Genomic DNA, 70,381 nt, shown 5'->3' with positions numbered 1-70,381 from the left:
GGGCTGCCCTCTGCAACCCCCCCAGTACCTATTGCCTTCTGCTAGGCCGCAGCCTGGGGCTTTCCAGGCTGGAGCTCCCCAGCTCCTCTGCCTTTCCCCAGTCCTGCTTCACTCAGGTACCCCGTGTCCAGCTCCCTGCAGCCAAGCCCATCTCCCTCTACAAACAGAGAGAGATTCTATCTGCCTCTGGCTTCTCTGCCTTTATAGGGCCAGCTGAGTCTGTTTGGGGCGTGGCCCCAGCTGCAGCCACTTCCCCCAAGCAGCCCAGCTTAAAAGCCGCTTTCTCCAGCCACAGCCCCCTACCAGGGCAGTTTTTAACCCTTCAGAGCAGGAGCGGACGTCCACCCCGCTACATCCCAAATGCAGTTTCACTTTAATCCAAACACGCTAGTTGGATAAAACAATAAAACAAGATTGTTAATTACCAAAAAAAAAAGATTTTAAGTGACTACAGGTAACAAGTCATAAAAGTCAGAATTGTTTACAAAACAAATGCAAGATAAACCACAAATAAATTTGTTAGTCTCTAAGGTGCCACAAGTACTCCTGTTCTTTTTACAAACTAACGTGTAAGTCAGGGGTGGGTAAACTACGGCCCGCAGGCCACATCCAGCCCCTGAGCTCCCGACCGGGGAGGCTCCCCCGTCCCCTCCTCTCCCCTCCTCTCCCCTGCTGTCCCCTCGCCCCCGCTGTCCCCCTGCAGCCTCAACATGCCGCACCCTCAGCGCTTTGGCCCACCGCTCCCGGGCAGTGCTGCAGCGGTGGGACTGCAAGCTCCTACTGTTCTGAGCGGCATGGTAAGGGGGCTGGTCTGCGCGCTCCTGAGGGACCCCGTGTCTAGCTGCAGCAGGCCGCGTGGCTGTGGTAAGGGGGCCAGGGCCAGGGGGTTGGATAAGGGGCAGAGAGCCCTGGGGGGCAGTCAGGGGACAGGGAGCAGGGGACAGTTGGGCGGGCGGTCAGGGGATGGAGAACTGGGGGGTTGGATAGGCGTAGGAGTCCCGGGGTCTGTCAGGGGGCGGGGGTGTGGATATGGGTTCATATCCAGGACCCCACCCCCTACCCAACCCCGCTGCTACCTGTCCCTTGACTGCCCTGACCTCTATCCACCCCCCTGCCCACTGACAGACCCTTGGGACTCCCACATCTATCCAGCCCCCGTCCTCCCAGAACCTCCAGCCCATCCAACTGTCCCCTGACTGCCCCCTGGGACTCCCTGCCCCTTATCCAACGCCCCCACCTCCTTACCATGCCGCTCAGAGCAGCGTGTCTGGCAGCCACGTGGACCACACAGAGCCAGACACATTGCCCTGCAGGAGCGCACAGCCCCGCCCCGCCCCGCAGGAGCACTGCCCGCACGGTGGTGTGGCTGCGGGTGAGGGGCTAGCCTCCCCAGCCAGGAGCTCAGGGACCGGGCAGGACGGTCCTGTGGGCTGGATGTGGCCCGTGGGCCGTAATTTGCCCATCCCTGATCAAGGGCATAAACCTATTGAGTCAGCAAGACATGCAGGGGTATGTCTGTGTGCTGAGACTTCCGAGGCTTTTCCATGCCCTGTGCTGTGAAGCTTGTGTTTGGGACACAGGAAGTACAAGCCACATGGCAAAGGGAATATAAAGGGCAGCTGCATCATCTCCATTTTGTCTTCAATCCCTCTTCCTACCTCTGGAGCAACTTCTCTACAAATTGAAGCCTGGAACAAAGGACTGAAAGACCCATGGAACTTGTGGATGTGTTCCAGACGGACTTTCAAGCCAGCAGCTCAACAATACTGCTAATAACCTGATATATAGATTTTGGAATGCATCTCACTGCTTTTCCATTTAACAACTTTTTTTGTGTCGTGTCCTGTCTTGTCTTTCCATGCTAAAGGATTGGCTGGCAGTGTGGTCTTTTGGGTAAGATCCAAACCTATAGTGATCTTGTAATGTGGCTGACCTTTTGGGGTCAGAAAAACATTTTGTATATGAGCAGAGTTTTTAAATAACCTCTCACTGTACTGGACCTAGGTGCTGATTGGGAGTCGGAGAACTGGAATGCAATAAAGGGGCCGTTTGATTTCTTTTTTCAGCTTCTCGATAACCCGTGTGTGGGATCAGAAGCACAGTTTGTGACTGGTCGTTGAGTTTAACTTCAGTGTTAACCACCAGTTTTGGGAGCATCTGCTCTCCCTTTTTCAGCCTGCCCTGACCCTGGCATTTTCAGTGTGGACTGCCCCAGGCACACCCGTCACACTAAGCACTGAAGTTAAATTAATAGAATGTTTTTTATGACAAAGTTATGAAATCAAGTGACCTCCTTTGTTTTCTTTCATCTGAGCAGGGTTTCCAATTTCCCAACCTGATGTGATCTCCCAGCTGGAACAAGGGGAAGAGCCATGGGTCCCAGACCTCCAGGGTTCAGAGGAAAGAGAGACCCTGAGAGCTCCCAGCACAGGTGAGGAAATATTAAACCAACTCAGAATCTGTAAGTGCCTGAAGGAAACATCTGGGATGCCCTACAATGCCCTTGGAAGGTCTCTCAGTTCAATATTGTCCCTAGCAGGGGTCGTATCCTTAGGGTAAATATAGCTTATGGCTTCCTGTAGACACTAGCAGACACCAGGCAGTAGTTTCCTCCCTTCCCCCTGTGAATTTGGATGGGATGTGAAGCCTGAATTGATCCCCTCCTCTCTCCTGTTTGGGGAAGAACTTGGGGGAGTTCAGTTCCTGATTTTATTTGACCTCTCTCCAGTACTTGTATTGGTTTGGCCTTCCCCTTTCCATCCCTGTTTGAGGTTTCTGTCTCTATCACAGCAGGTGACGCAAGGGTTTGTGAGAAAGAGGAGCAGAATTCTCATCAGGAAAATGTTGAGCAAGTGGATAAACACAGAGCATTATCACAAAGATCGAAAAGGAATGTGTCCTGGAGTCATAAGCAGGAAAAATCCCATGACATTCAGCACAGACCAGAAGGAGAGCAGGGAAAGCAGCCAGGGGAGAAAGTGGGTAAATGTATTTCCTGTCAGGAAACTCAGAAGGACCTCAAGGAAACCACAACACAACAGGAAATTCTCAGCAGAAAGAGAAAAAATACATGCAGTGAGTTTGGGGAAAACGTATGTGATTACTCCATCCTTATAAAGCATCACAGAATCCACACAGGGAAGAGGCCCTATGAATGCACTGAGTGTGGAAAATGCTTCACTAGCAGCTCAGCCCTTTCTCAACATCAGAGAATCCACACAGGGGAGAGGCCCTATGAATGCAGTGAGTGTGGGAAAACCTTCAGTCACAGTTCACACCTTATTAGGCATCAGAGAATCCACACAGGGAAGAGGCCCTATGAATGCAGTGAATGTGGGGGAAAATTCAATCGCAGCTCAGACCTTCTTACCCATCAGAGAATCCACACAGGGGAGAGGCCCTATGAATGCAGTGAGTGTGGGAAAACCTTCAATTGCAGCTCAAACCTTCTTACTCATCAGAGAATCCACACAGGGGAGAGGCCCTATGAATGCAGTGAGTGTGGAAAATGCTTCACTAGCAGCTCGGCCCTTTCTAAACATCAGAGAATCCACACAGGGGAGAGGCCCTATGAATGCAGTGAGTGTGGAAAATGCTTCACTAGCAGCTCAGCCCTTTCTCAACATCAGAGAATCCACACAGGGGAGAGGCCCTATGAATGCAGTGAATGTGGGGGAAAATTCACTCGCAGCTCAGTCCTTATTAGACACCAGAGAATCCACACAGGGAAGCGGCCCTATGAATGCAGTGAGTGTGGAAAATGCTTCACTAGCAGATCAGACCTTATTAGACATCAGAGAATCCACACAGGGGAGAGGCCCTATGAATGCAGTGAATGTGGGGGAAAATTCAATCGCAGCTCAGACCTTATTACACATCAGAGAATCCACACAGGGAAGAGGCCCTATGAATGCAGTGAGTGTGGCAAAAACTTCACTAACAGCTCAAACCTTCTTGCCCATCAGAGAATCCACACAGGGAAGAGGCCCTATGAATGCAGTGAGTGTGGAAAATGCTTCACTAGCAGCTCAGGCCTTTATCAACATCAGAGAATCCACACAGGGGAGAGGCCCTATGAATGCAGTGAGTGTGGAAAATGCTTCACTGACAGCTCAGCCCTTTCTCAACATCAGAGAATCCACACAGGGGAGAGGCCCTATGAATGCAGTGAGTGTGGGGGAAAATTCAATCGCAGCTCAAACCTTCTTGCCCATCAGAGAATCCACACAGGGGAGAGGCCCTATGAATGCAGTGAGTGTGGGAAAACCTTCAGTCACAGTTCACACCTTATTAGGCATCAGAGAATCCACACAGGGAAGAGGCCCTATGAATGCAGTGAATGTGGGGGAAAATTCAATCGCAGCTCAGACCTTATTAGACATCAGAGAATCCACACAGGGGAGAGGCCCTATGAATGCAGTGAGTGCGGGAAAACCTTCTGTGGGCACTTAGCCCATGTTAGTCATTAGAGAATCTGCAAGGGAGATCAACAACATAAACACCTCTAGGGCTATCAATACTTTTTTTTCTCTAATAATTTTCCTGATTCCCACATAGTAACGTTTAAAGCTGTTTGAACTGTTTGCAGCATGGTTATCCCTCAGTTTGACCAGATGAGGGGCCCATTTTTGCCTTTTGCAGTTTGCCCTGTTTTGAGGTGGACCCATTTGTCCTTTCTATCACCTCCATTATCCCATGAGTAATTCTAGTGTGCCCTTCCTATCAGGAACCAGGGAGCATCACATTTATACTATTCTTCCTATTTCAAAGTTATTGTTAGTCACCAGTGATACAGATTGTATCATTGCCACTTGTTCTCAGGTTGCTCTGGGTTGTGCTGAAGAGCAGATATAATGGGAATTTTTCAAATTATATTTAAATGAAGAGGAGCAGGGGCAAGAAAAAAAAGTGTCATTTCAGCCTCTGTGACACTGGAAGGAGATGGGGAGACGCAGAGATTCCCTCCTTCCCCATCACTGCAGAACTGTTACCTTTTGTCTGAGCCATGCAGAGGTTATCATCATCACATTCTATCCATCCACTTCTCAAAGTGTCCTGTGAGGAACAGTTCTCAGCTGTCTGTGCTTGGAGATGATGCTTTGACTTCTTTAATCTTATCTCAGAGTCGCTCTGACTGGAGATGAAAGTGTCAGAGACCTGGAAGGGGAATTCAAATGGATCCCAAACACAGTGTGATCATTGGGAGTTTAAATCCCAGGTTCCATCTATTGGTAAAGCCACTTCTGGCAAGGTGAGTGGTTTTGTCCCCCATTATGGCAATGCTCGGATACTAAAAATTTTGTAAATAACATAACTGGCTATTGAGACAGTGCTGAGTGAAGTATGTTTGAATGGATCAGAGGAGAATGTGATGGGAGAATCTCTTGTCCTGATTCTGAATAATCAGATGTAACCTGCTCTGGAATTTCACTTCACACTTTCATTGCCATGTATTCTAGCTCTCTGTGATGTGGGTTTCTATCTTTCCTGAAGGCTGTTTGGTCACTCAGTTGGATAGTAGTTCAGTTTGATAGGATGTAGCGCAGATTTATTGGAGAATTTAAGACAAATGACTATTTGCTAAAGTCATCATTTCTCACTTCAGCTTTGCTTTTTCCCCATCCCTGCATGATGTCATGGAGAAAGGTTGAAGTGCAGTTCTCTACTCAGAAATTGTGAACAACAGCAGAACCCCAACTAACTGAAGGAAGTGCATATGATCACAGTGTAGTTCAATTGTTTAAGTCAATATTGTCCCAGATGTTCTGGGGAGAAAATTCCATGGTAAGTGATTTTTGAACTAGGCACAATGCCCATGTATTTGGTTCCAAAGCCTTTGTAACCCAGGCCCTACAGAAGTTCTTTCCTAGCTAATCTTATTGTATCGGAGATGCTGCCCTTCATGATGCAGATGTTGAGGAAATAGAAGTGGAGTTTTGTTGAATTTATCCTTTGTAGGTGCTTAAAATGTATATCGAATCAAATCAGTTTTGGAAATCTTATAGCTGCAGAAAAATAGCTATTTTTGAATAGAAACTCCAACTCTGGTCACTAATGAAGATTGTGATCCAGCCCTGTATCCAGTCCCTTGCCTGGAACTGTGCCACCAAATTAAAGAAAAGCTGGGCATGTTTTGGTAAGCCTCCATGTTTTGGTAAGCCTCACTAACACTGCTGAGATTTGGAGTGGTTTTGTAAAGGATTCTACTTTGGAGAAGTGTAAATTTACCCTAACCAAGACCAAGGATTTGGAAAGAGCTGGGGCTGAAAGAGTCCACATCCAGTTCTTGGTTTCCATCCTAGTAAAGGAAGGTATGGTGACCAATGACCCAAGGAAAATTGTTTGTACAACTCCATTTCCTAGTTCAGTGTCACTGATTACAGTTCCAAAGGATGCCAGGTTACATTGAGAACAATCATCCTTTACCATTTGGATCCAAAGAGAGAGAGCTTCAAAGGACATTCCTTCCCCGTGGATCCCAAACTGGCTGCCTGATTGGGTAACAAGGACTTCAAGGCTGTAGAAATGATGGTAACCAATGAGGCAATGAATGTATCAGGCTCCAATTTCAGACTTCTGGATACTCGCATGTTGAGTTCTGGTTCTATGGTTTTGTGTCTGATGCTATGGCTACACAATAAAGCTGATGTTGGTGCAGCTGCACCAATGTAGCTGCGCTGCTGTAGCGCTGCTATTACAGACGCTTTCAGCCAATGGGAGAGATTTCTCTCATCTGACTTGATTAGTCCAACCCTCGCAAGCGGCAGTGGCTCTTTTGGCAGGAGAAGTTCTGCTGCTGATGTATCGCTATCTACACAGGGGGTTAGGGCTGTGTAACTACATTGCTCAGTGGTGTGGATTTTTCACACATCGGAGTAATATAGTTAACCGATAAATGTCTTTAGTGTAGACCAGACAGTTCTCTCTTGTGTTTTATGCATTTACATCACTTCTCTATCTTCTCTCACTTTGAAAGATTAAAAGTGTGACACGAGAGGTATTTTTCCTCATGATGCAAAGATTCCCACATAGGAGACCCCTTCCACCAACACATACTGCAGAAGATCCTGAGATATATGAACTCACAGAAGTGGTTGGCACAAACCACATCTTGAGCCAAGGTTCAGTTGTTGGCAATGGGCATTAGAAGAAAACTAACATATATGATAAGAATTTGTGATCTTTGAATATGTTTTTATCATCTATTAAAATGAGATTATTGGTGAAGTTATTGGTTAAAGAAGAAGAGACTAAATGTGTGATAATCTGAAGTATTTTGGAAAACTGAAAGTTGTTTTTGTTTTGTTTTGTTAGTCGTACAGGAAATGGTGGCTAATCTTGAATAGTTAATTTGATTTAATTTACCCCCTGTAGTATAAAGAGTTCTGGTAGAAAACCTCACTCCAAAGGTTGGGATGGGAGAATGTGTGTGAGAAAGTGTGCATAAGAGAATATTGGCCCAGTATAGATTTTAGTATTTTGTGTTTTCAAATAGAATTTATTTTGTTTAGTTTCTAAGTCAATTTCTAGTCAAAGGAAAGCTACTCGAGGTGACAAGTTGTATAAATTTTTACCAGCTTAGACTGTAAGGGTCACTGTCTTCCCCACTTCTCTAATTTGCAAAAGCAAGGCCTGACATCTGTCACAGGATGTGTCCAGCAGGTAGAACAGCTGCACTCATCAACCATCAATATAAAGAAAAAGACTGAAATCCATTGTCTTTCAGGTCAATAAGCCATCTAAAGGCTGGTCGATGTAGAAAAGCTGTGTTGGCATAGCCACATCTCTCAGGGGTGTGAAAAGTCCTCTCCACTGAGAGAAGTAGTTAATGTGACCTGAGCCCCAGTGTAGGCAGTGTTGGGTTGTCAGAAGAATATTTCCAGTGTTTGAAGTGTAGAGACAGTCTTAACATCAATTCCAATTTTGACCCATCTCCCTATATGTGAGAAAGTTACTCGTATGGAGGGCTGAGCCAGCTGTCCGCTCACCTGGTTCCTCAACTGTAGCTACAGCTCTTAGTGCCCATGAATGCAAAGACTGAGAGAAATGGAGAGTTCCAGCCATTGTCATTTTAGTATCTTATTGTTCCTCTCTCTGTTTTTTGTGCTGGCCTTTCTGTTCTATCAGGGGGTGACGGTATAGCTCAGTGCATCTGTGACAAAAGCTCATTGGTGCCAATTGGCAAAGGGGGTCACTGTTCTTCACAAGCAACTCCTGTGTCAGACCTGACAAACTCCCCACACCTAATACACTGCTTTTATGATAGTTATCCAGGAAGCATAGCAGTGAGATCTCTACTGAAAGCTTGTAAATTATTGATACTCCTACTCACTGCGAGAGGTGTGTCCAAGTCATAGTTAAGGGGTAATGTAAGTACATGGAAAATTATGCCCATATGGTATTGTTGTGAAAGTGAGTCACCCCAATCATAGGTCTTGGTGGGGACGGCCCATTCCAGTGGGAGGGAATTGGCACCTCTCCCTTGCTAGCCAGTTATGTGATGTATTGCTCCATTGTCAGCCTCTGCACCAACCCAGAAAAGCCAATGGAAAACCATCAACGACAAATTATAGACATCAAAACCCTGTGGAAGTGACAAGGACAATATGAGAATGAGGAGATCGTCCTTTCTGTGAATCTAAAGACAAAAGACTGATTCAGTTCATAACAGGGTGGAGAAAAACACTCTGGGTCCATTCACCAAGGAGATTCCTAATGACCAGTGGTGCTTCATGAAAGGCAGGGCCGTGGCGCCTAGGGACTAGCAATCAGTGAAATTGACTGAAGTGTGAGGTGAGACTCTACTTAGATAGGAAAGCTAACTATTAAAAAGTGTAGGTTGCATTTTCTGATTTTGTTTAGTTGGTAACAGTTGGTTTCCATCACTCACATTTGTTTGTTTGAATCTCTATCGGTTGTTAAATAAATTTCTGCTTGTTTGATAACTATACTCAAGTGCTGTGTGAGATACAGTAGCCGTGGTCCACAGTAAAACTAGTAACCTGGGATATACCATTGCTTTGGGCAGAGAGAATCTGGGATTTCTCTGAGTATCTGGTGATCCGGGCTGGACCCCAGAGGGGGATACATTGAAGGAACTCAGGGTGGCTGCTGTAGCTCAGAGGAGGGTCCTTGAGTGCCTGACGGGTTGGGTGAGTTTGGTCACTAACATCCAGCTGCCAAATGCAAAATTCCCTCTTCCTAGTGGAAGGTGGCAACAAGGAAACTCGCAGCCCTCAGCTCCCTGAGAAGGGTCACAATATGTCTCTATGTTGATTCACCTGTCAAATTCACACAGGGAAAGCTCCCTATAGCATAAAACTCTGCCATATGAAATCATGGAACATGTGCCCTTCACTCTGTGAAAGCATGTAAAGAATCCAAGCGCTGGAGGGATGGGTTTGGGTCCAGAGTGACCTAGACAAATTGGAGGATTGGGCCAAAAGAAATCTGAGGAGGTTCAACAAGGAGAAGTGCAGAGTCCTGCACTTAGGAAGGAAGAATCCCCTGCACTGTTACAGCCTGGGGACCGACTGGCTAAGCAGCAGTTCTTCAGAAAAGGACCTGGGGATTACAGTGGATGAGAAGCTGGATATGAGTCAACAGCACCCTTGTTGCCAAGAAGGCTAACAGCAGATTGGGCTGCGTTAGTAGAAGCATTGCCAGCAGCTTGAGGGAAGTGTGTTCATTTCAAACCTGCAGCTTATTCATTTCATGTGGTGACGCCTCCTAGTTCTTGTATTATGAGAAGGAGTAAATAATACTCCCTTCCTTGGTCCTTTAGAAGATATTATATGACCTCCTCCCCCTTGTTGTATCCATGTTGGTCCCAGGACATGAGAGACAACACCGCAAACAACAAGGTTCAAAGTCAATGCACATGGGAGAAGCATCTTGTGTTTCATTCCTTATGTCCTAGTCCCATCGTGTGGCCATTTCCTTTTCTTCCTTTCTGTTAAAAGCGTTGGTGTTTTGCACAGAAACATTTTTTCCCCAGGAGAGACTCAGGAGTGAGGGCTGCATTCCTGTACCAAACAGTCACTAGAAGGGGGCAGACAAAGGACTTTAGCATGAGGCATCCGTCACTGTCAAAAAATCATCTCCCTCCTGTGGTTCCGCGGGCAGCAGGAGCAGCCGCAGCTCGGTGGCCCCTGGCAGCACTCCTGGGGTGGCTGGAGCAGCAGCAGGCCCCCTGGGGCTCCCCCCCCCCCCCCGCCGGGGCAGCAGCTGGAGTGGCAGCAGGTTGTTAGGGCTTCTCCCCTGGTAGCTGGTGCTCATTATCCATCAAGTAAATCAAAACACTTCCCCCTGCAAGTGGATTTAGCCCAGGACCCTGAGAGTCAGCAGCTCTTACGCCCCTCATTGAGCTCTCTGGTCAGGTGTCCTAGCGCCGGAAGCCTCCTGTTTAGATCCTCAAATAGCATTTTTGCACCGGGGGGCGGGGGGGGCTGAACTTTTGGACTGGACATTGTAGCTCCACTGTTATTTTATTGAATTGCTTCAAAACAGCAAGTGTAGAAAGTCTCCTAAGTGCCAGGCTCTCTGCCATGGAAACAGCTGCCCCTGCTCTCCAGGAGTCTGTGCGTTCCACCCAGCAACGTACAAACCTGCTCTGCACTGAAGGGGGGTCAGACAGTGACGGTAACACAAATCTTCTGACTATTAACCCAAGTCCCTTCCTTTCTTTAACCCAGGACGTGCCAGTCAACTGTGAGCCATGGTGTTACCTTCATCTTAAAATACCTCTCAGGACATTGAACAGAGGAAGTGAAACCCCCTCCCCCGAATGGCTCCCTGTTGAGGCGTTGTACCGTACCTGCCCCTGGAGCCTGTCTGGTTTTATATCCTTAGAGCTTTTTCTCTTCAAACCCCTTATCCCAATCTATGGGCCACCTCCACATTTCAGAGTTTAGAATTTACTCTCATCACCCTTATATGGCACTTTCCATGTGAATTAGACAAAGTGAGTGGGGGAAGCTCCATGGCTAATGAAAACCGATGCTTTGGGTGAGACCTGAACTCATAACCCCAGCAGTGCGCCCGCCTCACTAGCCAGGTGTGCCCCTGTAGGTGCTTCATAGACAAGCTTGGGAAGTAGGGTAGTTACCTGGGTCTGTGATTAACCACTTTGGTGACCTAATTGAGAGGCTGATGGTTCAAACCCAGGTGAAGACAGAGGTAGGTTTTTTTTAGTGACGAGACTCCAGTACATCTTAATAGACAGTAAAACGTCTCCATTCTGGTTTAGCCTCATTGGGCAAGCATAAGTGGTGTTTTTGCCAGATGCATTGGTGGTATAGTGGTGAGCATAGCTGCCTTCCAAGCAGTTGACCTGGCTTCAATTCCCAGCGAATGCAGGAATGTGATGTTTTCTCTGCTGGGAATTGGTTTAATTTCAGTCACATTGTATCAGTTTAGCAATGGAAGGAGAGAATCAATGTGCTGCAGGTCATTAAACACCCAGTGGAGGAAGAAAGGGGCGGGACTATACAATGAGCAGATGGAGTCATCCTGGTATTACAATGTTTGGTTTATTTTTTATTTTTTTCCCTTTACTTCCCTCTCCCTTTTAGACTCAGAGCCCTTAAGGTCAGAAGGGACCAATGTGATCATCTAGTCCGACCTGCTGCACCTCGCAGGCCAAAAGACCCCACCCACCCACTCCTGTAATAGACCCGGGAGGGGAGGCAGCTCTGTGCTCTGCCCCTACCCCAGGCAGCATATGGAGGCCCTCTGCTCCCCTCCCCCCATGGGTGTGCAGAGATGTGCCAGCAGCACTAAGGTGGCTCCCTGCCCACTCTGCCTCCGTCCCTCCGTGCCACTCCCAGAAGTGGCCGGCATGTCCCAGCATCCCCTGGAGTGGGGGGAGTGTCTCCATGCACTGCCCCTGCACCAAGTACCAACTCCGCAGCACACAGTGGCCAGGAACTGCAGCCAATGGGAGCTCTGGGGGCAGCACCTGCAGGCAGCGGCACACAGAGACCCCCCTGGCATGGCCCACCTAGGACCTGCTGCCAGAGGGTTGTGTGTACCGGTCACTTTGGGAGCTGCACTGCCCGGGGTAAGCGCCACCCCTCCTCTACCCCAAGCCCCTCCCCCAGCGCAGAGCCCGCACCGCACACCCAAACTTCCTCCCAGAGCTTTGCTTGTCTTCCTTTCACCCAGAACCATCCTTCTTCTCCTGGGCTGGAAGTAGCCATCCCTGGGAAGCCAAGACGCAGGCACAGGATTCTACCTCCCAGCAGCCAACTGCACCTCCCCAGGCTTTGCAGAACGACTGGTGGTGCTCTACTAACCTCACTTAGCCGCACTAAGGCACTTAGCTTCTGCCCTGCCTTCCTCAGATCAACTTTCCTCTTTTGCCCCATTCCCGCCTGACTTCTTCCTTTGGCAAGTCACACAGAAGAGCCGGCCGCCATAGGCCAATCTCCAAGGGCAGAGGAGACCAAGCCACAAGGCTTCAAAAGGTGCCTGGCCCAGATCCTCTAGCTTTCCCCTGCTGATGCTAAGGCTTTTTCCCAGCTCATTTCACTACCCTCTGTCATGCAGCGGTTGCGGTTATCGCAGGTGTTACCCTAAATTGGGCCAGCTAGTCAGCGTAGGAAGCACTAATGACCCACCAGAGTTTGGCAGAAAGCAGCACGTTTATTATATTGATAGCTAAGCTCAAACGAAGGGGGGCAGGGTGACACATTCACGCTCCCAGGACAGGCACGGCACTGGAGATGTCAGGATTCTGCAAGGTAAGTGTCCCACAGCGCAGCTATGGACGGTGCGATGAAGGTAAGTCTTCCTGAGGCACAATGAAATACAACGCAGAGAACCATCTTGTGAGTTCTGTGTCCTCAACAAGCAACCACAGTGCTGACCCCTCCAGATCCTTCTGCTGGGAGCATGGTGATTGCACGACAGCTGCAAGCCCTTTTCCCGTCTCCTTGTCCCCCTCGGCTTTCCCGGCCCTTCCCCACAAATGGTTCTATCAGGCGCTGGAGGGATCTAAGGACCTGCAGGTTTCCCTCACCCACCTCTTAAGGCAAACAGTGATTCCCTTCTCTGACACTCCTGGGCCTGGGCTTCTTTTGAGTTTTTCCCTAGGGGGCCTGATTCCCTGTGAAAATGTGTGTGTGGCGTGTGGGGAACTGGCTTGTCTTCCCCCCTCTCTGGGAGCTGAGAAGCTTTTTCAGACTCTCCCCCACTAGATGAGTCCAACAGCACCTCCCTCTGGTGGTAGGAGAATCCTAAATTCCACCCTCCCACCCTGGTTACTCTGACCAGCTGATGGCGGCAGCATGCTAAATCAACACCAGCTCTCTGGGCTAGAAAGCAGCATCTAACCAGCCTTGTGACAGCTCCAGTTTGCTCGCTGGAGATATAACGAACCAGGAAAGAAGGCAAATGTCAGACAGGGAACCTCAGCTCACAAATAAACACCCTCAGGGCTCCTTCTACATGGAGACTGGGCAGTTGACTGACTTTAAATCTAGCTAGCTCAGTTGGTAGAACATGAGGCTCTTAATCCCACCATCATAAATCCAAGCCCCATGGTGGGTGGTAGTGACAGCCCTTAGGTGTCACTCTTCTGCTAATAGTGACAGACCAAAATGAAACAAACTCTCCATGCTCTTCGGCAGGTCATGTTTCCTCCTCTCTCTGAGCGTCAGTAAAACATGAAGAGAGACCAAACTGACATTTGCACCCTCCGTTAAGAGAGGAATTTCTCCTCTTCCATTCTACCCCAGGCAAGAAGAGGGGATAAAAACCATTTAACAGATGATTGCAGAGAGAAAAGTTTGGTCTTTATAAATAGGACGATGATCCATTGTTCTCCACGTCCACTGACGGTAGGACAAGAAGTAATGGGCTTAATCTGCAGCCAGGGAGATTCACGTTAGATGTTGGGAACAGCTTTCTAACTCTGAGTGTAGTTAAGCTCTGGTATAGGCTCTCAAGGGTGTCTGTGGAGTCTCTGTCCTCGGAGGTTTTTAAGAACAGGTTGAACAAACCTCTGTCAAGGATACTCTCCATATACTTGGTCCCATAGACAACCTGCTCTGGCTCTGGTTCCCTCCTTCTGCTCCCTGCCTGGGCCGACTGCTGTGGGCACTTGACCCCACATGGCCCTGACGCATCGTCTCTGCTTGGCCCTGCCTCAGCAGACAGGGCTGGATTTCATGACCTCTCCAGGGCCCTTGCAGCTGTACAGCTCTGTAATTCGATGCCATTGCAATGTAATATAAACAACAACAAAAGTGGAAACACCCCAATCTAACATCTAACAATTCAGCGTGAACTGACATTCCACAGCACAAAGTGACAATACGTAGGAGTGCAAAGCCCGACAGTTCAGCACCATGCAAATGAACGCGCCATAGGGCAAAATGACACACTGCAAAAGAGCTCAGCTCAAACCAATGCAACACAAGGCAGTGCAAAAACCATACAACACGAAACAATGCGTCAGAGTGCACAGTGACACTGTGCAAAACAGCTCAGTGTGGAACAACGACACAGCACAAACCCACACAACAGAATCCTATAGAAAGGTAGGGTTGCGAGGGAACCCGAGAGTCAGGACCAAATCTCCCTAGGCCACCCCTGACAGGTGTTTGAAGAACAGGGAAACAAAGGGCACCACGAACTTATGTTTTTTGGATGAGCCAAGAAAAGGGAGCAGCATTGTCCCCCTTGGGTAGCCCCTGTTCAATTCCAGGTCAGAAAGCAAAACTCTTCTGCAAGAATATCCAAAAAATGTTGTGTTTCACTTTACTTCATAAGTATAGTTGTGTGGCAATGAAATGATGACCCTAAAGTTTCATAAAAGTGCGGGAAATACGGATGTATCTGAGAAAATGGCTTGGAATGAAGAAAGACAAAAAGTGATCAGTCGAGAGAACAGGCCCTGTTTCCCCCTGGTTTGGAGCTTCTCTCACAACTACTGGAATAGAAAAGCTAAGCAAATGGGGTTCTATTGTTCCAAAGGAGATTGAAGTGAGGCCATTTTCTCCAGACAGAATTAAATGGTAATGTCAGGAGTGGGATTTGAAACCACATCTCTATGCAGAGACCAGAACACCCAAGGGACTGGAAAAAAAATGAGTCTTATAACTAGCACTTTAGACCAGTCCACCATCCTGATACTACAAAGAATATGACACATCAACCCTAGCTTTCATTAATAGTTGATAAACTCTTTAGGGCGGTCGAGATGGCACATCTCTTTCAACTCCTAGAGACCTTCTACAGCACAGCTGAATTTTAGACACACTCACCCAGATCTAAAGTTACCCGTTTCCTGGAGCTCCATGAGTTCTATGGTGTTGTAATCTCCCTGCTCACATTTTAAGTGAACAAAAGATGGGTGCTGGCATTCTGAGAAAGTAATGGTGAACCTCAAAATCCTGCCCTGTGGGCCAGACAGTTAAGCAACAAGCACCCACAACCTCTACCTTGATAGCCAGGGCCGGCTCCAGACCCCAGCACGCCAAGCGCGCGCTTGGGGCGGCATTTTGCCGGCAGGGCGGCAGGCGGCTCCGGTGGACCTTCCACAGTCATGCCTGCGGAAGCTCCACCAGAGCCGCGGGACCAGCGGAACCTCCGCAGGCACGTCTGCAAGAGGTCCCCCGGAGCCGCGGGACTGGCGACCGGCAGCGCACCCCCTGCGGCATGCTGCCGTGCTTGGGGCAGCCAGATTCCTAGAGCCGCCCCTGTTGATAGCATCCTCTCTGGGAACAACTCACTTACCAACAGCTGGGGTGTGACATCTTCATTTCTTTGTTGTTCTACCACTGTAGTCCCCACTTTCCTATTGCTTGTCTGTATAATCTCTGTCTGGCGCTGTGATTGTTTCTGTCTGCTGTATAATTAATTTGTTGGGTGTAAACCAATTAAGGTGGTGGGGTATAATTGGTTAGATAATCATGTTACAATGTGTTAGGATTGGTTAGTTAAATTTCAGTAAAATGCTTGGTTAAGGCATAGCTAAGCAGAACTCAAGTTTTACTATATAGTCTGCAGTCATCAGGAAGTAAGGGGGGAATGGGAATGGGAATGGGAGCGGGGAATAGGAACAGGGAAGGGGAACAGGGACACAGACAAGCCTCTGTGGTGTCAGAGCTGGGAAGGGGGATCCTGAGGAAGGAAATTGGAATCATTGCTTGCTGGAAGTTTACCCCAATAAACATTGAATTGTTTGCACCTTTGAGCTTCGTGCATTGCTGCTCTCTGGTCATGCGAGAAGGACCACGGAATGGGAGGGTGATGGGATAAACCCTCTAACAAGTACATTTTTAGGGTGTGAAAAACCCCAGAACCAGTATAATTAAGCTGACCTAAGCCATGGTTAGATAGTGCTAAATGAAAGGAAAATTGTTCTGCCAGTGCAGCTGTTACATGGATGGAAAACCCCTCCCCTCACTGTAGCAACTGTCTACGCCACAGTGCTACAGCAGTACTTTAAGTGTAGACAGCTTTAGAGTGAGACCAGATCTGGCTCCATGGATGCTCAGGCACTAAGACAACAGCAATGACAATACACTAATGCTTCCATAGTTGGCAGGATTCAAACCTGCATGAGGAAGATTGCTAGCCCATTGCCTTAACTACTCAGCCACAACTACTTGATATACAGCTGTTTCACTACACAATGTTTCTGTTCTCACAGAATTGTCTCTTCAAATTCCTCAGACCAGCTCCTCCAGCACACTCACGGCTGAGCATTAGTGTAAGGGTACGTCTACACTATGGGACTATTCTGAATTTGCATAAACTGGTTTTGTAAAACAGATTTTATAAAATCGAGTGCGCGCGGCCACACTAAACACATTAAATCGGTGGTGTGCGTCCATGGTCCGAGGCTAGCGTCGATTTCTGGAGCGTTGCACTGTGGGTAGCTATCCCGTAGCTATCCCATAGTTCCCGCAGCCTCCCCCGCCCCTTGGCATTTCCGGGTTGAGATTCCAGTGCCTGATGGGGCAAAAATCATTTTCGCGGGTGGTTCTGGGTACAGCCTCACCCCTCCCTCCCTCCCTGAAAGCGGCAGACAACCGTTTCGCGCCTTTTTTGCTTGGTGAACTGTGCAGACGCCATAGCACAGCAAGCATGGACCCTGCTCAGCTCAATACCGCAATCGTGGATGTTTTAAACACCTCGCGCACTCTCGTGCAGTATATGCTGAACCAGGACCTTCGAACCGAGGCGAGTAAGAGGCGGATACGGCAGCGTGGCGATGACAGTGATGAGGACGTAGACACAGAATTCTCTCAAACCGCGGGCCCCGGCGCTTTGGAGATCCTGATGGTAATGGGGCAGATTCTATCCATTGAATGCCGATTTTGGGCCCGGGAAACAAGCACTGACTGGTGGGACCACATTGTGTTGCAGGTGTGGGACGATTCCCAGTGGCTGCGAAACTTTCGCATGCGTAAGGGCACTTTCATGGAACTTTGTGACTTGCTTGCCCCTGCCCTGAAACGCCATAATACCAAGATGAGAGCAGCCCTCACAGTAGAGAAGCGAGTGGCGATAGCCCTGTGGAAGCTTGCAACGCCAGACAGCTACCGGTCAGTCGGGAATCAATTTGGAGTTGGAAAATCTACTGTGGGGGCTGCTGTGATGCAAGTAGCCAAAGCAATCACTAAGCTGCTGCTACGAAAGGTTGTGACTCTGGGAAACGTGCAGGCCATAGTGGATGGCTTTGCTGCACTGGGATTCCCTAACTGTGGGGGGGCGATAGATGGAACCCATATCCCTATCTTGGCACCGCAGCACCAGGGCACCCAGTACGTAAACCGGAAGGGGTACTTTTCAATGGTGCTGCAAGCACTGGTGGATCACAAGGGACGTTTCACAAACATCCACGTGGGATGGCCAGGGAGGGTTCATGACGCTCGCGTATTCAGAAGCACTACTCTGTTTAAATGGCTGCAGCAAGGGAATTACTTCCCAGACCAGAAAATAACAGTTGGGGATGTTGAAATGCCTGTCGTTATCCTGGGGGACCCAGCCTACCCCTTGATGCCATGGCTCATGAAGCCATACACAGGCAGCCTGGACAGTGGTCAGGATCTGTTCAATTACAGGCTGAGCAAGTGCAGAATGGTGGTGGAATGTGCATTTGGCCGTTTAAAGGCGCGCTGGCGCACATTACTGACTCGCTCAGACCTCAGCCAAACCAATGTCCCCTATGTTATTGCTGCTTGCTGTATTCTCCACAATCTCTGTGAGAGTAAGGGGGAGACCTTTATGGCGGGGTGGGAGGCTGAGGCAAATCACCTGGCCGCTGATTACGCGCAGCCAGACACCAGGGAGATTAGAAGAGCACACCAGGAAGCGGTGCGCATCAGAGAAGCTTTGAAAACGAGCTTCATCAATGGCCAGGGTACAGTGTGACTGTTGTGTTTGTTGATGAACACCCAACCCCCTTGATTGACTCAGTCCCTGTAAGCAACTCCCCCTCCCCCTTCGAGTACAGCTTACTTATGCAAATAAAGTCACTCTCATTTCAAAAGCATGAATTCTTTATTGATTCATTATAAAAAGAGGGAGAGAAGTAAGGGTGTGCTTTGGGAGGAGGATAGGAGGGATGGAGAAGGCCATTAAAAAAAAAATTCAGAGTAACGACATCCTTCTGGTTGGGCTGTCCACGGGGGTGGAGTGGGCGGGTGCACGGAGTCTCCCCCCACGCGTTCTTACACGTCTGGGTGAGGAGGCTAAGGAACATGGTGAGGGGGGAGGGTGGTTATACAGGGGCTGCAGCGGCACTCTGTGATCCTGCTGCCGTTCCTGAAGCTCCACAAGACGCCGGAGCATGTCAGTTTGATCACGCAGCAGCCCCAGAGTTGCATCCCGCCACCGCTGATCTTCCTGCCGCAACCGCTGATTTTCCTGCCAGTCTTCCTGCCGCCACCTCTCATCTCGGTTGTCCCTCCTGTCCTCACGTTCACTGGCCTCTTTCCTGTAATTTGAAACCACGTCCTTCCACTCATTCAGATGAGCTCTTTCATTGCGTGTAACTTCCATAATATCCGAGAACATCTCATCTCGCGTCTTCTTTTTCCTCCGCCTTATCTGTGCTAGCCTTTGGGATGGAGGAGGGATGGTTGAAAAATTTGCAGCTGCATGAGGGAGATAAATATTTAGAAAGATACATTTTACAGAACAATGGTTATACTGTTTCACAGTGAACATCACTATTCACCTAGCACATGTGATTTCCCTACAAGGTCGCATTTTTCATCTTAATAGTGAGTGCTTGCAGCTCTGGAGTTACAGATCTCACAGACACAGGTCCAGGCATCAGAATTCAGCTTGCATGTGGCCATGGTAAGCCACTGTCTCAGTGATTTACCCCTCCCCCCCAACGCATGGCTAATACCACGCTAGCTCCCTGCTAATCAACAACCTTCCCCCTCCCCCCCACCCACTGCGTGTCTGGTAGCTTGGGGAAGATCGCCTCGCCGGTGACCAAACAGAAAAGATCATCGGCATTTCACTCCTCCCCTCCCCCCGCTTCGCTACGTGCAGGAAAGTGTTTTTTTTTGCTGCATTCCACGAACCCAGTAGAAAAATGGCCACCCCCCTTACTTAAATTCCTGATTTTTAACCAGGTTATCCTGAACGATATCACTTTGCTGAGGATAACAGAACAAGATAAAGAGCGGATGCTTCTTGAATGCCAGCAGTCACCGGGACCATACGCTGCTATGCTTTGCCACGCAATGATACCTGATTACTTGCTACATGCATGGCATGGTAAAGTGTCCTACCATGGTGGGCGGAACAAGGATGCCTTGCCCAGAAACCTTCTGCAAAGGCTTCTGGAGTACCTACAGGAGCGCTTCATCGAGATGTCCCTGGAGGATTTCCTCTCAATCCCCGGACATGTTAACAAACTTTTCTAAGTAACTATACTGTCTGCGAATGCATCCCAAGTCCTCAGGGCAAATCAATCATTAAAAAAGGCTTGCTTAAAAAACAATGTTTGCTATTTGCAAAGGTACACTCACCAGAGCTCCCTTCCATGGCGTCATTGTCTGGAATAGTTGCTTGTGAGGACTGGGAGCAGGGTAATTCCGTCAGGGTGATAAAAAGCTCCTGGCTGCTGGGGGTCATGGAGTGCTGTGTGCTCTCTGCTAGGTCTTCCTCTTCTTCTTCATCTTCATCTTCCCCGTCTGCATAATCCTCAGACATGGCAGAGATTACAACCCCCACCTCGGAATCCACGGTCAGGGGTGGGGTACTTGTGGCACAGCCCCCTAAAATTGCATGCAGCTCAGCATAGAAGCAGCATGTTTTTCGACCTGCCCCGGACCTTCCGTTTGCTTCTTTGGTTTTCTGGTAGGCTTGTCTGAGCTCCTTAACTTTCACTCTGCACTGCACTGAGTCCCTGCAGTGGCCTTTATCCGTCATAGCCTTAGAAATTCTTTCAAATACTTTTTCATTTCGTCTTTTGGAACGCAGTTCTGTTAGCACTGAATCCTCTCCCCATATAGCGATCAGATCCAGTACCTCCCGAGCGGTCCATGCTGGGGCTCTTTTTCGATTCTCAGGAGACTGCATTGTTAACTGTGCTGATGAGCTGTGCGTGGTCACCTGTGATGATGAGCTCTCCACGCTGGGGAAGCAGGAAATGAATTTCAAAAGTTCGCGGGGCTTTTCCTGTCTACCTGGCCAGTGCATCCGAGTTGAGAATGCTGTCCAGAGCGGTCAGTGGTGCACTGTGGGATACCGCCCGGAGGCCAATACCGTCGATTTGCGGCCACACTAACCCTATTCCGATATGTTAATCCCGATATTAGCGCTACTCCTCTCGTCGGGGAGGAGTACAGAAACCGATTTAAAGAGCCATTAAAATCGATATAAGGTGCCTCCTAGTGTGGACGGTTGTGGCGTTAAATCGGTTTTACGCTCCTAAAACCGATTTAAACGCCTAGTGTAGACCAGGCCTAAGTGTGTCCATGGCTGAACAGCAAGAGTTCCTGCCCATTTCCCTTCCAGCTGGAGCATGATGAGAGTGTGTTTGTGGTTAATGACATTGCTATAGATTGTTGTTCATTCCCCACACTGACAATTCAGACAGTCCCTTTCCTATTCAAATCTCCACCATATCATGGCAATAGCCGGGGGCAGGATTTCTCTGGGGCACTGAAATGTTTCAGGGGGGTGGTGCATGAACTCAGCCTTGCATTCCATCCCTGATGTTTCATGGACTAACAACAGCAGCAGAAAGAAAGAGCCAAGCCAATATCTCCCTGGCAGGGATGCAGGTGACCATGTCCCCTCTCTCTGACCATTGCCATTGCAGGAGAGAAGGGTTCACTGGAATCGAATGCCCTGGCTCAGACCAGAGACACAGGGAGGTTTTGCTGTTCACGGATCTGTGCAAAGGAAATTGTGTCTCTGTGTGAAATTGAGGCGGGAAATGAAACGTCCACATGGTGGCCCAGTGCCTTAAGGAATGTGGGTGACGGACTCTGGCTGAGAAATTATTTAACAGGAATTGGTATCAATGTATTGCCCTGATTAAAAGCTATGGCTAAAGGCAGCCACTGTTGTTAGTACTTGAACCTGCGTGGAGACACCTGAGTGGGTATCAAGTCCATTGCCTTAATCAGGGGTAGTCGATTATTTTATCAAGATCCAAATTTCTTGGTCAAGGTCCAGTCAATGTCTAGACAGCAGAGAAAATAATACACTGATGATAATAAGAAGTATATAGAAAGATTTTGCAGTCACTATGGGCATAACTATGATGATTGTTTCGTGTTTCACTGTTAATATCTGGCACCTCCACTGCCTTTCCCTTTAGTCTTGTAGTTAACAAAGGGTAAAACTAAACATCACTTCAGGTACAAGGGAGTGTTTGTGTTCATTCCTGCGAGCTACACAGGGGTTTGATGTAGCTGCTTTCAGTCCTCTGGCTCTGCTGGGATAAGTAACATTTCAGGGTGTTACTGAACTGAAGGAGGGAGATCACTTTTTGACAGGTTACGCCTCCTCTTAAGGGTGTTTGTCTGGCTGGCAGCCCTGGTTCCCAGGTGTCTCCTGAGGGAAGAAAGTTTCTGTGCAAAATACCAAAACTTTTAACAGAGAGGAGGGAAAGGCGATGGCCACATGATGGGGCCAGTATGTACCACAACATGGTTCTTCTATGTGGGATGACTCTGAACTGATCTCCACTCCCTTGTGTTTGAAGAGATGTTTAGTTGTGCACTTGGGAACCTATAAGGCTGAAGCAATTTTATGGATGGTGACACTACGACTGAAGGGTTATTTAATGTTGTAAAAATTGTTAAAAACACTTAGCTTAAACTGGAATTGCCTGTCATTAAAGGCTGGTTTCCCCACGTCAGTTCCATAAGCTCTGCTAGAAACACCCTGGGTTCTCCCCTGCCTCGGTGGGAACTGGAGGGAATGGTCCCCTGCTGCCCTTGGCTCCAGGCTGGTTTTTCTGGGGAGGGGACGTGGAATTGATTTGTTTGCTGTTGAGAAGGGAGCCAGGCCAGTTCTCAGGGAACGAGAACTCCCAGCATCTTCCCAGCCCAGCCCAGGCTGCTGCCCTGTCCCAGCCTCTGTTCCCCTGGGGGCCCTGCGTGTTTGACTCTAGAGCAGTCCGGGAGCAGCAGCTGAGGCAGAGGACAGCCTGGGCCGGGCAGATAAGAAGGAGTTTAGCAAGCAAAAAAGGTAAAATGGCAGTGGAGTGTTACCTTGGACTCGACGGCATTTCTCCATTGGTCTGTCTGCTTTGGGGCAGGGACAATAACACGTCCTGCTGCATTCGTTATTTCAAAGGGTGGTTTAGGATTTTCATTCTCACACACGGTGCACAAAGCAGGACTCATCCTTTGCCGTAAACTAAACGAGCTGCCCACAGATTCTGGCAGCCACAATGAGCATTTGGGTGAGAGCTCAGACCTGCCCCTGTCTCAGAGGGAGGGGGTCATCTGTGTGGGGACTGGACCATTGACCTACCCGCTCCTAACTCCCAAACGTTCAGTAACTCTGTTATCAGTGCCTGTGAGTGTTATTTAAACCATAAGAAAAACCACACTGGGCCAGACCAAAAGCCCATCTAGCTCTGAACCTTGTTTTCTGACAGTAGCCAATACCAGGTGCCCCAACAACCAGTCAACAAAGCACCACTGGGAGTTGAACCCAGGATCTCTTGTTTACAAGACAGAAGCTTTAGCCAGCTAAGCCATGGTGCCTGTGGGGCACTGTAACACACTGTCTGCCCACACCTGACTCCCTGCCATCGCCACCAGGGCCTGACAAGCTTTGCTTGTGTTTGGATTCTGCAAAGCAGAGGAGCAGGTGAGGTTTTCCTTGCAAGTTGTGTGTGAGTGAATCTTTGGCCAGGTCTGCACTACAAAGTTGTTTCAGCAGAATTATATTGCTCAGGTGTGTGAAAAACACACAACACTCTCTCGGTCAGTGGCTTGTGGCTGGTGTACACACTGCAATGCCATGTCTGGCGACAAAACTGCCCTGTTTTGCTGACAAAATAAAACGACTTCAATAAGAGGTCTAGAGCTTTTTGCAGCAAACTTAAAGTAACAGAGTAAACACTGCTGTTCATTATATCACCATAACTGGCCTTCCCCAGTATCCCACAATGCCTGCTGTGAACTAGTCTGCCCTGCATTCCTGCTACAGAGCCATGGGCCCCTCCCCTTTCATCGCTCTGGGAAGTTCTGACAGCTGAGCCTGCTGCTCTGCTCTGGCTGCCAGGAGCAAATCACTGCCATGGATGCTGCTCTCTCCCGCCCTGCGAACACAGAGCAGGTGGCGAGAGTTTCCTTACAGTGTAGGGGGGCCACTGGAATCCGAACTGTGACACACCCATGACACCCCTTCCCTAGAGGAGGCTCTTACCTTCTAAACAGGGACTTCTGTTTTCTAGTAAAATCAGGAAAAGGGAAGGAGAAAACTCGGAAGAGGTTCCTCCTGGCGCTCACGTCCGTGAACCCGAATACTCTCTCAGTCCTCAAAAAGAGACCTGGAGAAGGAGACTGGCTGAAGCAAAGCCACAGGGGTCTGTGAGGTTCCCCTGGCCCCTCGCCCCTGTCCTGCCTGGCTGATGTCAGCATCTCTCTGTGAGGTCACCACCTCCCCACCACCTTTGACCAATAGTCTGAGGTCCTGCAAAAGGCCTTTGTGATGTCACTGCCACACCCCTCCCTTGCTGTGCTAATGTCCTGCCCCTGGCCAGGCACTGTGGAGGTTTGAGCTACTCCCTGTGGATCACCCCACTCAAGGAGCGTTCGTTCTAGGAAGCAAGCCGGCTAGACAGTAAAACATCAGACGCTGTTTGGATGGACAGGGTGGGTCTCAGGGGAGAGGCAGAGAGGGTGCGGGGGGGAACTGAACGCAATGCCCCAGATGTGGCCTCACCAGTGCTGAATAGAGGGGAATAATCACTTCCCTCTATCTGCTTGCAATGCTCCTACTAATCCAGCCCAATATGACCAGTTACCCATATTGAATGCAGACACAGCAATATTTGATACATTGGTTCCTGTCCATTCAGGAGGTTATTTCCCACCTATTCATAAATAATGAAGCTGCTCTAGGCGGAGGGGAGAGAACTGTCCCGTCCGTGCAGTTAACCCATCTCCCCGAGAGGTGGTAGCTATGTCACTGGGGGAAGCTATGTTGGTGGGTGTGCAAGCTGTGGTATCTACATGTGTATATAAAGTTTAATCAAACCCCATTTTTAAAACCCCTGTGGCCTGGGAATAGAAAAGGAGCTCTCTGAGGCAGAGCCCGTCCTTCAAAATCCTTAAGATCACTGACTTGCCAATGCAAATGTCATGGGGGTAGAGCTCAGTGGTAGAGTGTTTGACTGTAGATCAAGTGGTCCTTGGTTCAAATCAAAATACCCCCTCACAAACCTGTTTCTTCAGTAAAAATAATTCCATTTTCTGTAGGTTTAGGAACTCCACTAAATAGGGATCCCTGAAATGAATATGCACAACATTTTCCTGTGCAAATGCATAAAGACCTAGCAAACATGTCCCCAGCTGAAATCAGTTCCAATCCTCTAAGTGTCTAGGTTTAGTTTTCATCAACTAAACAAAGGCACATGAAGACACATTTGGAGGTCCTTGGCCTCCATGGGCTACAATGTGCAGAAGAACAAGAACCACATCCACATGGGAGGAATGGACTAGTCTGTATTACATTTGGTAAGTAAGTTGCCATTGGGACTGAAAACTCTACTGGAGGTGGACAGGAGCCTGTTACAAAACTAAAATAACCAAGATTTACAAACTCCCTGTTACACATTCAATCCTCTGTTTGTGCACACGGCATCAACTGGGGCTCTAATAAATGGCAGCCTTCCTTTAACACAGATCTTTGTTCCTTGTGACTTTCAGATACATTCGAATGGCAGCTGTTCAGAGGTCATGTGCTGCTAGTTCATGAGCAGCAGCAGAGTCTCTGTACGTTAACCAACCGTAGAGCTGGGTGTGTCTGCATCCAAGTAACTGCAGAGTCAGTGTAGTCCCAGACAGTTAATTGCACAGTCTCACTTTCTGGTCTCATTGATCATTTGGGTAGAAACAGCAACGGTTTGGTGGGTTGTTTTTTTTTCTCCTTCCTTTTCTCCTAAGGAATGTGTGATCTGGAGCATGTTAGTTTAAGTTCCCTGTGGGTCAGGAAAATTCCATCTCCTTGAACTAGCTGGGGAAGTGACCTGTTTGTATAACCTAGAATAAAGGAGCTTTTGTAAAGCAGTTTCATCTTTAAATATGCTGGGATAAAAATAGTAAATAGTAAATTCCACAGCCAGACACCAGGCCAGGATCAATTGATGGGCCAGGGTCAATTAATTACAGAAGAAACAAACTCTTGGGAAGTAGCTGTAATTTGTCCCCAAACCTTTCCTTGTTCTCATATGCTAGCAGGGATTCTCTTCTAGAGGGCAGAGTTAAGGTTATCTAGGCATGTACCCTCACTCTGTATTCCCTGTTTTTCCAGAGTCTGAGTTTTACTGAACTCAATGTTCTGGAAGGTAAGAGATAGTCACAGTCAAAGTTAACTCTGTGTTAACAAAGGTTTTGTTAGTGGCAAATAATGAGACTAATCCCTCACTGCGGTAATTCCACTGAGTTCAGTGTACTCTTTCCCCATTTCTAGTTCCAAAAAAATAAGCAAATTAAAACAACCTTGAGACCTAAAATGCTGTGAGAAAATGGAAATTTTAGTAGCTCAAATAATTCAGTTTCTTCTGTGTCTTGTGTGTGTGTAAATGGCACAACACATTAATTTATAAGCACATCTTTCTTAACTTCTTTAAATATTCTGTAGTACATTGACTAGATCAGGTGGGTTGTTCAATGCAGTGAGGTTTTCATGCATTGCCCAATACATATTTTTCATATTATGTAAATGAACACAACTCATTGAACACAAAATTGTGTATTTCATGCTGTGAACTGTGTTGGTAGCTCAAATTAATAGGTTTATTTTCTCTCTCTCTCTCTCTGTGAGGCACAACAAAATAATTTAGTGATGCTGAAAACGTTCCCTTCTCCACCAGAACTGCCTTGGAATCACCTTCCCTTTGTAGATTAATCTGCCCCTGTGTCTCTACAAGGAAAATATAGTTTCTATGAAAAAAACACAATTTTTTAATTAAAGGGACTGAGACAGAATGGCCACATGATGGTGACACATCAGGAATGCAAAGCAACAGGTTTGTTGCCGGCTCAAAGGGCCCGAGGCGGAGCAACAGCAGGGTTCGTTGCCCGGTGTGCGTCGCACTAATTAACACACCAGGGTGGAGAAGCAAACCACGTTTATTTGAGCTCAAAAAAAGGTGCCAGGGAGAAAAAGCATTCTCAAATCCTGCACACCCGCGCGCAGGCGGGGTCCCAGCATTTATACCCCCCTTGTTTGTGTAAGCCTTTTGTTTGGTTTTCCCCCTCACCCCTCCCTTCCCAACAGCAGTTACTTTAAACATTACATCTCAGCGTGTTAGAAAAGTTCCCATTTGCATATTTATCTATGGCCTTCACAGCACAGACGCATGCAGATTTTCCTCCCCCCTCCCCCTCCTCCCCGCCGCTTTTTGCTGTTTCAAACTGTCCTGCAGCTGCAAGCTGAGACAGCTGACAGTTACACATTTTGCTTGCTGTTTTGTTAGCATCTTAGGCTTTGGCTACACTTACACTTCAAAGCGCTGCCGTGGCAGCGCTGTCGCGGCAGCGCTTTGAAGCGCTAAGTGTAGTCAAAGCGCCAGCGCTGGGAGAGAGCTCTCCCAGCGCTGTCCGTACTCCACCTCCCTGTGGGGAATAACGTACAGGGCTGGGAGCCGCGCTCCCAGCGCTGGGGCTTTGACCACACTGGCGCTTTGCAGCACCGCAATTTGCAGCACTGGAGAGGGTGTGTTTTCACACCCTGCTGCAGCGCTGCAAATTTGTAAGTGTAGCCAAGCCTTTAGGCTGGTTAAACTTCACAGCATGGAAGAACTTGGGTTCACTCAGGCCCAAATTCACAACTTTGGTTTACTTAGGCCTAGTGACACCAACAGGTTCCTGGTTTGCACATTGATGGTGACAGGGGATTGAACTCGACTCCCCTCTTTCTACAGACACATTTGTTTTATTCTCTGAGGTCAAACATAAGTTTAAATGTTGTACTTAGTCCTCTGCCTTGTAGCTTCAACAGCCGCAGATGCAAGATGAGTGACTGCAGAGCAAAGAAAGGTTGGTTTGGTCACTAGGTCTCTGTTTCTATTGCTCGTTTGCTCTCTCCCCTTCCCTGATAAGGAGCAATGGTAAGAGAAGAAGAGGTTAAACCATGTGCTAGGTGGTGGCTGGGTTTGGATGACAAATTTAAAACCATCTCAGCGCCCTCTAGTGTGACACTGACACCATCAGATTCTCACCTTTCACTCACCTTTTTAATAACAGTTTCCCTGAACTACTTTGCTGTGATTATTTCAATGGCTCCTACACCGATACCTGCTGCCCCTTCTGGCTGGTTAATTGCACTATTTGGAACCTGCTCCTAAAATTACACCCTTCCTGGGAGCAAGATTCAGAACTGCCCAAGGAAACCCCATTGGGTTTCAAGTGCAGCCCAGGCAGGGTGGCAAGGGGACAGCCCAGGGGTCTCAGAGCTTCTTCTTCCTCCTCACAGAGAGAAGGTTAAGGGGGGCCACCAGTTATGACTCCTGGGTTTTAGTCCTGGCTGTGGGAGGAAAGGGGTGTTTAGTGGATTAGAGTTGGGGGCTTAGGAATCAAAGAGGAAACATCTCCCTTTTCAGCTTCAATGCACATTGAACAAGACCATGGCTTCTCATCTCTTTGGTTTCAGAGGAGCAGCCGTGTTAGTCTGTATCCTCAAAAAGAACAGGAGTACGTGTGACACCTTAGAGACTAACACGTTTCTTAGGTTCTGTTGCCATCATGTGGCCATTTTATTTCACTTCTTATTGTTAAAAGGTTTGGGTACTTCAATGAGGCTAATCATCTAGTGGAACAAGCTCTGCAAGGGATGTGGTTAATTCCCCATCACTGCCCTGTGTAAATCAAGACCGCAGCTCTTGCTGCAAGACACCTGGTGTGTGGGTGTCCCTGTTCCCCCTTCAGAACCTCTGGTACATGGTGCTTCCCTCCTCCCAGTTCAAGATCCCCATCGTGTGGGTGCTCCCATCCAGGATCTCTGGTGGGTGTCTCTGTCCCCCACGCCATGAACTAGCTCCCATGTGTGGTTTCCCCTGCCTGCCCCCATCCGGGATCTGTGGGTGTCACTGTTCCCCTTTTTAAGATTCATGTTGCTTGGGTGCGTCCCTCCCCCCAATACAGAATCCCCAGCGTGTGGGTGCTCCCATCCCCCTCTGCAGGCTCTGCGGGGGGTGTTTGTATAAAAAGAGACCGTGTCTCACTGCCTTGCCCAGGCTATGCTGCAGGGGCTATTCACAGGTGTGATCCCACTACTGATCAGCACAGGAGTTTTGACCTGCTCTGTTTCTGACCTGGTTCACCCCTCCTTAGGCAACCTGGAGACCCCAAGCTTCCCCAGGATCACCATATTGATGCCAAACTTAGTGCGGACACCCGATCAGCACAGCCCCCTGCAGCCCAGAACTCCTGAGCTCAAGCGATCCGCCAGCCTCAGCCTCCTCAGAAACTGGGATCACAGGCACCAGCCACAGGGCCCGGCTGGTTACAGGGTCTCCCGCTTCCAACTTCAGGCTCAGACTGGGAGCTCTGTGCTCTGAGCGGGTGGAAGTGGAGCCTGGAGCTGAGCTTATGCACTGAGGGTTATTTGCACTGTGCGGTTCACATGGAGGTGAAAACACGGGGCACAGATCTTTGAGCACAACCCTCATCCTGAGGAATGGGGGGGGGGGCTGCATAAAGAGAGACCGGCTCTCCCTGGTGGGGCTGCAGCGGCTCTTCACAGGGGCAGTCCCACTGTCTATTGGTACCAGAGTTTTGAAAGCCTCCTTTCCTGGGCGGGCTCCTCTCTCCCTAGGGGGAACTGGCGGCCCCAAACTTCCCAGAAACCAGTATAGCGAGGCCAACCTGACCACAGACACCTGCTCAGCACCCCGGGGTGCAGCCCTGAACTCCGGCAATCAGCTACGCTCAGCTGCCCACCCAACAAGCGTCACACGCAGGAGCCTTCGTGCCCTGCGTGTTCAGGTTCCTCCCAGTGCCAGCTTTAAACTCCCCTGCTCAGTTCTAAGCTTTTCCCACACGGGGGCAGCCTGGAGCTCAGCCAATGCCTCCCGTTGCTAGTTGCGTTTCCCGCTCCTCGTGGCAGGTTCACACCCCGCAGGCAGATCTCTGAACCGGAGCCGAACCGTTCCCCAAATCCAGCGCTTTAGCAGCAGCTTTGCTGGGAAAGCGCTGACGTCCCCAAGTAAAGTAAGAGCCAGAGCGCTGTGTCCAGGATCCTCTATTGGGCCCCTCACCGTGGTGTCTGACAGGCGCAAGGAGAAACCAGGGAAATGTTTTCATGGCATTTAAGGGCAGAAGGGGCCATTAGCTCAGCTAGTCTGACCCCCGAATAACACAGAATTACACCATGACACGTATTGATCCCACAGACCTTAGATAGATCAAAGCGTTTCAGCCCTCAGGAAGGAGGCTAAACTGGGTACCAGAGGCAGCGAACAAGGGGCCCCCAAGGCAATGGCAGGAAGCTGACGAGGTGAAATATGCCCAGATGATCCCAGCAGGCGACCCACCGCCATGATACAGAGGTGGGAGTCCTTGTTCCTCCTGCCCTTAAGAATCTCTGGTGGTAAGTGGGTCCCCCCAGTTCCCCAGATAAGAATCCTCCATGTGGTTTCCCTGGCTTCACCTCCAGATAAGAACATTGTGTGGAGGGAGTGGGAGGAAGGTTGTCTGGCAGATCTGTAAAGGGGACTGTGTCTCCCTGTCTGGCCCAGGCTCCTGGGAGGAAGTGATCTCAGTGTGTCTGGCTGTCTCCATTCCTCCCACCCATAAGAATCCCTGGTGTGTGGGTGTACCCTAGACCATTAAGGATCTCTGGTGGGTGGGTGTCTCTCTCCCCCTAGTCAGGATCTCTGGGGCGTGCCTGTATAAAAAGAGACTTTGACTCACCCAGGCTGGGCTGCCATCATGGAACAGACCAGGTCCTTCTGTGGAGGGTTTGCGTTCCTCCAAGGACGTGATCTCAGTGTGTGTGGGTGTCCCTGTCCCTTCAACCCTTAACAATCCCTGGTGCGTGGGTGCGCTGGGCCCCATTATAATCCCCTCTGTCTTATCCCCCATGAGGGATCTGGTGGATGTGGGTGTTCTCCATGCTACTGGGGGTGTCTGGTGCCCCTGTCCCTCTGGGTTAACAGTGGAGTGTGTGGGTGTCCCCCCGACCGTTAAGGATCCGTGTTGTGCGGATGCCCCCGTTCTTCTCATTAAGAATGGTGCAATGGAGCATATGGGTGTGTCCCCCACCCCATGAACTAGCTCCCATGTGTGGTTCCCCTACCCCCATCCAGGCTCTGTGGTGTGTGGGTGTCTCTGTTCCCCTTTTCAAGATCTGTGTGGCAGGGGGGGGTCCCTCCCCCCAAGTCAGAATCCCCAGCGTGTGGGTGCTCCCATCCCCCCAGCCAGGCTCTGCGGGGGCGGGGGTGTCTAAAAAGAGACCATGTCTCACTATCTTGCCCAGGCTGCGCTGCAGGGGCTATTCACAGGTGCGATCCCACTACTGATCAGCACGGGAGATTTGACCTGCTCCGTTTCTGACCTGGGCCGGTTCACCCCTCCTTAGGCAACCTGGGGACCCCAAGCTTCCCCAGGATCACCATATTGATGCTGAACTTAGTGTGGACACCCGATTGGCACAGCCCCCAACTCCTGAGCTCAAGCGATGCACCGGCCTCAGCCTCCCCAGGCGCTGGGATCACAGGCACCAGCCATGGAGCCCGGCTTGTTTTGCGATCTGGCAGCTGGAACTTTAAACTCTGCTTGTGAGCTCTGTGCCTTGGCCAGACGGGGACAGCCTGGAACTGGGAAATGCTCCTGCTCCCCCCGCCCCCGTCTCATGTCGGGGTGCAGGCGCCGCTGTCCTCTCAGGTAAGATCCCGGATGTTTCGGTGCCCCCCTTCCCCCGCCCAGGTGTGCAGGTACCTCTGCCCCCCATACAGAATCCTGGATGTGTGGGTGTCCGTCCCTCTGCAGAGGATCCCGGAGTGTGGATGCCCTTGTCCCCCCCTACAAGATCCTGGGTGTGTGGGTGCTACTCTCCCCCCAGTAGATCTCTGGTGGGTGGGTCCCCAGGGTGTGAGCGCTCCCGTCCCCCGATACAGGCTCGGGGTTGGGGTATAACTGGCTCTCCCTGTCCTGCCCAGGCGGTGCTACAGCAGCTGTTCACAGGGGCAGCAACCCCACTGTCACCCTGCAGCTTTAACCTGCTCCAGGGGTGACCTGCTTCACCCTCCTGTGGGAGCCGGGGGACCCCGAACTTCCCAGAATCACCTGATTGATGCCGAGCTTAGCACAGACACCGGCTCAGCATGGCAGGGAGCTGCCCTGAGCCCTGACAATCAGCTTCCCTCCGCCTCCTGCTGCACAGCGAGGGTCCCACACGAGAGGCTTCGTGCCCAGTTTGTTCAGGAGCGTCCCAGGCTCCAGCTGTAAACTCTGCTGGTCAGTTCTAACCTTTGGCCACACGGGGGCGGCACTAACGGTCCCATCTAAACGCTGTTTGCATTGGACCCTTCGGATCGCAGATTGTAACCCGCGGGCAGATCTCTGAGTGCAGCCAAATCCCTCCCCAAACTGAACATTGAAGCAGCAGCTCCCGTTGGAAAGATCAGGATTTTTGCCTTTAAAAACAAGGAAAATGTCTCCAGCGAGAGACTGAAGAAGCTCAATTGATTTCATTGACTGGAGGTTAAGAGGCGATTTAATCACTGGTTTAAATACGTTTTACAAATTCCCAGAGGGGGGGAATATGTGATTTAAAGGGTTCTTTAATTCACCAGACAAAGATTGAAGAAGACCCCATTGGCTCGCAGTCGATGTCAGAAAATCCCAACTGGAAATGACCATTTTTTAACCGTGAGGCTAATTATCTAGTGGAACAAGCTCCGCAAGGGAGGTGGTAATTTCCCCATCACTTGCAGTTTGTAAATCAAGACTGCAGCTCTTGCTGCAAGATACCTGGTGTGTGGGTGTCCCTGTTCTGTGTTTTGGGATCCCTGGTACATGGTGCCTCCCTCCCACCAGTTCAGGATCCCCACAATGGGAGTTCCCATCCCCCCATACAGTCTCTGCGGGGGAGGGGAGGTGTCTAAAAAGAGACCGTGTCTCACTGTCTTGCCCAGGCTACGCTGCAGGGGCTATTCACAGGTGAGATCCCACTACTGATCGGCATGGGAGATTTGACCTGCTCCGTTTCCGACCTGGGCTGGTTGACCCCTCCTTAGGCAACCTGGGGACCCCAAGCTTCCCAGGGATCACCATATTGATGCCGAACTTAATGCGGACACCTGATCGGCACAGCCCCCTCACCAGGCCAGAGAGAGCAGAAGGTTTCCCGTATTGTTTCCCGCTCTTGTTTTCTTGACTAGTTTCTCCTCTGCACCAGCTTGCTCTTTTGCTTTGTGAGCCTGGCTAGCTCAGTTGCTAGAGCATCAGACTTTTAATCTGAGGGTCCAGGGTTCAAGTCCCTGGTCAGGTGATAAACTACTCAGGAAGGTCTTAAACTGTGTTTCTGGAGTCCTCTTTCATGTTACTTTTTCTCTCTAGGATTTTGCCTTTCCTCAGAAGGGCCTTTGTGTGGGGGGGATTGAAGGGGCAACTTCCTGACAGCCCCTCTGTCCTTGCAGCCTGGAGGAATAAAGGCCTCTGGGCATAGAGCATGTTCCTTCCCTGCGCGCACACACACACACACACAGAATGTCCCTAAGGAATTACAATCACCTGCTGCCTTCCCCTGTCCTGCTGGATCCCCAAACGAGGATGCTCTTCAGCCTAAACCCATGTCCCCTCTTTTCCCAGTGCCCCTCATACCCAACCCTCAGTCCCTCCTATGCTCACTGCTCCTCAATCCCAACCAGAGCCTGCTCCTCTTCACCCTTCTCCTCTGTCCCAACCCACAGCCCCCTCCTATTCCCAGTGCCCCTCAATACCAACCCACAGGCCCCTCCTATTCCCAGTGCCCCTCAATCCCAACCCACAGGCCCCCCTCCTCACGCTGCTTCTCAATCCCAACCCACGGCTCCCTCCAGGAGCAGGTGCTTCAGACCCCCTCAGGAAGATTTTCTTGCAAGGTTTCGTGTATGAGGCTGCATGTGGATTTTACAGTATGTTGGAAATAGGTTGGGTTGCCGAAATGATCACTTGTGGCTGGTGTTGGATTCCCAGTCTCCATGTTACAGGGGCAGGAGAAATAAAGGGTTGTTCTCCTTGTTGTGTGAATCGAAGGCAGCACAACTGTGCTTGGCAGACCCCGATGGAGGGACTCACCCTCAATTCAATAGCACTTGCTAGGCAGGGGACAGGGGTTCCAAAGCCAAGTGGGCTGGGGCCTGGGTCCCAATACTAAAATGTAGGTGTCAGACCAACATTAGGACAGGGGGGCTGTGGAGGGATGAGTGAGTCCCTAAACACCATAGTGAGTACGGTGCCTCCTTATTTCCCCCCTTTTCCACCCAGGCTGGCAGGTGAACTCTACAGAGGCACCTCTGGGCTTGCACTGACTAAGGACAACAGCTGTGAGTGGGGTGCAGAGGGGGGGCCTCATGTTAAAGGACTTTTGGTTGCTGGACTTACGGACCGTAGGGGGAAGGACACTGCCCAGCTTATTGGGGGGGGGGGTCCTTCCCTCGTGGTTTATGTTTATGTGTTGGGGCTGCTGACATGACTTCTGCTAACCCTGGGCTTACATTGCAGTGTAGACATACCCTGAGAGGGCATCTATACTGTGATAAAATCCCTGTGGCCCGGCTGGCCTGGATGATCTGATTTGGGCTCCTGGGGCTCAGACTGGAACCCAGGCTCGGAGACCCTCACCCCTCGTGGGGTCTTGGAGTCTGGGCTCAAGCCCAAGTGTCTACACTGTAATTTTATAACCCTGCAGCACAAGCTCCACAAGCCTGAATCAACTGACCCAGGGTTTGAGAATAGTGACTTGGGAGTGTTAATGGCAGTGTAGACATAATGCTAGGCTATGTCCACACTGCAATGAAACACCCACGGCTGCCCCGTGCCAGTGCAGGCTCCCAGGCTAGGGCCGTGGGGTGGTACATTTGCACTGTAGACATCTCGGCTCAGGCTCAATACCGGGCTCTGGACCCCACAAGGTTGGGAGGGAGTTTAGCAAGTAAAAAAGGTACAATGGCAGTGGAGTATTACCCTGGACTCAATGGCAGTTCTCCATTGGTCTGTCTGCTTTGGGGCAGTGACAGAATCATGTCCTGCTGCATTCGTTATTTCAAAGGGCGGTTTAGGATTTTCATTCTCACACATGGTGCACGAAGCAGGACTGAACCCTCGGTGGAAACTAAATGAGCTGCCCACAGATTCTGGTAGCCCCAATGAGCCATTTGGTGTGAGAGCCCAGACCTGCCCCTGAGGAAGGGGGTCATCTGCAAGGGGCTTAGAACACTCATCTACCAGCTCCTAACTCCCAAACTTTCAGTAACTCTGTTATCAGTGCCTGTGAGTGTTATTTAAACCATAAAAGCAGACACCCTGGGCTAGACCAAAGGTCCCTCTGACTCCATATTTTGCCCTCTGACAGTAGCCAATACCAGGTGCTCTAACAGCCAGTCAATAAGGCACTACTGGGAGTTGAACCCAGGATCTCCTGTTTACGAAACAGGCGCTTTAGCCAGCTAAGCCATGGTGCCTGTCTGTGATTACAATGTCATGTCTGCCCAAACCTGACTCCCTACCATCCCCACCAGGGCCTGACAAGTTTTGCTTGTGTTTGGATTCTTCAAAGCAGAGGAGCAGGTGACGTTTTCCTTGCAAGTTGTGTGTGTATGTGAATCTTTGTCCAGGTCTGCACTACAAAGTTATTTCAGCAGAATTATATTGCTCAGGTGTGTGAAAAACACATGATGCTCCCTCAGTCGGCAGCTTGTGGCTGGTGCACACACTGCAATGCCACGTCTGGCGACAAAACTGCCCTGCTTTGGTGACAAAATAAAATCACCTAGACGAGAGGCCTAGTGCTTTTTGCAGCAAACTTAAAGTGACAGAGTGTCAGTGTAGACGCTGCTGTTCATTATATCACCATAACTGGCCTCCTCCAGTATCCCACAATGCCTGCTGTGAACTCGCCTGCCCTGCATTCCTGCTACAGAGCCATGGGCCCCTCCCCTTTCATAGATCCGGGAAGTTCTCACAGCTGAGCCTGCTGCTCTGCTCCGGCAGCCAGGAGCAAATCACCACCGTGGATGCTGCTCTCTCCCGCCCTGCGAACACAGAGCAGGTGGCGGAAGCTTCCTTACAGTGGCGGGGGGGGGGCACTGGCAGCGGAACTGTGGTGCCACCATGACACCCCTTCCCTAAGGCCCCACACTCACTCCACCCCTTCTCCCTCAGGCCCTAACCCCACACCACCCCTTCTCCCTGACGCCTCGCCCTACTCTTCCCCCAAGGCCACCCCCACAGAACCTCTCTTCCCCCCAAGACTCCACTCTGTCCACCCTTCTGTCGTTCATCCTTACGGCTTGTAAAAAATAGTGGGGCCATGGCCCTCTAAACCCCCATGAGCCAGCACCCCTGACACCGAGCCAGGCAGGTAGCAGCATGTGTGTGTGTGACAGAGACTGCGGTGCTGTGTTGAGCCAGTGAGGGAAGCGGGGGCTGATATCGGTGCTGTCCCCCTCCCCCTGCCTCAGGACTGGTTGCTTCCAGCAGCTGTCTGAACTTAGAGACAGTGCGCTAACACGCTCACTCTTCTCTAACACACACACTCCCTCTCCCCACACACACACACAGTCTCTGCCCCATCACACACACTTCAGGTGGAAAGCAGCTGTCAATGTAGTAGGATGTGATGCTGTACCAGCCGATGAGACATTGCAAACCCTTCCCAAAGCACCCTGCAGCCAGTTGCACAGTGGGATGGCTACCCACAGTGCACTGCTCTCTGTGGCGATCCAAGAGTTGCTAGCGTGGATGTGCTCTGGTGACACAAGCCGCATAGTGTGGATATGCAACAGCAATTTGATTAAAATGCTTTAAGTAAAGCCGCATAACTCTGTTGTGTAGACACAGCCTGAGAGTGAGGCAAGACCTAGCTCCTGTTGACACCAAGGATGCTCAGCCACTGAAACTATATTGTTAAATTTAAAGAACCGCAAGTTCCTCCATAGTTGACAGGACTCAACCCTGAGCAGGGAGCCACCAATGGATTTCTAATCTATCACCTTAATCACTCAGCCACAACTACTTGCTTTGTGCAGTTTTCTCACTACACTCTAGTTCTGATCTCACTGAGTGATCATTTCCAATTGTTTAACCAGACCAGCTTCCACACCACACTCACTGCTGTGCGTGTGTCCATGGCTGAACAGCAAGAATTCCTGCCCATTTCCCTTCTGGCTGGAGTATGATGAGAATATGTTTGTGGTTAATGATGTTGCTGAGGATTGTTGTCCCTTTCCTGCCTTGATTAATCCTGCCTTAATTCAGACAGTCCCTTTCCCGCCATATCCCCAGCACATCAGTGATTGCGATAGCAGGGGGCAGGTTTTCTCTGGGGCACTGAGCTTTGCCAGGGAGTTGGTGGCTCCTTTCTTTCCTCACCCTGGAGTAAACTCAACTTTTTATTCCATCCCTGATGTTTCATGGAATAACAACGCAGCATGAAGAAAGAGGTGGGCACAGCGGGTCTCAGGGGGGAAGAAGAGAGGTGCAAGCGGTGGGCTGGGCTGGGCTGGGCAGGGGAGGGACAGAGAGGTGTGGGTGGCAGGCAGGATGGGTGTCAGAGGAGGGGTGTAGCGGGCTGGTGTGGCTCCCCTCCTCCCCGGAGAGGGTTGAGCCCCGGACACAGGAAGGGGCGGGGCTACAGAGTGGTGAGCCCGCCCCTCAAAGGGTCAGGCGGCGACCCGGAAGGATAAAAGCCGGCCCTTCCAGCTCAGTCTGGGACCTGCCACCAAGGGGAGCAGACCTGCCTGCGGGAGCTCCTACCGGAGGAGCCGCTGGAGCCCCGGACGGCTGCCTGGACTGGCCGGAGAGCACCCCACCTCGCTACTGGGAAGACCTGCCGGAGCTTCCCCGCGCCACCTACGACAAGGAGCCCGTAGGAACTTCCCCGCTACCGTGCTGTTACCCTCAGGAACCCCCGGATCAGAGTTGGCCGGACTTCCCCGAGGACCTACCAGATCTACCCCCCAGCCCGGGGGTTGAGCAACCCATGCAGTGGGACTTCCCGGAACCAGACGCCATGGATCAGGTAGGACCAGAGGGGGATGTTGGAAGTGGCCCGGGGGCAGCCGACCTCAGTCAGGCTGCTGACCAGACCGAGCCCATGTCAGTGTGTTGCGGTCAGGATCCCCACTGACCGTCAGCGGTAACGACTGCTGCCTAGGGCCCCGGGCCGGGACACAGTGGAGTGGGTGGGCCTGTGTCCCCCCCTGCCACCCCACTCACGGGTGGCAGTTATCCCCCTCACCCTACTGCTCAGCCCTGCCACCAGAGGCCTGAGCCCCTGTACTGTTTACAGCTCAGCCTGCCACCCGAGGGCCTGAGCCCCTGTACTGTTTACAGCTAAGCCCCTGCACCCGAGGGCCTGGGCCTTGCCTAGACTGTTTGCTGCCCAGCCCCTGCACCCGAGGGCCTGGGCCTTGCCTAGACAGCTTGTACTATTTGCAGCTCAGCCTTGCAGCAAAAGGCCTGAGCCCCAACTGACTCTGTCTCTGTTACCTAGCCTTAAAGGGACAGGACAGAGCCCACGGGAGACCAGCGGGCCGGTGTGGCTCCCCTCCTCCCCTCAGAGGGTTGAGCCCCGGACCCACCTGTTACAAGGGGACAGAGAGGTGTGGGTGGTGGGCAGGGCGGGTCTCAGGGGAGGGGCAGAGAGGTGTGGGTGGTGGGGAGAGCAGGTCTCGGGGGAGGGGCAGAGAGGTGCGGGTGGTGGGGAGAGCAGGTCTCGGGGGAGGGGCAGAGAGGTGCGGGTGGTGGGGAGAGCAGGTCTCGGGGGAGGGGCAGAGAGGTGCGGGTGGTGGGGAGAGCAGGTCTCGGGGGAGGGGCAGAGAGGTGTGGGTGGTGGGCAGGGCAGGTCTCGGGGGAGGGGCAGAGAGGTGTGGGTGGTGGGCAGGGCAGGTCTCGGGGGAGGGGCAGAGAGGTGTGGGTGGTGGGCAGGGCAGGTCTCGGGGTGGGGCAGAGAGGTGTGGGTGGTGGGCAGACCTTGGGGCAGAGGGGTAGAGGCACGAGCAGCAGGCAAGAAGGCCTCAGGGGAGGAGAGGAGCGAGCAAGAGGCGGACTAGCTCTTAGGGAGCTTCCAGAGCTCATGCCCAGCCTCCCCAAATGCAAGAGTGATGGGCCACCTGTTCTCTGGGTCTTCACTAACCAACCCCCTCCCCAAGCTGTGTTGATGGGAGAAGTGCTCCTGTTGACACAGCGCTATCTACACCGGGGCTGGGTTGATAGAACTGCATTGCTTGGGGGAGTGTAAATTTTTTACACCCCTAGTAATGTAGTTACACTGACCTAATTTTGTAGCATAGACCTGTCCAAAGAATCACACACACACCTTGGGAGCAAAACTTCACCTGCTCCTCTGATTTACAGAATCCAAACATGAGCAAAGCTTGTCAGGCCCCTGTGGGGGTTGGCAGACAGTCAGGTGTGGGCAGACAGGAGGCTTTAAATAACAGCAGGCACCATGGTGTAACTGGTTAAAGCGCCTGTTTTGTAAACAGGAGATCCTGGGTTCAACTCCTAGTGGTGCCTTGGGGAGTGGCTTTTGGGGCACCTGGCATTGGCTATTGTCAGAAGACAAGATTCAGAGCTAGGTGGACCAATGGTCTATCCCAGTGTGGCTATTCCTATGGTTTAAATTACAGGCACTGATAACAGAGTTACAGAAAGTTTGGGAGTTAAGAGCAGACAGACCAATGGAGGAATGCCATGAGTCCAAGGTAATACTTCACTGCGGTTTTACCATTTCCACTTGATAAACTCCCTCCCAACCTTCTGGGCTCCTAGAGCAGGGGACTCAGCCTGAACTGAGACACATACACTGCAACTTTATCCAGACCAAGCTGCAGGATCCTGATTAATATGACACGGGCCAGCCATGGGTGTTTCCTTGCACTGGAGACGTGGCCTAACATTATGTCTACACTGTGATTAACACACCCAGGGCACCTGTCTCAAAGCCCGGGTCAGCTGACTCAGGCTTATGGGGCTTGGGCTGCAAGACTATAAAATTACCATGCAGACAAATGGGCTTGAGCCCAACCTCTGAGACCCCACGAGGGGTGAGGGTTTCTGAACCCAGGCTTCAGTGTGAACACAAATATCTGCACCACAGTTTTGAGCCCCACACCTTTAGCTCCATGAGCCCAAGTCAGATGACCCAGGCCAGCCCTACTGCCATCTTTATCCCAGGAGAGATGGACTCTAAGGGTACGTCTCCATTGCAATGGAAGCCCAGGTCTGGCATGCTGTGCTCAAAGCAGCACCTGGAAGCCCCATATTCACCACTCTCATATAATGATGACATGGTTTGTACAAAGTCTGCCTGGTGAGGTATCATTTCAAAAGTCTTGATCTGTTGAACATTAATATTGTGTTGGATTGTGTGTGCTCGCACTGATTGGGAAGTTATGAAGTTTTGCTCTGTGTGCGTTACTGAGATATGTTATGAGGTTGGGAAATGCCCCCCACCAGCCTTTCAGGTGCGACAAGGGAGGAGCCAGACTCGCTGCTGGCCCATTGAAGGGATCCACACTCCCAAGGACTATCCCAGGAATCGTGTACAATGCAGACTTCTCCGAGATAGCACAGCGACAATGGACACTGCTTGACTCACATGGTAGCAAAGGAGCTTCCTAGCAAGTTGGAAGAAACTATGAAAGAGGGGAAGAGACATCATGACTTGGTCTCTCTTTCCCCCACAACTCAGCAGCTGGAAACACACCTGGAGGACAAAGACTGAACTGAACTGACTCAGAAAGCAGAAGAGAATAATGACAATAATACTTTCAAACCAAAGTCCCCAACCAGAATAGTATTGGTTTTTCAGCAGATAATTTTCAGTTTGGGGAATTTTGTTTTCTCTGTCAGACCTTGCCAAGGGAAGCAGGGAGAAAATGTTGGAGTTGCCTCCTTCAGAACAGCTCGGCCTAGACACTAGCTCTGGTTCACTGCTCTGGCCTTGCTCGGGTTGAGGGTATTTTAATAATTTGGGCAGGTCCCAGGGTGTTTGGGGGAGATGATGAGGATGTTTCCTTTTGAGATAAAAACTAAAATACAGCACTAGAGATTTTTTTTTTTAAAGAAATCTGGGATTTAGATATTTTATTTAAAGCAAGAGAGTTCTGAGTTTCTGAGAAGGTTTTTGTTTGCAAGAAGCAACATTGTTCAATCTGTCATTGTACCAAAGAGGGAGATGGTTGTCTATAAAAGGGAGGTGAAGACTAAAAGTATCCGATGAGAATGGGATTTGAACCCATGCATGCAGAGCACAATGGATTAGCAGTCCATCACCTTAACCACTCAGCCACCTCATCTGAGCTGTCAAGAAAGAGACCGGAAGAGAAATCTAAGGCCAGCAGAGATAGGGACAATAAGGAGTTTTTAAATACTAAGCAGAAGCAGAGGCTGAATGAGCTCCCCGCTCACATCTAGTGAGGAGCTGGGGGAAAGACTTCAGGAACAGACCCTGTTTGCATAGACACCTACTCTGCCTAGCTATGCAGCATGATGGGGCCGCTTCCCCAAAATGACCAGTTTTGGCTGGTGGCGGGTTACAAATCACTTTAGGATTGAGTGGAATGAAATGTTATTATCCTTCCTGCATGAGTGAAGGGCAGCAGAACATACCTAGTCCGTCCTGATGGAGGGGTAGGTGCGTGAGGAATAGCTTTTATTGGACTGCATAGAAGTAATTGAGGATGTCACCCTAAACCAGTGGTCCCCAAACATTTCACACTGTGCCCTCTTATCCATGGCTGTGGCCCCTCGGAAGCCGCAGTCAAGAACCGGGGCTGGGAGTGGGGCTGTTGCTTGCTGGGGAGAGGGGTGCAGACAGGGGTAAGGGGGTCGAGGCCGAGCTGGGAGCCAGAGCCCCAGGCTGAGGGTGGGGTTGGGGTAGAGCTGGGACAGAGTGGGGTTGAGTGATGCTCCCCCCATGGGGGCTGGCTCAGGCCCTGAGGTGCCCCCATGAATGTTCCTCTGTGTCCCCCTAGGAGTCATGCCCCACATTTTGGGAACCACTGACCCCTACTCGCTAAGCAGGGGCTAGTGATGCCAAAGCCCAGGGAAAGGGAGAACAAGTGCGGGCCCCCCAGCACTGGAGCCATGTGAAGGGGCTGCAGGAGAGGGGCAATGGCTGGTGGCACAGGGAGTTAAGGGCAAAGGGGGCACAGGAGGGGGCAGGAGTTAGGGGTGAAGGAGGTGCAAGGGTTGGGAGTGCAGGGGCTAGCGGTAAAGGGGGAGTGGGGATCGTCCAGGGGCAATGGGGAAGTGCCAAAGTACAAGCTTTGCCCAGGGCACCATTTCCCCTAATGCTGGTCTGAGCAAACAATTGGAAATGACCCTTCAGTGAGAACAGAACCACAGTGTAGAAAAGCCCCTTTGTTAAGTGGTGGTGGTGGCTGAGGGCTTAGGGAGATGGGTTAGAAAGCAACAGGTAGCTTTTTGTAGCGGTTTGATTCTTGCCTGCTAGACAAAGCTGGCGTGTGGTGTCTCCATGGCTGTACTTTCAGTGTCTGATCATCCACAGTGCCACTGGGAGCCAAGTCTAGACATATTCAGAGGCTCTATGCCAGGGTTTCTCAAACTTCCTTTCACTGTAACCCCCTTCTGCCAAAAAAAACCTTACTACATGGCCCTGGAAAGAGGGACCAACCCCCTCCACACTGAGCAAAGGCAGGGGAGATAAAGCCTGAGCCCTGCCCCAGTTAGGGGAGGGCAAAACCGAAGCTTGAGGGATTCAGCCCTGGGTGGTGGAGCTCAGACTTTTGGCTTCAGCCCCAGGCACCAGCAACTCTAATGCCAGCCTTGGTGATCCCATTAAAACAGGGTTATGGCCCACTTTGGGGTCCTGACTCACAGTTTGAGAACCACTGCTCTATGCTGATGGGAGAGAGTTTTCCTGTGGGTGTAGTTAATTCACTTCCCAAGAGGTGGCAGCTATGTCAGTGGGAGAAGCTATATCGGTGGGTGTGCAAGCTGTGGTGTTTACCACATTTAAGAAGTTTAATCAAACCCCATTTTTAAAACCACCTGTGGTCTGGGAATGGCAAAGGAGCTCGATGAAGCAGGGTCTATCCTTCAAAGTCCTGGAGATCACAATTCCATACTCTTGCTGTTATGAGGGTATAGCTCAGTGGTAGAGTGCTTAACTGCCAATGAAGTAGTCCTTGGTTCAAACCCCTGTGTTCTCTTATAACCTTTTTTCTTTTCTTTTTTTTAAAAGGAAAACATTTTCATTTCCATTCTCCATTATGTTCAGGAGCTCCACTATACGGGGGTGCTTGATATGAATGTAAACACTCAACATTTCGCTGTTCAAATGCATAAAAACCTAGCAAAGCTGTCCATCAGCTGAAATCAGTTCCAATCCTCTAAGTGTCTAGTTTATGTTTTCATCAATTAAACAAAGGTATCATATGAATGTACATTTGCAGATCCCTCTTCTCCAGGAGCTATGCTGTGCAGAAGAAAAAGCTACAGTTCAGGAATCTGATGACCAAAGAGCCACCAAATGTTCTGAGGGCTGGAGAAAAATGCCTTCTAGAGAGCTATTGAATGAGCTCAACCTGTTTAGCTTATCAAAAGAAGATTGAAAGGTGAATTCACTGAAGTGTTGAAGGGCCTTAATGGACAGAAAAGATTGGGTATGAAAGGGCTCTTTAATTTAGCAGAGAAGGCATAACAAGACCCAATGGCTAGAAGGTGAAAAGAGACAAATTCATATTACAAATAAGACAAATATTCAACAACGAGGATGATTTGCCACAGGAACAAGCTACCAAGGAAAGTGATGGATTTGCCATCTCCTGATGTCATTTAATGAAGATTAGATGCCTTTCTGGAATGTGTTTGCCCCAAAAGTAGCTGTTGTGTCATACAGGAGGCCTGTGATATGCAGGGGGTCAGATTAGATGCTCTAATGGTCTCTTCTGGCCATAAAGTTGACTAATTTCTGAAAAACTGAGTGTAGCATTGGGAGCAGCATCTGATGTTTCCCTGTCTAGCTGGCTTGCTGCCTAGAACGAACGCTCCTTGAGTGGGGTGATCCACAGGGAGTAGCTCAAACCTCCAAAGTGCCTGGGCAGGGGCAGGACATTGGCACAGCAAGGGAGGGGTGTGGCAGTGACATCACAAAGGCTTTTTGCAGGACCTCAGACTATTGGTCAAAGGTGGTGGGGAGGTGGTGACCTCACAGAAAGATGCTGACATCAGCCAGGCAGGACAGGGGCGAGGGGTCAGGGAAACCTCAGAGACCCCTGTGGCTTTGCTTCAGCAAGTCTCCTTCTCCAGGTCTCTCTTTGAGGACTGAGAGAGTATTCGGGTTCACCGACGTGAGCGCCAGGAGGAACCTCTTTTGAGTTTTCTCCTTCCCTTTTAGTGATTTAACTAGAAAACAGCCATCCCTGTTTAGAAGGTAAGAGCCTCCTCGAGGTTTGAAACCTGTTCAGTATGATCCATTATGTGACAGTTGAATTCTAGGCATGGAAAACACAAGCTTAAGGAGGCAGAATTTTATTCTGCACCTGGGATTTTGTCCCTTAGAACCACTGGGGACATTATTGTTTGTCCTTTTTATTTCACCTTTTCCTGCATCCCTCCCCCCCTCCTTTCTCTTCGTCTCTTGCTTCTTTTGTCCTTTCTCCTGTTCCCCTCCCAACACCAGGAGGGGTGTGTGTGTGTGTGTGTGTGTTGTTTGGTGTGTGTGGAGTGGCAGCTCCCACTGTGGGAGGTCCACCCAAAAATGTGAGGCTGAAATAGTGCTCGGGCAGTGATCCCCACTGGTGGCCTGGGCCATCCTTTGGGCTCTCTGGTGAGAACCCTCAGCCTCCCATCCTCAGTCTCTACCCTGATTGGCTGAGCAGGGGGTTATTGACAGGGAGGAGACTCAGGTCCTTGTTGTTCTCTTTTAAGACCAAGTAAATAAGTCAGAACCAGTCATATGTTTGACAAATTTTGCTGCTTCGCTGTATTAATGGTCTCTGAGCAGTTCATGATTCTCTCTAACATTGCAGTTCTCCTCAAATACTTGCTGAATAATTACTGTGCACTGTTGTTGGTCTGGAGCTCATCGGAGAGCACTTTACTCAAGTCATTCAATGTTTGAAATTCAAGATCTGATGGTTAGTTTGAAAATCAGGGCTCTTGGGTCCTATTTCCAACTCTGCCCCTGGCTGGCTGTGTGACCTAAGACAAGTCAATTCTCCTTTCTCAGCCTTAGCTTCTCCCTCTTTCAAGTAGGGATAATAATGATCTGCTCCTACCTACCTCACGGTGGGTGGAGGATGAGGATCCATTGGAGAGTGTCACTAGGAGTAGTGCATAATATGAGGTGTCCTATCACGTTTACTCAGAGCAGATTATGACATATTAGAATAGCTGAAATAGTCTATTTGATTTTTATTTTGAAATTGTTAAGAGCAGCAACTACTTAGCTCAGACTGAAGCATCCTATCTAATGTTTGTGGTCTAAGTGTCTCCTCTTTGTGTGTGACGAGACAATTTAACACACTGTGACAATCAGGAGATGCTTTTGTTTTGCAACAAAATATTTTTGCAAAGAACTTTCATCCCACTTGTTTTGATTTCGAGAAACAAACTGGTTTAGTCTGAAGGGGATTTTCTGACATTGAGCAGGCGCAGTGTGTCCCGTGACACCTGCCCACTATACAGCGGCCCCTGCGGAGGGCGCCCTTGCTGCAGCTGGTTCTGCTGGCGCCCTGTGGTTGCCCTCGTTTGTCCAGGAACAAGCCTCAGGTGAGCTGAGAAGAATCCTGTCCAACTGAGTCTGGCAGCCGCCATCATGTAGCCAGAAGTCCCCACACCTGTCGGGGAAACAAACCAGCCACCAGAAAGTGGTCCATTGTCTCACGCGGTGCCAGAGCCTGACACAGCGCCTGTGGGCAACCATTGCTCTGCACACGCCGACCGGTTCCCATGAAAGATGTGTCACTGCATGTCTCGGTACTTAAAAGGTACCTGTGCCACTAGCAGATACTTTAAGGCTCCCGGCAGTGCGTTCTGGGGACAGTTGCTCACTTTCAGTGAATGTAACTGTACGTAACTGTATGTGCAGCTCTGTGCAGTCATATTTGATAGAAGTTTGGTAATTAAATTATACAAGAGGGTCAGGTAAAGTGGCTACTACCACCACTATGTTTTGTCCCAAGAAGCCTTTACAGCCATTCTGAGGGGAAGTGGGCCCTTTGCCCACAGAAATGGTCTATAGGGGACGGCTACAGGCAGCAGGCGGGGAGATAATCTCATCAAAATGATTTGACTCCTGGGTAATGTAAGCAAAATCACTAAAGGAATGTCCGGGGTTTCTATTGGCACTTAACTTGCCTGCCCCTGGCTGGCTCTGGTTGTACAAGATGGACGTGTAATCGGGGGTCAGTTGTGTAAAAAAGAGTAATCGCAGTGTAAGGGATGTTAGGCAAAAGAGAACTTTGTGTGTGATGATGTAAGGTTTTAAGGACCTAAACTGACACTCGTGGTTTGTAAAACTCTTGTTTTGTAGGTTTAAGATGAATTGGTTTGGTTCTGCTTTGCTGGGTTTTTTTAATAATGCCACTGAAAATCCATTTGAATCATTCAAAGTGGCAAAACTGCCAGACACCTTTTGCCAGACACAGGTAACTAGTGTTGTTTGGGTTTGGTATTTAGCATGTAACTCTTAAGGTACCTCACTACTCTATAAAGTTCAAGACCAAAGTTATGGCTGTAGTAAGGGGCAGCCAGAACCAGAAGGATGGAGAAAGAAACATTGGTTGGACAGACGGACGGATGGACAAACCGAATAATTAAGCATTTGTTTTAAAAAAAAGGCTTAAAAACATTAAAAGGAAAAAAGGGGCAAAATGTTTCCCAGTTTACCAAAAAACCTCAGCCTAGCTCTGCCCTTGGGGTTTGGGGGTGGGGGGTGACAATTGCGGGCTTTGCCTGGGGCGCCAGCTGCTGGCAGCTAGTCTAGGGCTGCCCCTGCCCAGAGGCCTTTATTCCTCCAGCCTGCGAGGACAGAGGGGGTGTCAGGAAGTTGCCCCTTCAATCCCACACACAAAAGGCCCTTCTGAGGAAAGGCAAAATCCTGAAGAGAAAAAGTAACATCAAGGAGGACTCCGGAGACAGAGATTTTGAAGACCTTGGGGAATAGTTAAGAGCTTGACCAAAGACTTGAACCCTGGACCATCAGATTAAAAGTCTGGCGCTTGGCCCACTGAGCTAGCCAGTCTCCTACAGGGAAAGTGAGCAAGTTCATGCAGAGGAGAAATTACTGAAGAAAAAGAACCCAGCAAACACTAGAAGAAACCTGCTGGTCTCTCTCTCTCTCTTCCCAGCCCTAGCCCTGGCCTGCTCCTCCCGCCAGCGCCCTGAGGCATTTTGCCAGCACCATGCCGCAGTCAGCTCCACCCTCCCCAAACGCTGGAAGACCCAGCTCAGGAACCTGGCCGCTCTTACAGCCGCCTCTTCTGCTCTGACCAAGAGGGAGGGGGATTGAGTCTCCCTCCCTCAGGCCTGTGCTTCAGCATTTCTGGGGAAAGACCAATGCCGCCAAAGTGACTTTGGGCCAGTAGGTCAACCAAGAGGGCGGCCTCCCATGCCTGGCTGCAGAACTCAGAGTAAAGCCAGCTCCCATCCTTCCCTATAGGGCTCCAGACAAGGCCAGCCTGCTGGATCCGGCGTCCCCTCTGGTGCGCAAGTCACAACAGCCAGCAGGAAAAAGACCGGCTCCCGCATCATTTGAAAGAGCAAGACAAAGCCTTGAAACTCCACCTATGTTTAGGTACGAAGCAACAGGTCCCAAATTTCCACTGAGATCTGAGCCCAGCTTGCACTATTCAGTGTTCTGACAGCTGAACTGGCCTGCACAGCAGCTTAAAAGCCAGCTGCTAAAACTAGGACTCAAACACTGGACCCCCCAGTTAAAAGCCCATGTTCTTCTCACCAGCAGCTTCCTCTTGCAGGACTCTCTTTCCTCCTCCATCAACTATAATCCTGATCTACCGCGTCTGTGGGGCCTGCGCTGAGTCCCCACATCCCCCTACTTTGTCTTTGTTCCCTGCAGGCTGCAAAAATGTCAGGGGAGGCCACCCCCTCCCTTCACTCGGTGCTCCCACTCATATCAGCCAGCTGGAGCCTCATCTCCTGGAACTCAGCCAGCTGTCACTTGATCCAGTCGTACAGTGACACGCTGACTGGCTCCCCTCCCTGGATGCTCTTGTGGAAATCCCACAGGCGATGCTGCAGGACTTGGCACCATTGGTTTCTTTAATGTTGTGGTGTTTGCCTGATCACTGGAACAAAGCCGCCAACTCCTCCCTCACTGACTCCCACCAATCCCCCGGGTTGCCATAGAACCCTCTGATGCTTTCCCATTCTGCCAACACCACCAGGCCTCACCCCCTGCTCCTTTATCTTGCAAGCTCTGGATGTTCAGCTTCCAATATCCTCTGCCGTGGGTCAGGGAATTGCCCACATTGAACACATGGTGAGAGCTGCGTGATCTGAACAGTCCATTGGCACCACCCTGCACTGGGCTGTCGACGTGCTCTCCTTCACGGAAATCTGGTCAGTGCGACTCCTGGCCTGTCCCTGCAGAAAGGTGTATCCCCTCTGCGGCTGCTCTGAGCTCGGGTCAGAGGAATAGGAGGTTACTGCCCACCCTCCACTGGTTCCATTACGGAGAAACACATCCTCTAAGCTGACCTCACTACAGACCTGCGCCAGGTAGTGCTCATTGTAAAAACGTTTCCTCTGACGGTAGAGAAAACGGGACCAGCGGTTCTCAGGCTGGCTGAGACAATTAAAATCCACCCCAACACCAAACACTGTGTGGTCCAGAGGAAGGGAGCCAGTTCCTACCATAGATCTTTCCTTTCACACCTTAACATCAAGTGCCTCCTTTTGGGCCCCTGAATCCCTGCCACATTCCAGGTGCCAGATGCCCCTTCTCCAGCACTGTCGTCACTCAGCTTTGCAGAGGAGCTTTCCTCCCAAGTCCCTGCCCCCTCTGGCACCATCTCCAAGGGCCGTCCTGCCTCACTCTGTTCCCGCCATTTTGGGTCAACGAATAAGTCATGTGGGAAAGACAGCTCCCATCTCTTGTGCTGTACAATACAGCACCATGGTGCTTAACAGCACAGGTCAGGTGGGCAAACTAGGGGAAGAAGCCCATGCTCTCTTTTGTCCTGCTGGGGAGCTCAAAATCAGGTACTTGCCTCAGATAAAGGTGCTGCTGCCTTCCTAGAAAACAAGCCACCCCTGCACAAAAAAGGGATGAAAGGGCCTGCCAAAGCCTGGGATTGAAGCAGGGAATCAGCACCACAAAAGTCAGGAATCAGCTCAGGGTATGGTATAGCATATGCACGCAGTGGTTAGACAAGCAACAGCAAGGAACTGGACTGGTATGGAGTGAAAGTTCTGTGGGAAGGAACCGAAAAGAGCACCGGGGCTGTGGTACAGCACTTGCATACACTTTCTTTGGCCTGTTTTGCTGGAAGAGTTAGCAGGGCAAAATGGTTAGTCACAGGTCAGTGGGTGGGTTGATGCAAATTCTGGACTCTGGGACCAGAGCTGGGCGAAAAATGGTCACGACTTTGGCAGCACATGCACCACATGCACCACCACCACCCTTTGCTAACTCACTCCATAAGCCCGCACACAGAGCAACCTTTTACCTCTCAGGACCAAAATAGACAGTGAAAGAGATGGAATAGCATAAGCTTAGGACAAACAACTGCATCACCAACAACAACTCTAAGAGATTAAAAAATGCCTTTGTCTTTACACACCAAGAAGAGCAGAAAGAATAGCCACAAACACACTAACATCCATTTCTACTTACCCCCAGGTTTTGGCGTTTGGAACCCATACCCCTTAATGGTGAGGACTTTTCAGGCCAGGGTGAAGCTTTCAGGCCTCAAATGCCAGGTATAGTTACTCTGTCCTTGATCCAAAATAAATGGGAAAATACACTGGATTACTCCTGCCCCAATAACAAAGAGACTGGGGATCTCACAGCAGCTGAAGTGACTGTTTGGACAAGCTCTCCCATCTTGCAATCCGGGGTGGGTGTGACCATGCAAATGACATCACCCCAAAAGGCCTTGACAACACATCACCAACAGATGGCAGGGGAGAGTTCATACTGGCCCTGCTTCAATTAGATTGTGGCAAAGATTAAAAAACACTGAACGTTAAAACTCACCAAACGCCCATCAATTCATCCTCATCGTCGTATCCGCTCGTTATACTCCACACCTGAACATAGCCCTCACATGGACAACATACCCTCCTAACTCAGTGTCTGTACGTTAACCTTTTGCCCCCCAGTCGGGGCCATTGCAGATTATGTATTCCTTACGCCACCCGATCTTAAACCGAACTTCTCACCCCTTGAGTAATCTGTACATTGTTCACTGATCACCAGAAACTTCTACGCCTAAACGCTGTACCGTACACTTTTTTTTTCTTTGAACATCATCTTAATAAAATGTTGACATTTGTTTGAGATCCCGGCTCCTGTTCCTTTGCAAGGCATGTGCGTTTGCTCCGTATTTCAGTCTGCTAATACTGAGGGGTGCGGGTGCGGGTGGGGGTGGGGGTGGGGGTGGGGGTGGGGGGCGATTGAGCCAGAGGCACTTGCCTGCTGCAGACACGGATCCAAGGCTGAACCTCGTCCCCCACAAGCTTGAAAGCTTAACTGAAAACAGTTTAAGAGGTGCTCCCGTCTCCCGCACTCAGCTACCCAGCTCCCAATGGTGTCCAAACCCCAAATAGATCCTTTTTACCCTGTAGAAGCTAGCTGTAAAATCCTGTGACCAGGGCAGCTGCCTAGCAGCCTGCGCATCTGCCTGCCAGCACGAGAGCACGTAAGGCACTAATCCGGATAGTGGCGGCTAGGTGGCAGGGGGAGGGTGTGAAGAACCAGCAGAGTGGCGCAGTGGGAGCGTGCTGGGCCCATAACCCAGAGGTTGATGGATTGAAACCATCCTCTGCTACGCGTGCGCTTGTTTCTTTTTCCCTCTGGGCCTTCAGGCGAGCCGGTGACCAGCAGAGCACCAAGAGCCTAGGCCATGAGGCAAGAGGTGGCTGAGGCGAAGCGGCCTGCCAGGGAGCTCCCCGGCACCTCTGGCTGCCTGGGCTGAAGGCAAGAGGCAGGCCTAGGCGTGGTGAGGGCCTCCTGTCCTGGAATGAGGTTGCAGTGCTTCCTGGTCCCCTTTTCCCACCACCCCGGCAGGCGGCTGCTGCGGGAGAACACGAGGGAGGCTCTGGGGGCGCTAGGCAGCGCTGTGTGTGTGGCTGCCAGGGGAAAGAGCCGAGGCTCCCGACTCGACCTGCCATTGACTCGCGTGGCTCTGCGCGCCGTCAGCCAGGGCGGGCCAGGCTGCGGACGTGACTCAGGCTTGGGCCGCATGGCCGCGCTTTCCTGACGAGGCATGAGGCAGGCCAAGAGCTTTGCACAGTGTACAGGGAAGTGGGAGGGAGGCGTCTTTGAGCTGGCGTGTCTCCTCCGCTTCTCCCTTGCCGCTTGGGCGGAGGCAGGAAGGGAGCGAAATGTTCCCGGCTGAAAGTTTTTGTGCTCGGCCTTGAGGATTAAGCCGGAGCCTCCGGCACGGCTGCTGGCAGATGGGTTTCTGAATGGCATCCAGCACGCTCTTTGGACCACCAGCTGAAAGCACTGAGGCCAAGAGGCAGCAAAATGGGACCTTTGAGGCTCCCCCACAGGCCTTGGGGAAGCAAGGAAGCAGCACAGGCTTAGCGTCGACCCTGGGTGGGCTCAAACCACCATCCTTTCGGTTAACAGCCGAACACGCTGACCCATTGCGACACAGAGACACGGAGGGACCAGGGTGTATTGAGCACAAAAGCCGGGAATCAGCTCAGGGTATGGTATAGCACATGTATGCAGTGGTTAGACAAGCAACAGCAAGGAACTGGACTGGTATGGAGGGAAAGTTCTGTGGGAAGGAACCGAAAAGAGCAACGGGGCTGTGGTACAGCGCTCGCATACACGTTCTTTGGCCTGTTTTGCTGGAAGAGTTAGCAGAGCGAGATTGTTAGTCACAGGACAGTGGGTGGGTTTATGCAAATTCTGGACTCTGGGACGGGGGGGGGGGGCGCAGATGCACCACCTCTGCAACTGACGTTTGCTACCTCACTCCATAACAACACACCTTCTACCTCTCAGGACCAAAATACACCGTGAAAAAAACCTAACAGCATAAGCTTAGGGTAAGCAACTAAACAACAATTTAAAGAAATTCAAAATCACCTCTGTCTTTCCACACCAGGAACAGCAGAAAGGACATCAACACCACCTACAAAGCACCAACAAACATCAATTCCTACCTCCCACCATGAGTGGCCGTTAGGAACCCATACCCCTTAATGGTGAGTACTTTTCAGGAGAGGGTGATGCTCTCAGGCCTCAAATGCCAGGATCTGAGCTACTCTGTCCTTGATCCAAAATCAACAGGAAAATACACTGGATTACTCCTGACCCAATAACAAAGAGACTGGGGATATCGCAGCAGCTGAAATGACGGTTTGGACAAGCACTCCCATCATGCAATCCGGGGTGGGTGTAACCATGCAAATGACATCAGCCCCAAAAGGCCTTGACACGGGCTGGGAGAGTAGTCACCCTGACTTTTGGGAGCGTAGGCGGTTGCCCCGGCAGTGCCTCTGCCGCGTGTTCTACATACTCTGCTTTCTCTTCAGTTCATATAAATATTTCGCCTTTTACTAAAGATTTCCGTGGAGAGGAATGTTTATGAGTTTGTACCCAATTTTTTAAGGCTTTGCTTTGGCAAGGCTGTTGCCTGCTGTGAGAAAAACAGAAGAGTGCTCCCTGAGCTGGTGTGGCTGGCTGAAGCTTTTCTATAGTATGAAAAAAGTATAGTATGGGGCACCTGGCATTGGCCGCTGTCAGCAGACAGGATACTGGGCTAGGTCTTTAACTTGGACGGGTAGCTGGGAAGACAGTAAATCAGACAGAACCCGTTGGACAAACCTCTTCATTTCCTTGTTATTGCCTGACTCCTTTCATTCTTTTCCTTTTCCTTATTTCCCAGCAGACCGACTAGCCACCAGATTTGGGTGCTAGCAGAGGGACCCGACGAGCTCCTTCTTTTCGGCAGCGTTGAACATGCCAGGGCACAGTCAGATTCTGGATGCTCATCTGAATGTAACGCCTAGCGCTCACCTTTATTTCTGTTTCTTAGCTCTTTTGGGCCATCGATCTTTGGTCTGACCCGTAGGATCCCTGCATTAGGAGAGAGGGCTAATTAATGAGCCCATAAACCTTGGAAATCAAATGAAACCTGAAGTCCGTAGAAGACCTTGAAAGGCCCTTGGGGGGTGGAGTGCGAGCTGAGGAAGAGTTCCCTGCACAGCTTACCTCTCCATTCTCCTTTTCCTGTCCTGAGCGCAAAAGCCAGGAAGCAGCTCCGGGTAGGGAGGGGATACCATATGTGTGCAGTGGTTAGACAGGAAACAGCGAGGAACTGGACTCGTATGGAGTGAAACTGTAAGCATCTTCTGTATGCCTGATGACTGCAGGTTTGAGAGAGTTATGTGGGAAGTGGAGGCCTTCGGTGGGCTTTCAGAGGAAATGTAATGGAAAGGCAGCCAAAAGTGGAATCCCAGGTTTTTAAACAATCCTCCCCTAACACACCAAACAGCTCAGGTCTAGTTACTCATTGAAAATTAGAATAAAGTTACAGCAAGATTTCATCATAAATGAAGTCAAAGCCTAAAGATTTCAGAACGCAACTGCTATAAGGAGCCACGAGGGAAGCAATACAAAGTCAATCTTGCCTCAGAGAAAGGCAGTTAAACAATTTCTCTTTTTTAAAGCAGCATAATCTCCCCAAACGGAAGGGCACTGTTCCCAGAGAAGGGTCCTGGAGAGGGTTTTCCTCGTTGGTGCCGGCCATCCACCTCCCAGAAAGGCGGGAGCTAGGTCGACGGAAGTATTCTTCTGACCAAGGCGCGGACTGATGTAGCCGCTCCGATTTACGTTCCCCGTGCAGACCAGGCCCGAGGGTCGGTGCGTGCTGAACAGTTAAGTCAAAACAGCTCCGTCCGTCAGAGGTGTGCAAAAGGGAAAACCCGCTCCTGGGCGACGCGGCCACGCCGCCCTAACCCCCAGCGTAGCTAAGGGCATTCGGGGAGGCGGTGGGTGGGCCTCAAGCGACGGAAAGCCCTCCTCCAGCACGGGGTTGTGACAGCCTAGTCTCCGTAGCACAGAGAAAGGAACAGACAGCGAAAGCCAAAGCGGCCCCAGGGCAGGGGCCGAGGCTGCCTGTTGGACGAGAAGACCAGGTGGGACAGGCATTTCGGACAGGCCATCCCCCCTTCAAAGGAGGAAGAGCCTGAGAAGAAGGGCCGGGCAAGAAGCTACAAGCAGGGAAAGAAGCAGAGCAGACAGGCAGCTCCCCTTAGAGCCAAGGAAGGCACCCGTCTAAGCCCCCCAAAAGCAGACTAGAGAGCAGATGAGCTGCAAAAGACCAGGAAAAGCCAAGAACACAGAGAGAGCCTTATAAGACCTAAGTAAAGTTTCAGAGCTGAGCTTTGCTTACAAGGAGGAATGTGTGACAAAGATACCTAGAAGTACAGGGCCTGTGGAAAAGAGGACCCCCAAAGGCCCTGAATAAGAACTGCTTTCCTGAGAATCTGCTTTGCAGTGCACTAAGCCTAAACAGCCCACTGTCGGTTTTCTGTTGTTCAAACCAATCACCAGGGGAGAGCGTGAACGCAGTCCCCCACTACCACAAATTATGCAGTCCAGTTTCCCACATTTGGGGAAATCACAGGGGTCAGCACACTTGCAGTGCAATGGATGAGCCTCATCCTAGGAAAACCACCTTCACGATCATGGTATCTCCCCTGCCAGGTAAGTATGAGTTCCTGCTGCCCAGCAGCCGCCCGCCCTCGCTCGCCCCGCACTTATAACACACGGGGCGGACCGCCGCGCCCCCACCGCCGGCCTCGCCCACACCAGCCCCCACTGCCGACAGCTGCCCCGACGCGGCCCCCGGAGACCGTCCCTTCCCCACGCCGAGCTCCCGGTGCCAAAGTCGGGCCCTGCCTGGCAGCCTGCGTCCGCTCCCACAATGCTCTGCTCGCACACAGATCTGCATACCTGCTCACGCGGCTCCGCCCCTCCGCTCGGGCTCCTCCCCCTGCCCGCCCGGGCCGCCGCTCTTGCGTGCTCAGCTCTTTGAGCTCAGATGGGGTGTAGTGCTCAGATCGAGTGCGACAGACCTTAACTTTGCCATGTGAGGGTCATTCTATCCCCATTACCTGGCTTGCTTATTTATACCTATGACTGTCTTTAACTGTTGTATGCGTGATGTACCCTCACTGCTTGCTGACTGTAGCTTGAACTCACCCACAGTATACCCCACATTGGGGACATTGCATACTGTATAAGTTATGTGCTGTCCAATACCAAAGTACTAGCATTCCCCTATACTCTGTATGTCACCCCTGATGACCAGTAACTGATGTTACAAACTCTCTTAAACATTTTCTAATAAACATTTAAAACTAAAATCGCCCTATACTCTGTATGTCACCCCCGATGACCAATATCTGACGTTTCAACTCTCTGTATCGTTCATTTTCAAATATTTTCTAATAAACTTTTAAATCTTGGCCTATCCAAGGCCGTGATCAAGTGTCTTGATGTTTTTGGTCTTTTGGCCTCGCGATGAAAACCTTGTCTGTGTCTTGGGAACCTTGAGGTAAAAAATTGTCTAAGTTGTAGTGGGTCCCGTCCCGGGAAGCCAGGCCATCAGAGAGACGACGTGGCCCACCTGCTGCTGGGGAAAGAGTGCAGCTTGCATTTCGCTTCTCTCTCGCTCTCTCTCGCTCTCTCCCCACCGGAAGTTGGTCCAATACAAGAATGACCTCCCCTGCCTTGTCTCACGTCAGTTTCTCCTCGGGGCAGAAGGTCGGGCGTTGTCAGCCACTCTCCAGAAACTGGACGGCCACTCGATCCCTTTTGTTACCTGCCAAGTGAGGCTGAGTGCACTGGCAGGCAGCGCCATTTGAAGAAGTGGAAGATTGGACAAATGACCAGGGAGGAGTATAAAAATATTGCTCAGGCACGCAGGAGTGAAATCAGGAAGGGCAACTCACGCTTGGAGTTGCAGCTAGCAAGAGATGTGAAGAGTAACAACAAGAAGGGTTTCTTCAGGGATGTTAGCAACAAGAAGAAAGTCAAGGAAAGTGTGGGCCCCTTACAGAATGAGGGAGGCGACCTAGTGAGAGAGGATGTGGAAAAAGCTAATGTACTCAATGCTTCCCCACCCTCCCCCTTCGTGATTTTGTCTTCACGAACAAAATCAGCTCCCAGACTGCTGCTCTGGGCAGCACAGCATGGAGAGGAGGTGACCAGCCCTCTGTGGAGAAAGAAGTGCTTCGGGACTATTTAGAAAAGCTGGATGAGCACAAATCCATGGGGCCGGATGCGCTGCATCCGAGGGTGCTAAAGGAGTTGGCGGGTGTGATTGCAGAGCCACTGGTCATTATCTTTGAAAATTCATGGCCATTGGGGGAGGTCCCAAATGACTGGGAAAAGGCTAATGTAGTGCCCATCTTTCAAAGAGGGAAGAAAGAAGGAGGATCCGGGGAACTACAGGCCAGTCAGCCTCACCTCAGTCCCTGGAAAAATCATGGAGCAGGTCCTCAAGGAATCAATTCTGAAGCACTTAGAGTTACATAGACTTACATAGAGTTACATAGACTTCTCCCCACCCGGCCTATGTTCTATGTATCTTGGTTCATAAGATAACTGTCATTGTCAACAGGCAACTGCTGCACAGGGAACTTAGGGGAGTGGGGAGCTGATAGGGGGCTGCCGGTCCATCTTGGTTCCAAGCCCCCACCAGCTAGTTGCAACGGGCTGCTCTTCCTGCAAGCAGGAAACAAAGCAGGCGGCAGCCAAACAACATTAGAAGGGAGCATTACACAACTTTAAATAAGCATTTTCCCTAATTGATCAGCAACATAACGAAACGTTAACCAGGCCGACTTTAAGTGAGGAGTTACTGTAGGAGGGTTTAGGTCAGCTCAGCTACGTCTCTCAGGGGTGTGGATTTTTAATTTACCTCAAACAGAAAAAAAGAGGAACAGAAAAGAGAAGAAATAAGATGGGAAGGAAAACACCCAGTGGGGCATGGGAGATGTTGACAGATGCAAATCCCTCATGTAAACCCCTCCCCCACATGCCCTTCATTGTCTCCTCCAACCATTGCAGGGTTCCCCAGTCTTTCTCCATGGCAGGGGTTCTGTGTGTTTGATTCCACCCATAGCAAGGTCCTCCATTCTCCCCAATGGCAGGGGCTCTGTGTGAGCCGCTTTTCTCCCCACTCCACCCTCTACTCACTATACGGCCAGGAGACAGCAGCTCTCAGATCCTGTGTGGATCGTCTGATGTGCTTGGGGCCAAGAGAAAACTGTACCCCCTGCCAGAGCAGTATGAGTAAAAATAGGGGTTCCTGAAAAATAGGAAGGGAAGAAAAGAGAAGCGGAGAAGAAAATGGAAAAGGAAGAGAATGTGCAGACACAGGACCCTACCTAAATTCTGACATAGATTACAAGAGAAAAAGATATAGCAGCATAAAGGAACTTTAAAACTTTTTCAGTAAGTACTGAACTAAAAACCTTTAAAACACCATTTTCACACTAGATTTACTTCTCTTCCAAATCTTATCAAAACAGATTAAGTTTTGCCATTAAACAGACTAACAATAATTGGAGATATACCAATTGCCTAGAACTGGAAGGGACTTTGCAAGGTCATTGAGTCCAGCCCCCTGCCTTCACTAGCAGGGCCAATTTTTGCCCCAGATCCCTAGGTGGCCCCCTCAAGGATTGAACTCACAACCTCTGGGTTTAACAGGCCAATGCTGAAGCCACTGAGCTATTCCTCCCCCTAAACTAGAATATCAGCAAATACTATAAACAGATTAAGGTAACAGAAAAATCTAAAACCATATTCTTAAATTTGCTTTGCAAGGCCTAACCACTCAGTCCGTGTTTTCCCTCTCCTTGTTCCCCAAACAGGGAGACAGGAACAGTCATCAATAGCAGACAACAACTGAATTAAAACAACACTGTTCCCTTGCTTCGCGCTCAGAAAAAACACTGTAACTTTTCATGGATACCAACACAGATACTTTCAATCGCACTTGTTTTATTACAAATTTTAGAAATGATTCTAGAAAAAACAATTTCAATAATAAGCCCCTCGGCTACACACCCAGGCTAATGCGCAGACGTTTAATCCCCACGGTGAGTGTTTTCATACAGCGGGTTTCACCCCCCGCGAACTAAAGGACACAAATCTAAAGCCAGGTCCCCATGTCATGAAGCACAATCGAGGCAGCTTTAGCCCACTGGCCATTAGAAGATGTTTATGTCGCTATTTACAGAAACACGCCTCCTGATTAGCATGCGGAGCTCCTACCCACCAATCAAACCTTCTTGCTGTTACTCCCTGAACCTGCCCCGCCTCTCACAGGCTCTGCTTTGCCACGTGCCGGCGCCGCGCCCGTTTCCCCGCAGGCGGAGCCCGGCCCGGCGCAGCTCTGCCCGCCCGGGGCTGCAGCTAGTTCGCTCCGGTTCCTCGGCACTAAAGACTTCGCGTGTCACGTGATGGGGAGCAGGCGCCGCCTCTGGCTGCTTCGAGACTGGAGCATCCTGGGGAAAAACCAGATGGGTCATTAGTGCCCAGCAGCAGCCCCCGCCCCCGTCACCTCCTCGCCCTCCCCCAGCGCCTCCCGCCCGCTGACAGGGAGGGAGAGGATTGAATGCGGGAGTGGGGCCTTGGGGAAAGGGAAGTGGTGGGCTGGGGTTGGGGCCTGGGAGGAGCCCGAGGGGGGGGCAGCCCCCCCAGCATAGTGGAAACTCGGTGCCCCTACATCATACTAGTGCAACCGCAACCATTTACATGCTGCAAAGCGGAGGCCGCTCAGAGGGATTTGGTTCAATTGCTGCTCTCAGCACAATTCCTCAGTGCCCTGCACGGTGTATCCAGGAGACAGCAAGTCTCGAGTTTTGCAAGTATATCGCCACGATTCCCCCCCTTGAAACAGCAGCACCCATAATTCATAGTGATCTAAATAGCAATAACTGTTAGTGAGTCTAGCCAAACAGTCTTGAATGAAAGCTAGAGAGAGCTGCCATTGGAGTTAGGTACTGGACACGTTCGTCTCCCTGGAGAGTGTTCGGTAACCATCTGTAAAGATGTAACAGGCATTTAACTACAGTCTCTTTCTCCTGAAAAGCGGGAAAAGGCAAAGGCTTAAAGCTGCCTGTAGGAGAATTTTCAAAGCCATACAAGTGATCTGGACACTCAATTCCCACTGATTTCTAAACTGGCTTTCACAATCCGCCACCACAAACAAATAAAAAAAGGCTGGTGAACAAACCCCTCACAACAACCCATAGAAAAACTAAGTATTCTATAGATTTAGAAACAAAACCAGCTGTTATAAACTTCCCAAAGCATAATTTAAAAAGTCATATTTTAAAGCTTTTTCATTCATTCATTTAATACACCCCCCCCCCCAGTCTATGCTGTCTCCCTCCTGCTTCTCCAGCAGGAAGAAGCAGCGGGCATCAGCGCTAGACAGCAGCTGTATTCGAGCAATCCCGCCTATTCGGTGCCTGATTGGAAGAAAACCTTGTAAAAATCGTCCTCTAACAATCCCTTTCGAAAGCAGGTCTCTAGCTAAGCGCCGGCCATTTCTCCTGCACAGACACCCTCCCTACTGCCAGTCCCCGGCTACCCTGATTAACGTCGTAATGACTCGTTTTTTAAAACAAGTGGTCACGAAAGAAAATGGATCGTACCTTTTGCAAACAGCCTTTTTGTCAACAGATGGCCACGTTCTTCACAGAAGTGGGGGGAGCACACTTTGTAGTTTGTACAGGTCGAGTTTATTGCCCGCCCCAGAGGCTCCCTATGTGCTCCCTATGTGCCCTCTCCCATCCCACTCTTTTTAGGGACTCCCTGAAATTCCCCCAATCTTCCCCCAATCTCAGACCTTACCAGAGAATCTCTGCACCCTTATTCTCCCCATACCAAGTTCCCCACACTTCTTCCCACACCAAAGACTTTGTTCACACCCCCATTCCCACTTCCCCATGGCAGGGACTCTGTGTTCCCTCTATTCCCCCATGCCGGGGTCTTTGTGTACCCTCCCTTCCCCCCATGCCAGGTTCTTCCAATCTCCATAGGACTAGGGGTCCTGTGTACCTCCACTTATCCCCTCGCTTCATTTCAGGGCCCCCATTCTCTCCACCACTGTAGAGACTGTGTGCACCCCTATTTGCCTCTTCTCCCCCATTCCTCCCTCCTTCCCAAACCAAGCTCTCCCAGTCCCCTTACCTGCCAGGGGTTCTGTGGGTCCCATTTTCTCCTCCCCCACTTCCACCCTACAGCCTGTACTAAGGGCTCAGAGAGGCTCCCAGAAAGTTGAATACCAACGAACTGGCAGAGCATTAGGGGTAGAAATAGGGGCTACTCGAAATGTGGGCGAGAGGGTGGAGAAAAGAAGAAAAAGTGGAAAGTGAAGAGAACTTGCAGAATTAATATCCATGAGCCTATTACTTTAAACTAGAACGAGGGCGGGCAAAAGAATTAATATCCATGAGCCTATTACTTTAAACTAGAACGAGGGCAGACAAAAGAGAAGGACACTGCCTAAAAAGGTGGACTTAGAAGTTCAAGCAATTAGAAGTTCAATTAAGCAACTGTTTAAATAAAAACTGTTGTATTTTACACTGCATTTTCTTCTTCATGCTATTAGAAAACTCGCTGAAAAACACCCACATCCTCCCACAATACAGAAGTAATAATATTAGTTACAATCACTACATCCCTTCTCTATATATACACATCAGAAACAAAATTTAAACACCAACTTCAAAAAAATGTTTTAATGTAGTTTATACAGAGTAACCACTCAGTCTGTGTTCTTTCCCTTCTACAACCCCCAGAGGGAAGAAAGAAAAATCATCAATAACAGACAACAACTGCATCAAAGCAATACTGCTTACTCACTTTACACTCAGGAAAGAGCACTTTAACTCATCCTCCTACTTAGGGAGACCAATCACTTTGTGTTAAAACAACCTCCCACGGCTATAGTCTAACAGGGCCGCCCAGAGGGGGGGCAAAGGGGGCAATTTGCCCCGGGCCCCGGGCTCCGCAGGGGCCCCCAAGAGAACAGCGGAGGCTCCCGCCTCCGCCCCTCTCCTGGAGCCTCAGCGCATCAAGCGCCGTGTCTCCGCCGGGGCCCCTGAGCCCCGCCCTGCTCAGAGCCGCGTGGTGAGGGGGCGGGACTGCGAGCTCCAGCCTGAGCTCTGCTCCCTCTGCTCGGCGTGGAGCTCCCAGCCCCGCCCCCTCACCACGCGGCTCTGAGCGGGACGGAGTTCAGGCCCCGCCGGAGTCACGCTGCGGCTGTCGGGCGAGGCGCTGAGACTCCGGGTGAGGAGGGAGGCGGGGGTAAGAGGCTGGGGCTGGGGCCGGGGTGGGGGAGAAGCGGGACCCGCCGCCGAAGCGCAGCCCGGTCTTCGGCGGCGGGGGACCCTTCCATTCCGGGACCCGCCGCCGAAGTGCCCCGAAGACCCGCAGCGGGGACCCCCCCGCTGCACTTTGGCGGCGGGTCCCGCTTCGGCGGTAATTCGGCGGCGGGGGGCTCCCGCCGCGGGTCTTCGGGGCACTTCGGCGGCGGGTCCCGGAACAGACGGGCCTCCCGCCACCGAAGACCCCGGGCCCCGGAATCCTCTGGGCGGCCCTGTAGTCTAACGTCTAAAGCGCCCATATTTAGTGGTTACAATGTGTAATTTAATACATCAAATCTCCCTATGATGAGAGAGACAGCGAGACTGACAAACAGCACACTGTATGCATGTCTCATTGTGGCACCTAACATATGAAGGGAAGGCTTAAAAGCCACAGAGCAACTGAGGGCAAGACCATGCCTATGTGTGGCCTTCAGACAGGCACAAAAACACCCAGCCAGGCTGCTCCCTGCCGTGCCAAACACCCACTGAAGGTCACCAGCATGCAGGGCAGCTGCTGATGCTCTGTGGCCAACATCACAAGATGGTAGGAAAGCAGGGCCAGCCCCCATGGTGGGGCCTCTGACTGGTCCCACTCTAGGTGCTCACTTTGGCAGTGGGGCAGGAGATTTTACCCCAAGAGGCTTTTCCCCAGCTGGCAAGAAGCAGAGAAACACCCAGGCTCCATGTAGCAACCCCCCTCACGCACAGGGACAGAGGGAAACTGCTCCACATGCTAGCCTGGGCAGCAGCCCATTTTCTTCGGCAAGTCAGGAATGGCAAAGGCAAGACTGGAAGCGCCTGGGGCTCATGCCCCAGCCTTTGTGACGCCCACCCCCAACTCCTTCCCTGGGCTCTAGCTGAAGACAGAGCATTGGCCTGAGCAGCCAAGAAGAGGTTCAGGCCCTGAAAGGAGCAGGACTTTCAGCTCAAAGGTAAAGCTGCACAAGTACAACCACAAAGGGATTTGAACCCTCAATCGCCTGATCCGAAGTCAGACGCCTTATCCATTAGGCCACGTGGTCACACAGAAAAAAGCCCTCCAGGCACTTCTTTGGAAAAGGCAGACACTGATGCATGCGACAAAGTGGGGATTCACCCACGAAAGCTCATGCTCCAATACGTCTATTAGTCTATAAGATGCCACACGACTCTGCTGCTTTTGCAGACACTGTGTTTCTCAGGTCAGCTACTGAGGGGGGCCGAGACTCTCTGGGCACAAGAAGTCGAGTTCCCAGTGAGACATGAGACTTAATTCTCTGGAGCCAGGTGCAGGATTTTGGCAGGGATGCTCAGGCATGGGGGATTGGGGTGCAGCGGATGGACCGGCTGTCTAGGTGCGGAGATTTAGTCTCACTGAGGAGGAGGAGGAATTCTGCTGACAGGCAGTGGCCAGGGCCGGTGCAACCACTAGGCGAACTAGTCGGCCGCCCAGGGTGCCAAGTGGTTGGGGGCACCAAAAAGCACACTCAGGGGAGGTGGGGGAGTGGAGGTGAGCTGGGGCAGGGGGCTGGGGGAGGTGCAGGGGGAGGGGCTGCCCACAGCAAGTAACAGGGGGCGGGGGTGTGTGTGCAGGTGAACCGCTCCCTGTCCCAGCTCACCTCTGCTCCGTCTTCTCCCCTGAGCACGCCGCCCCTGCTCTGATTCTCCTCCCCTCAGGCTTGCTGCACTAAACAGCTGATTGGCACCGCAAGCCTGGGAGGCAGGAGAAGTGGAGCGGCGCCGGCGTGCTCAGGGGAGAAGGCGGAGCAGAGGTGAGCTGGGGTGGGGAGCTGCTGCAGGGGGGGCTGCCCGGCTCATCCCCATGGCCCCTACCCCAGCCCCCCCCCCCGCACACCCCTGCATGGTAAGTGGAGTGACCCAGCCCCAGCCTGGTCCACTCTCCTGGCTCCCAGCCACGCCACCGGCAAGTGCTGTGGGGCGGTTCCCCCCTCCCAGCTTGGGAGCCAGGGGAGCAGAGCAGGCTGGGGCCCCAGGCCTCCATGGGGGGAAGCAGAAGGGGGCTGGCCCCAGGCCACCGTGGGACATGGGGGGGCTGGCTAATTCCTGCAGGAAGTGGAGTTACCCGGCCCCAGCCTGCTCTGCTCCCCTGGCTCCCAGGCTTGTGTTGGTGTTGGCTGGATTTGTGCAGGTGTTTGTGTATATTAGCAATTGTGTGTGTGTGGCTGGATTCATGCATGTGTTTGTGTATATTAGCAATTGTGTGTATGTGCATGCTCTGCTGCCTTCTGCCGCCACGACTACCATTTCTCCGTATGTCACAGCCCCCATACCGTCGACCCCGATGGTGATTTCCCCATCTTACAAGGGCTGGCTGGCCTAACTCTTCTCCCCTCTGCGGAGTGTGGCAGGGGCTGCAGCTCACCCCCTGTGGAGCAGGAGTGCCAAGGTGTGGGGCTCCAATGCACCTGGAGAGCAGCTCAGGTGAGGCAGGGCAGGGCGTGTGGTGTCCGTTCTGCATTGCCTGGTGCTGGGCCACTGCACAATCCCCAGCCACGCCACACAGCACACCCCGAGAGGGAGTGGGGGGCCAAGCAGATGATCCAGCACGAGGGGATCATTCTCATTGGTAGCTGTCCAGTGGCAGTGAGTTCCACAGGCCTTGGCACATGCTGTGTGGGGCAGGAGGTCCTTGTATTTGGAGCAGTGGGAGTGAACTATGTGCAGTTGTGTCGCTGAGCACGATTGTGAATATTATGGTGTGGGGGAGTGATTATGAGTGCGGCTGGGGGTGTGATTGTTTCTCTCTGTGGGGGTTGGGCTAGCATGTCCCTCTGGGTGTGTTGTGTGTGAGTGTTCTTGGGATTGTGTGAGTCCCTTTGTGTGTGTGTGTGTCACTTGCTGCAGAATACAAAATCCTGCAAAGCCATTTCCTACTGGTTAGCCAGCAACACACTGATACAAACAGTGTCACAGATGCACACACACACACCCACACCCACACCCACACACACAGAGCAGGGCTCAGCCCCACCAGCAGGGGGCAGCAGGGACACACACGTCTCTCCTGGGCCAGCTTGGACAATTTCCCATCACGACCCGGCACAGTGCTGGTGCCCCCACACGGGGGTGGGCAGTGACCGGGCAGGGGGGGCAGATGTGCTGGATTCAGAAGGAAGCATTTTGGGAAAATCAGTCAAGGCCCTTAGCAGAGCTGGGACACAGACCCAGTGACCCCTGCACCACCCTGGGAGGGGAGTGGGGTCGAGTGGTCAGATAAGGGAGGGGGCTGGGCACCAGGACCCCTGGGTTCTATCCCTGGCTCTGGGGGTGGAGGGGGTCTAGAGCAGGGGGACTGGGATCCAGGACTCCTGGGTTCCATAGGGGAAAACTGTTTTTTCCCTGCACTTCCCTCCCTAGTGATCCCAGCCCAGCCCCCTAGAGGAGACTGAGCACAAGTGGGGGGAGTTGTTCTCCCACTTTGGACTTATGATTCGAACCCCTCCCCCAAGGACTGTGACATTATGAAATCTGCCCCCATCCTCCCAACACAGAGAAAACTGGTTCCTGCTCATCTGCATAACCCCGCCCATGGACACGCCACACCTTCTGTCCTGCTGGTTTCAAGTGAGTGAGTTGCCCTCGGGGAGTGAGCAGGTCACAGAACGTCACAGCCCCAGCCAGGGCCGGCTCCAGGCACCAGGTCAGCAAGCAGGAGCTTGGGGCAGCCCAGGGGAAGGGGCGGCACGTCGGGCTCTTTGGAAGCAATTCGGCAGCGGGCCCCTCGGTCCCTCTTGGAGGAAAGGACCTGCCACTGAATTGCTGCCGAAGAAGAAAGCGGAGCAGTGGAGCTTCCGCTGATTGTGATCATGGGTTTTTTTTTCCTGCCACTTGGGTGGCAAAAACCCTGGAGCCGGCCCTGGCCCCAGCACACGTCATAGCACTTCACAGCCTGGGGCAGGGAGATATTGAGGGAGGGGATGAGGGGATGTGGGCAGAGACCCAGCCCCATAGACCCCTAGAGGCAGCGGGATATGGTTTCCATCACACCCAGGGGTCACAGTTGGTTCAGTGGCACAGCACCCCCCACTATACAGATTGTTCTGGCACCACTGGCCTAGGGTCACCATCTAGTGCCCTTTGCCGCCCCGCTCAGGGCCTGCCTGGCTCTCCTAGAGCAGGGCGAGCGCCCAGCTCTCCTGGGGCAGGGCTGACGAGAGCTCTGGACAGATACTAACAGCGCCGGGGAGCCTGGGCGGATATTAGTTGGACAGAGGAGCCTGGGGCAGTTTTATCAGAGAGCAGAAATGAATCCCGAACACAGCACTGGAGCTGCAGTGCTCAGCGCGTGGGCCTGGGTCTCCTGCACAGTCTCCCTGCACCCCCTCGTGGCATAACAAGTTCCCTGCAGAGAAGCAGAGGTGTGGGAACGAGGGCTGCGGCGGGTGCTACAGCACCCCCATATCTCACTGTGAAAAGCTCCAGATGCTGTGGGAACAAAGCCAGCATTATTGTGTGATTCCAGAGAACCCCGGAGCTGTGCTGCCCCTGTGCAGTGTGAGTGGGAATTGAACGTTTTCACAATGCTTGTGAACACCAGGGCCCGTGCAACCATTTGGGCAAACTAGGCGGCCGCCTAGTGGTTGGTGGTGCCTAATAGCCCCCTCAGGCGAGGAGGTGGAGCAGAGATGAGCTGAGGGGTGCGTGGGGAGGGCTGTCCCCAGTAACGGGGGATTGGGGGCACACAGGGGAACCGCTGCCCACCCCAGCTCACCTCCACTCTGCCTCCTCCGCTGAGCACACAGCCCAGCTCTAATTCTCCTTCAGTCGGCGTCACAAGCCTGGGCGGGGAGGAGAATTAGAGCGATGCCGGGGTGCTCAGTGGAGGGGGTGGAGCCGAGGTGAGCTGGGGCCGGCTCCCCAGGCAGGCTTATCTTCCGCAGGCAGAGGCGGCAGGTTATATCTGTGTGCGGTGCCCAGGCTCCAGGAATATTCAGGGCTGGGGGCCCTGCTCCAGCAATATTTGGAGCTGGGTCTCTCTGCCAACCCTGAGCCTCCCCAATGCCCCAAACCCTCATCCCCAGCCAGAGCCCTCATCCCCCTGCACCCTAATCCTCAGCCCAGCCCTGAGCCCCCCCGCACAGCATGAACCCCTCATCCCCCCGCACCCTAATCCTCAGCCCAGCCCTGAGCCCCCCCGCACAGCATGAACCCCTCATCCCCCCGCACCCTAATCCTCAGCCCCAGCCCTGAGCCCCCCCGCACAGCATGAACCCCTTGTGGAAGCCAATTAATAATTAACAAGGATTTGAAGAGATCTTAATGAATGTTAGCTAGTTAGCATGAGTTAGACTAGCTGTGACCCTAATGACGTGAGATTTGTAGAAGCAAGATAATGTAAGACAGAGTGAACTGTGTGAAAGTTATTACGACCTTGCAATATGCAGTCTTGCTTTTTTTTAGTAGTGAGACAAATAAGATAGCAGAAAAGCTTATGTATAAACAAAATGTATTTGTTGCTTTTTACCGTCTGTATTATTGCTAGAAATTGTCTGTAACAAAGGTATAAAGGCTTGATGTAATTGTTTACCAGTTGAGAGACCTGTCCGGGACTGGGGTGACCCTGTGTCCTATGGCACTCTCTCCCTCCATTGTAATTACTAGAGAAAGAATAAAGTATTTGATTTTGCTGCACCCAAACAAAAAGCGAGAACTGAGTTTTTCTTCGACAATTTGGGGGCTCGTCCGGGATGGCAACGCCCACGAACCCACAGACGGCTACTACGGATCATTCCCCTTCGAACCCCATGGCGCCACATGAGAGGTATGAGACCTTTTGAAATCTCTATTGGGGTATCGGAGGAGGACTTTCCGTGAGGACGTCTGTCTCTGTTGGGCTCACGCCATCTGAACTTATTGACTGTGCAGCAGGATCAGATGCAAAGTGGTATTGGGGAGAGGCCCCAATAAGGTTAGTTTATAGCAGTACTGGGAACTGCTGAGTTGGCCAAGGTAAATGCATAGGTAAATGCATTAGAATGCACCGGTGCTGAGGGGTTTTTACTGCCTCAAGAGGGGTTGTCATACCACCTCATGGTATTGGTCCGGACCAGGTAAAGATGCATCGTGGTTAAAAAAAAAAAATTAAAAAGATAAAAAGGTTAAAAAAGGGTTTTAAAAAAAAAGAGGCCTTGGTGTGTGTGTGTGTGTACACCAGTGTGAGTGATCGTTATCGGAAGACGCCCAGAGTACCCTGTGAAGCGGAAGCTAATGATCAGGACTGCTCTAACGCAAGCCCGGTAACTAGTGGATCTTTAGGAGATCTGACCCACGGTGGGCTGACTCAGCCTGGCATAGTCCGGCGAGGAAGCTGCCTGGGTCTAGGAGTGTGTGAACCCATCTTCCCTCCCCTTTCCCTTCTGTGTGGGCTACTGACAATCTGATCATCTCACTGGATGCAATTAGAGTAAGCGGCGCCGTCTCCCAGAGACTAGCCGACGCTCTTTGCTGAAGGGAGGTGTAGGAGAGTCGTAGTCTTCCTTGTGAGTCTCTCCTGTGTGAGTGCTCTGTAGGGAAAGATCCTTAGTTTATGTGCCGCTAGCGTGGACAGGGCACCGTCTCTGTGTGTGTAAGTGGAAAATGGGTAAGGGACAGTCTAACATTCCACCTCACCCCCTAAGGGTACCCCAGCATATTACATGTACGTACATTATGGTCCTAAAACCTGCAGGTATTTAGAGAATTGGAATCTTCACACGCATGAAAATCCATCTAAACAATGCCCATTAGAAGGTACCTTCAATCTAGATAAGATCATATATCTCAGAGGAGCCTTTAATCACCAAAGAAAAGCCTCTGACACAGTGTGAGCAATTTGTCTAGGAACGGGTTAATTTGAAATTCAGCTTAGCCCAGAGATAAAGGAGAAGTTGTTTTGTGTTCAAGGTCAAGAATCAGTGCGGACTATGCTAAGTGCAAAGAAAAACTGCTTTCAGCCTCAGCTGATGTGGAAAATAGAGACAGAGGCAAACCAAAGGCAGTACAAGTTACAGAACTGGAATTATATTTGCAAAGCTTAGCTTTCCAGTGAGACATGTGTGAGTATTAAAGTGGCTTAAGGCTTGGGGCATTCATATTTTTCCTGAGTGAGGTGGGAGCATTCCCAACACTCTCCATTGTTATTTTATTATTTTTAATGAAGCTTTAAAATTTGGTTATATGGTGTGTTTTCTTCCCTCAACCTCCTGCAGTGTCAGTCTGTCTGATCACCTGACATGAGGGACATGAGGGATAAATTAGTAACAGGAATCCTCAGCCCCAGCCCTGAGCCCCCCACACAGCATGAACCCCTCATTCCCCCGCACCCTAATCCTCAGCCCCAGCCCTGAGCACCCCCACACAGCATGAACCCCTCATCCCCCCGCACCCTAATCCTCAGCCCCAGCCCTGAGCCCCCCCACACAGCATGAACCCCTCATCCCCCGCACCCTAATCCTCTGCCCCAACCCTGAGTCCCCTCCTGCATCATGAATCCCTCATCCTCAGCCCCACAGCCCTCACCCCTGTATTCCCTCCTATCCCCAAACTCCCTCCCCACAAGGTGCACCCCTCCCCCTTCCCACACACCCCTTCCCAACCCCAAACTTCGTCCCAAAGCCTGCACTCTTCACCCCCTCCTGCACACCCACCCCTGCCCCAGCCCAGAGCCTGCACCCAGCACCCAAACTCCATCCCAAAGCCTGCACCCCTCCTGCACCCTAATCCCCAGCCCAGGATCTGCACCCCAGACCTCCCCCTCCCGAGACCCCTCCCAGAGCATTAGGCAGGTGGGAGCAGAGTTTGGGGGGGGGGCGGAGTTGGGGGGTGGGTTCTGGGCACCACCAAAATTTTTACAAACTTGCCACCCATGTCCGCAGGAGGTCTCCCCAGGCAGGGTAAGCTGCCGTGGCAGGGGGTGGGGTGGGGAGAAAGTCTCCCCAGGCAGGATTAGCTGCCACGGGGGGATGGGGGAGTAGTTGCTGCAGGGGGGCTACCCGGGTGGGGGGCTGAGTTAGCTGCGGGGAGGGGCAGGGGGGAAACGGACGGACGCGGTTAGCTGGGTGGGAGGGTGCAAGGTGGAAGTTTCACCTAGGGCCCAAAACTTCCTTGCACCAGTCCTGGGGCTTTCCGCACCCCTGACAGGAGGATTAGAACACCTGCAGCCAATCAAGGCAGGCTACTCAGGGCACTTGGATTTAAAAAGGAGTCACTTCAGTTTGTGGTGTGCGTGTGAGGAGCTGGGAGACAGAGGCGCAAGGAGCTGAGAGGAAGAGGGTGAGGGTGAGGGTGTGCTGTGCTGCTGGAGGACTAAGGAGTACAAGCGTTATCAGACACCAGGAGGAAGGTCCTGTGGTGAGGATAAAGAAGGTATTGGAGGAGGCCATGGGGAAGTAGCCCAGGGAGTTGTAGCTGTCATGCAGCTGTTACAGGAGGCACTATAGACAGCTGCAATCCACAGGGCCCTGGGGCTGGAACCCGGAGTAGAGGGCAGGCCCGGGTTCCCCCCAAACCTCCCAACTCCTGATCAGACACAGGAGGAGTTGACCCAGACTGTGGGTTCTACCAGAGGGGAAGATCACTGAGGTGAGCAAATCTGCCAATAAGCGCAGGACCCACCAAGGTAGAGGAGGAACTTTGTCGCAGCCTCTAATTGCAGCATTTTTAAACGGTCTGCATGTTGCTTGCAGGCTCCTAACACTTGTGACAGCAGCTCCTTTTAACTTCCATTCAACCATCTGTACTTATGCCGATAGGTCGACTTTAGGTCTTTAACTTTGATTGGTAGCTGAGAAGATGGTATATCGGACAGAAACCCGTTCAACAAACCTCTTCATTTCCTTGTTATTTCTTGACTTCTTTATTCATCACCTTTTCCTTATTTCCCAGCAGATTGTCTAGATCTGGGTGCTAGCAGGGGGATCTGACGGGCTCCTTATTTTCTGATTTCTTTCGGA

General features: G+C 51.2%; 9 non-coding genes and 1 pseudogene across 9 annotated transcripts; 4 read left to right on the top strand and 6 right to left on the bottom strand.

The window, feature by feature from the left end:
* Nucleotides 1–11,285: 11,285 nt before the first annotated feature.
* TRNAG-UCC lies at nt 11,286–11,357 on the top strand. Its single transcript has one exon. It is a non-coding gene; the product is annotated as a tRNA-Gly (tRNA).
* Nucleotides 11,358–24,811: 13,454 nt separating this feature from the next.
* TRNAY-GUA lies at nt 24,812–24,883 on the top strand. The gene has a single exon. It is a non-coding gene; the product is annotated as a tRNA-Tyr (tRNA).
* Nucleotides 24,884–33,092: 8,209 nt separating this feature from the next.
* TRNAK-UUU lies at nt 33,093–33,165 on the top strand. Its single transcript has one exon. It is a non-coding gene; the product is annotated as a tRNA-Lys (tRNA).
* A 2,099-nt stretch (nt 33,166–35,264) lies between these two features.
* On the bottom strand, nt 35,265–35,338 carry TRNAT-CGU. Its single transcript has one exon. It is a non-coding gene; the product is annotated as a tRNA-Thr (tRNA).
* A 5,759-nt stretch (nt 35,339–41,097) lies between these two features.
* TRNAS-GCU lies at nt 41,098–41,179 on the bottom strand. Its single transcript has one exon. It is a non-coding gene; the product is annotated as a tRNA-Ser (tRNA).
* Nucleotides 41,180–52,566: 11,387 nt separating this feature from the next.
* Nucleotides 52,567–52,682, top strand: LOC123357721. Its single transcript, XR_006575595.1, has one exon. It is a non-coding gene; the product is annotated as a U5 spliceosomal RNA (small nuclear RNA).
* Nucleotides 52,683–54,606: 1,924 nt separating this feature from the next.
* Nucleotides 54,607–54,770, bottom strand: LOC123357717. The gene has a single exon (XR_006575592.1). It is a non-coding gene; the product is annotated as a U1 spliceosomal RNA (small nuclear RNA).
* A 3,129-nt stretch (nt 54,771–57,899) lies between these two features.
* On the bottom strand, nt 57,900–58,112 carry LOC123357719. Its single transcript, XR_006575594.1, has one exon. It is a non-coding gene; the product is annotated as a small nucleolar RNA U3 (small nucleolar RNA).
* Nucleotides 58,113–60,842: 2,730 nt separating this feature from the next.
* LOC123357720 lies at nt 60,843–61,045 on the bottom strand (annotated as a pseudogene).
* A 1,355-nt stretch (nt 61,046–62,400) lies between these two features.
* On the bottom strand, nt 62,401–62,473 carry TRNAR-UCG. Its single transcript has one exon. It is a non-coding gene; the product is annotated as a tRNA-Arg (tRNA).
* Nucleotides 62,474–70,381: the final 7,908 nt, after the last annotated feature.

This window comes from Mauremys mutica, unplaced genomic scaffold (assembly GCF_020497125.1).
Source record: "Mauremys mutica isolate MM-2020 ecotype Southern unplaced genomic scaffold, ASM2049712v1 000993F_np12_subseq_45498:127178_obj, whole genome shotgun sequence".
NCBI classification, from domain to species: Eukaryota; Metazoa; Chordata; order Testudines; family Geoemydidae; genus Mauremys; species Mauremys mutica.
Note: the sequence above shows the minus strand (reverse complement) of the source record. Positions and strands in the feature narration are given on the sequence as shown.